Here is a 57,043-nt window from a genome sequence, read left to right as displayed (position 1 = left end):
TTAAATTGATAAGTCCTACTAAATCTCCACCTCCTCTCTTATAATCTCTTGGAGAGAAAGTTATTTAAAAAAGTGTGTTGTAGCTGGTTATATTTTCAATTTTCGGCAATCAGCGTCTAAAAAATGATTGCCGCAAGCTTAACGGTGGTTTAATATCAATGAATGTGTTTGTAGATAGATGTTTTTGTGTTCTGTTAAATTGTTCCTTTTAAAATTGTTACATGATGATGACTGCTGTACCCATATTTTGACTATATAATTTATTGTGTTTGTTTAGTTAACTCATCATTGTAAATATAACGGAATTTTATGAGACTGCCATCAAAGTGAATCGGAGGGTAAGCGCTATAAAACCAGGTTTAATCCACCATTTTCTACATAAAATTTGAAAAAGCTTGTACCAAGTCAGGAATATGACAGTTCTTGTCCATTCGTTTTTGATGCGTTTTGTTATTTGATTTTGCCATCTGATTATGGACTTTCCGAATTGATTTTCCTCTAAGTGCAGTATTTTCGTGATTTTCTTTTTAGTAACTTGTTAGTGTACATCTACATTATTTCTATATTGAGCATACCATGACTTGACAAGGATAATAGGGAACTGCATTGACGACAAGGACATCCTTCAAAATAAATCAGACTATTTACAACAAAGAATTATGGACGTGCTTACACTATATAACTCTGGAACTTTCAAATTTTAAAATTTTAAAAAGATATTCCCAAATTTTCGAAATTTGCCGGTATTTGTGATTTGTAAATATTCTTGAAACCCGTTATTTACATATTTGAGATAGTTCTTTTTTTTTTTAATTTTATTTTTGTATTTCATTCTTTTTTCTATGTTTTTTGTTTTTATTTATATTCTTTTGAATCATGCATGTACAGGTCAAGTTATGTCCATATTCAGTTGAAAAATAAGATAAATAAATGAACCATAGCGACTAATTTTGATTACTGTCGAAATTTCTGGTGATGATATTTCCGACATAGATCACGAATCTCCAAGAGCGTTTCTTTTTTAATATTTATTACGTACTCAAATATTTCACTCGGTGTATGTTGATGGAAAATTTTGGTAGCTAATTAATCTTAAAGTTTGAGTTTTTGTGACGAAGTTTACCCATGATTGTTACCTTCAAAACACTTTTTTTGTTATATTATATATATATTTTTTTTCAATAAATTATACATGGCCTTGTATTTACTAACTGAACTTTATTATAACTGTTTGTTCAATTATTTTTTTGTATCTTAGAATCAATTTACACTTTCTAACTGAATCACAGTTTTCCATCACACTTCGCTTTGCGGTTGTCAAAGTTCTATCGAAATGCCTCATTGGGAAATAGAGTAAGGGAAGATATAAAAAAAATAGCAGTATATTTCTAAAGATTTTAAGAAAAATATTTTTAATAGTAAAACTTTGCCATTCAAAATTATGAAACATATTATATTTTTTTTAATTTGAAGTAAGAGTGACTTTTACTGTTCGCAAAGATTTGTACATGTGCACATGGTGATAATCTTTGTGGGGCAGGAGCACCTGATATCATCCTCAATTTTTGTTGGGTTTGTGTTGTTAAGTCTTTATTTTTCTATGTTGTGTCTTGTATACTATTATTTGTCTGTTTGTCGTTTTCTTTTTAAGCCATGTTTATTTTCCATCTATGAGTATGATTGTCCCTCGCGTATCTTTCGCCCCTCTCTTACACCACTATTAAGTTAAGAATGCATAGAATTTCCAAAGATATTAAGGAGAGCCTTGATCACTAGCTGATCAATAACCCCAATAGTCATATCAAATTTAGAGTCTGTGATTCTGGCTTTCATTTACTTTTTATAAGGATTTACCCTTTCTTGCTCACTTGTATTTCTTTAAAAAGGAATTGAACTCGTATACTAGTATCATTGTTATATGAGTCCCTCTTTCATCAAAAAAATGAAATTAAAAAATATACAAGACTAACAAAGGCTAGAGGCTCCTGACTTGGGACAGGCGCAAAATTGCGGCGGGGTTAAACATGTTTAGGAGAATCTAAACCCTCCCCTTTACCTCTAGCCAATGTAGAAAAGTAAACGCATATAACAATACGTACATGAAAATTCAGTTCAAGAGAAGTCCGAGTCCGATGTCATATGTTTGTTTCGTTTATGTTTTGAAGCAGACACCTGACCGTCGGTTTTCTTTTTTGAAATGTTTTACATTTTGTCATATCAGGGCTTTTTATACAGTTTATTATACGGTTAGGATTTTGTTCATTGTTGAAGGTAGAATGATGACTTATATTGTAAAATGGTCTTTTGGAATTTGGTGGATATGCGTCTCATTTGGCAATTATACCGCATAATCTTATTTCAATATGTTTATTCCTTAAAGATTTTTCGGAATGAAATTTAATTTCAATTGCCAAAATGGTAGATCTTTTAAAAAGCACGCACCAACCCTATTGGAATGGTGAACTTTTTTTTTATGGTCGGGTAATTCGGGTTGTTGTCTCTTTGACACATTCCCAATTTCCATTCTTAATTTTATTAAAACTGAAATGGCTATCATCATATTAAATAATTGTTATCACAGTCATATTATTTATAGATATACACATATAAGGGAAAATACAGCAAATCGATTTACACCTGGTTACTATGACAATAACTACAAGTAACATATATCGATTCCAAAGACACCTGTAATTGTTTTTGATGTAACATGGCTAGAAATCGCTTAGGTAAGATTAAGTAATGTCTTACATATTTGATGTCAAATTGATGTATTCCTATCAATAACTTATTTGTGTTTTGTTTTTCCTTTGTACTTTTATGTAATTATTTCATATTTTCGAATGAAGGTTACCCATAGAAATTCCAACAAAAGTAGTTATACATTTCTTAGCAGAAAATAAAATCTGAGGACTTATTTGTATGCAAGAGCCAGATATTCAATGTTTCATTGTTAGTAATTTCATATTCATGTCAGATATCCAATGAATATATCAAAACTTAGATAAATGCTTGTGTAACATCTGAGTATTTCTACCGATTTCTTGTTTTGTCCAATTATATGTTTTTGTGTTTGTTCCTATAACTGACAAGAAGAACATCTTAAAAATGACAAATAACGACACAGCTACGAAGATGTTCATCTTCGCTATCGAAGATGCGAAGATTTGTTGTCATTATTCATTTCTTTGATAGAAAAAAATGAAAAAAGGTAATAATAAATGTACTGTTTATCTCAAAAATAAAAATACTTATTGCATTTAAAAATCAACGTTTCATGTACTTGCAATGTGTTTGGTTAATATAAAAAAAAAGAAGATGCAGTATGGTTGCAAATGAGACAACTGTTCACAAGAGACCAATATGACAGAGAGATTAACAACTATAGGTCACCGTACGACCTTTAACAATGAGCAAAGCCCATACAGCTATAAATGGCCCCGATAAGACAATGTAAAACAATTCAAACGAGAAAACTAACTAATGAATTTATTTTAGTAATTGATGAAGCGCACAATTGAACCGGATGTCAATTAATTAAGAAACATCACATCAAACGAACGAACGAATATAACAAATGTAATATTCCTGACTTGGTAAAAGGAATATTCTTATGACAGTAGAAAATGGTGGATTAAATTGGATTTTATAGCAAGCTAAACCCCTCACTTGTATGACAGTCGCAATAAGTTCCATTATACTGACAACGATGTGTAGACAAAACAAACATACATTATAAGTAAAAATGTCAAAAAATGTCAATATCTGGTCTCCACAAGAGACCAAAACGACACAGAAATTATCAACTATAGGTCACTGTACGGCCCTCAACAATGAACAAAGCCCATACCGCATAGTCAGCCATAAAAGGCCCCGAAATGACAATGTAAAACAATTCAAACAAGACAACCAACGGCCTAATATAGATATAAACAATGAACGACAAACAAATATGTAACATATAAACAAACGACAACCACTGAATTAAAGGCGCATAACTTTGGACAGGCACATATATACCAAATGTGGCGGGGTTAAACATGTTAGCGAGACAGCACATTAGAAAATTCAAAGATAAAAAAAAAAGAAAAAAATAACAATAGCACAATTCAAACACACTAAACAGTTAGAATGATATTAAAACTAGATGTGTCAAAGAGACAGGAACGGCCCCGTCTCAAATAGTTGGAAAATCTTCAATTTCAATAACACATGTGGGCACAAACATGATGTCTACAAACGTAAACTCACATATAAAAAATCAGGAGGGAAAAATGTTCAACAATATTCAAAGTTGTAAACCCTTAATTTTGGCAAAAAAAAGCGAAGCGGAAGGAAACTTAAACTTGATTTGTAACTCATCATGGTTAACTCATATAGCAAAAATCAGCCCAATATCTGAAGGCGGTTAGAAAAAAACCCTCCGTATAATAGTTTGTCGCGGAATAACGAATTGACGGAATTACGGAATTACGGACAAGGGTAAAACTATATGGCACCGACATCGTTGCGTGGCCATAAAAATCCAATTAAAGAATACTTTAACCCGTTATTTAGATGATAAACAACGTCAGAATCTATACTTCAAGACAATTGAGTATTATTTGTGAAGTTGATTCGGAGTATTCATCAACAAGTTCTAGGTACCTTCCGATGAACCTTTTTTTTTTTAGAAAAAGGACGAGTTCATCAATTCATCAACTTTCTCAGAGGTAACGTTTTACAAAATCTCGTAGCAGTTGATTAGCAAATGATCTCATTTAGTTGCAAGTGAATAATTCATAAGCTTCTTTGCTTATTTTTACTGAACCGAACGGTTTGCTTAAAGCGAATTATTATATCACTATTTCACCTTCATTATCGATTGAACAAAAAGAAATACTATTTCATTATTTTGTTATTTCGTAACTAATGCCCCTTTAAAGGTTACATTGAAAACCCGATAAACGTATATATATATATGTCACAAATGTTGTTATACAGTTTCATATTTCATGGTTTTATCTTTCAGTCGTCCTAGTTATACTGGTATGTCCAGCAGTGGTCAGTTGCTTCATACAATGCACAGATGATGAGGTGACTATATCTTTTCAATATCATATATGAAATAGCAACGCCTTTGTGTTTGTTCTTTTTTTGTTGTGGTTAAGTTTTTCAATCGTATTTTTTACGGGGTGGAGGATATTTCTGATATTAGAAGTCCAATGTTTGATTTCTTGGTTTCCTTTAAACAGCGTCATCATTCCAGGATTTCCTTAGCATATAACGCTAATTGCATAAACACAAATTTTACTTGTCTTGTTATAAGTTTCGAACAGTGGTATACACAGCGGTATACTACTGTTGCCTTTATTTATACTAGAACACACCCGTGATATCGCGGCACCATGACTGAATTAAAGTATATAACTATGCGCAAGCCTTATTTTAGTATTGGTATTGTCATCTGATAAAGCCATGCCGATTATAAGATACACAGTTTTCTCTGCTTTCAAATCTTTCTGTTTGAACCCGTCGAACTGGAACTTATCAATTATTGGTTATATTAATTATTTGGAAAACAAAAGGTCCTGGAATGGAGTATTTTTTAATCAACAGCATTGTCCTATATTAGTTATAAATAAAGTTGATTTCTTTGATTCGCTGTTTTACGTCATGCCCGCTAAAAATTGAAAACTGTACCTGTACGCCTTATTTTAGTCCAGATTTTTAGTATTCGTATTGTTATCTTAGAAAGTCTTACTGATTAAAATACTACAATAGGTAACAATTTGATAATTTAGTAGTGTCAACCCTGTGATCATGACCCGTGTATATAGCATATTAATCCGGAATACACCGTTTGTTGGTGCGCCTGTCAGATGCGGAACGTACAGATAAGGTAATAGGTAACAGGTGAATATACTATTGGTATCGGTATCGGACTCGACCCGGAACTTCTTAATTATTGGCAATATTAATTACGTGGAAAACAAAGGGCCTGGAGTGGTGTAATTTTTAATCTACACCTTTGTACTATATTAGTTATATATAAAGTTGAATTCTTTGATTCGTCGTTTTTACGTGATGACGGCTGACAAATTGGACCTCGTAATTTTAGTATTATAGATGTTATGTTATATGTTCTATTTGGAATGACTATTAAAACTATTTACCAGGAATGTAACTTATAAATAGATATAGCTGTTTCAAAATAATCATCAGTTTTCAACTTTAATATATGTAAAGGTTTCTTAATTTAAGAATTAAACATGTTCTATGAAAGTAAATTGAGACACAGCACACAAAAACTATATTCATAGCTGTCTTTTTATGAAATACTGAAAAAAGTATTACTATACCATCAAACCCATTAAATGTATTTTTTTTCTTTTTCTATCGACCAGATATTTTGTATAAGTACTGGACAGTGCATTAAACAGAATTCAGATTGTTTCAAACAAAACAAGAACATAGTTGGTGGTTGCCAGCAGGACGAAGTATTTTGTCTAGAAACAGGCAAGTGCATCAAAGTTGAAAAGTCGTGTTCGGATGGTAAGACAATTCACCAGTGTGCTGACGACGAACAATTCTGTCTATTTGCTGGTAAATGCGTAAAAAGGGAGGTTAATTGTTTCCCAGCGACCTCAGATATATGTCCGTTCGGTACCACAAAATGTCTACAAACTGGTGAGTGTAAAGTAATAGAGCATACATTTTGTGATCAGGACAAAAGCTCCAAGAGTATTATGTGTTTAGATCATGAAGTATTTTGTTTGCAGAAAGGTCAGTGTGTATCCACTACTGATATTTCTTGCAAAAAAGACGCAGATGAAGATGAAAACCAAATATGTCCAGAAGGTACAACAAAATGTCTTCGAACGGGTGAGTGTATTGACAGGAACAGCAACTGCAACAATGATCAGTCACATTCGACTCTCATGTGCAATGATAAAGAAGTGCTTTGTCTCAACTCTGAACAGTGCAGACCAAAAGAAAACTCATGTGTAACAAACAATGAAGGTACGTCATGTCCAGAGGGCACTGTATATTGTCTCCTATCTGGAATGTGTATTAATTTACACAGAAATTGTAACGACCAAAGTAAACAGTGTTCTGAGAACGAGGTATTTTGTCTTGAAAGGGGTTATTGTATAGAAAAGGAAGCACTTTGCGACCCTAGTCCTAGTGAGAGCAATGACGATTCAATCTATCAATGCAAAACTAATGAAATTTTCTGTATCCATTCAGGCCATTGCATACCAAAAGACATGACCTGTGACTTTCAGCCTGGCGAAGGAACTAACCACCAATGTAATGAGGACGAAATATTTTGTCTACAGAGGGGCATATGTGTAGCAAGGGAAAAGACATGTGACTACAATACTGACACAGTCACAAGCGATCAATGTAACGAAGGAGAATTATTTTGCCTTAATGAAGGAAAATGTGTATCAAAAGAAAATATCTGTGACTCTCCGTCTATCGGTGATCATTCAAGCCATCAGTGCAGAGGAGATGAAATGTTTTGTTTACAAAGAGAACAGTGTGTTCCTAAGCTACCAGAATGTAATCAAGAATTGGATGATGACCAAGTCACCATATGTCCTACTGGAAAAATCAAATGTTTACAAACTGGTAAATGCGTTAGCATTTGTCATGAGGGTTTCATCGATTCGTCGAACACAGGATCATGTCCTAATGGTCATGTCAAATGTTTGTTAACAGGGGAGTGCGTTAGGCTTTCGGAACAGCCAAGTGTATGTGAGAGTATAGAATTTAATACCAGGAATTGTCCACCAGACCAAATAATGTGCCTTCTAACTGGAAAATGTGTTCCGAATTCCAAAATATGTGACAACACTGCAACTAGTACCGGGTCGAATACTTGTCATGACGGCGAAATGATGTGCTTACAAAGTGGTAAATGTGTTTCAGCAACAAGTGGTTGTAAAGCTGTAATAGAAGATGCAACTACGTCAACGTCAGACTACAACAGACTTTCAACAACGGAGAGCTCTGACTTTACAGCTACAGGAAATACACAATCAACAAATTATGGCGTGTCTGTTACACAAGAAAACAACTCCTCAATGAGTGGATGGAACGCAACACATTCTGAAATACCATCTTTGGAGACAACAACTTGGACAATGACAACCACTGATCCAGTTCTTCCAATCACTGATGTGTATCACAAACTGCTACCAGAGCCTTTGTTCCTATACGAGGATTACCTCTTTATAGTTAATGATACATTAGGAGAATATGGCATCGAGTCTGAAATGAAAATCAATTGTACAGACAATGTGAAATTACAAAATTCTACAGGTATGTTATAAATTTTCAGTGGTTATTAAATATTAGTTATAATTGCCCGAAGTAAATAGCGCAGTTAATTAAAAAATTTACTCGAGCGTCACTGATGGGTTTTTTGTAGACGAAACGCGCGTCTGGCGTATATATGAAATTTCAATCCTGGTATCTATGAGTTTATTTATTAATAAAATATAACGAATTCTAGGAAACTCAAAACGAGAAGTCCCAACTCAAATGGCAACGCTTCTAAAACTTATATTTTGTTTTTGTTTTTCTCTATATTTGAATAAATAACAGCAAAAAATAAAATAAAACATAAATAAATAAAAAAAAATAGCTCAGCATTAACCTTTTTCACATCGTTGTATTGTACATTTAATAATTAACTACTACTGATAAACGTTATTTTGAAGGTGATTCCTTGATAACCGCAGGTACGCCAGTTACCACTCAAAGATATGTGATATTGACTTTGATATCAGGAGGAGACGGCTTGTGTAGGATACATTCACAAGGTATTTTAAATATAAGAATAAGAAGATGTGATATGACTTCAAATATTTCCTAACTTTACTGGTTGTGAGTAATGTTCCTTAGGTCTATAAACATGACGCTAATTTTCTTCGCTGTGTTATTAATTGCTAATGAAACCAGGGGATTATATACAATTGCAATACTCAACCTACAACGGCTTTTGTCTTCCAAATTATATAACATTAATTCAATCACTTTACTCTAACATCAATGTTGTTAAACAAGTTAAAAAGGAAGATAGAAAGGTGACATATAAATGTAAGCTTGAATATCGCAGGAACAAGCATATACACATTTACATGTGAGCGAAGACTATACGCATCTTCATTTTGGCACGCATCACTTGTCGTTAAAACTACTATCGTTTCACCAGCTTTAAGCTGACTGAAAATACTTTGAAATATGGTTTTGATTTGGATGTGGTATAATTTCTAGCATAGTTTTATTAATTTTGATGCATTCGTTTGAGCTACTTTTTTTTTTATATTTATAGATAAACCGAGATCAGTTTACTTTATGTATATCAAAATGATCGAGGAACTATATAAAGCAGATGTTGACTTTGCTATGACGGAAGTGGAGATAGAAGAGGACACACATTTCCTTTATTTCACAGATTGGAAAATGTGGTACAATATCACTATCAATGGTAAACTTATATTTACAAAATTCGTAAGAAATATACAACATTTAATCTGCAGTTATTAAGTGATCAGACAATATTCAGCATTATGGAAAAGAATAATAAGTAAAAGAATATTATTTATTCCAATAATAGGAAGTCTAGTAAAGGACCAATGCTTAAATTCAATTACTCTTTTCATATGTACTTTTGGTAAAAATACATTGCTCGCAATATTAGAGAGTTAATAAATAGGAATGGACCAATGCTTGAATTTCTAGTTTCATATATTAATAGAATCAAAAGCTATCCATTCAAACATAAGTTCATAAAGTACAGGACCAGTGATTTAATTGCGGTTTTCGTATTTTCAATTGTTAAACTGCTATCGATTCAACATTAGAAAATAAACATATAGTAAAGGACCAATACTTTAAATGATGTTCCGCTATTAGTTCTAGCATTAAGAAGTAATTATATACGGTTATCGTATGTGTACGTGGTTCATAAGTGTTTCTCGGTTTTCGTTTTAATACAGATAAAATTAGACCATTGCTTTTCCTGTTTGATGGTTTCACACGAATCATTTTCGGAGCCCTCTAAAGCTTGCTGTTCGATGTGAAGCAGGGCTCCGTGTTGAAGGCCGTACTATGATCTTTAATGGTTAACTTTTAAACATTATGACTTAGATGAAGAGTTGTCGGATACCACTTTTTCGTATACATGTGTATATACGACACTAATAAACATATTATTTGCTTTATATAGACGACGCTGTAGACATCTCAACGTTTGCACTGACAAATGAATCACGAAAAGAGTTTGTTGATACATATAAGGAAAAACTTTTTCAACATCACATCTTGCATGGTATCAACAGTCATCTGAAGCTTCAACAAGTGCCTTTGAATGAATACGGCGTCCCTGTTGCAATCTTGGAAGTACATGATGGGTCCAAATGGACCCCATACGTAATGAAGTATACGAGTGTCGATATAATAAAGCACAATTATAGAATAAAATTTACAGAGTCATGTAACTGCCAGTTTAATGTAGAATTGTTACATCCAGGAGCTACATCTGACAACGATCTGATGGTTATCAAGGTATGGTAGTAGTTAAGTTTTGTTCTTTGATTAAATCAACTGGTAGTATTTGGTTTTGGCCAATAAACTCATTCATCAGAGATACCAGGACTAAAATTTTACACTAACGCCAGACGCGCGTTTCGTCTTCAAAAGACTCATCAGTGACGCTCAAATGAAAATACGTTTAGAAGGCAAACTAAAGTACGAAGTAGAAGAGCATTCAGGACCAAAATTCCCTAAAACTTTTGCCAAATACAGCTAAGGTAATCTATTTCTGAGGTAGAAAAGCCCAAGTTTTGTAAACAGTTAATTTATTATTATGAAAATATCAATGGTAGCTCAAGGCAACTAATAAGGGGTTGAGTTTACTCTTCAATGCTCTCCTAAAACAGAAAATACTGGAATATTAAAATAACAAACCCTAGAAAACTCCAATCAACACAATATTAGTAGCACCGTGTACTAGTTACCAAATATAATATATACGTGGTGAGTAAATATCATATGGTTCGAGACACGGCGAAGCTAAGCCATATTGTTGTCCTAAAGCATGAACAAATATATTATTGCGTATGATAACACTGGCTTTTTTCACAAAATAACCTAACTCTACAACTAACCGTTTATCTTAAATAAACAACAACTTATAACCGTGTATTAAAAATTAAACACGCCCAATGACCTAAATTAATAAATATTAAATATACACTGTAACACTGGTCCAAAAATTTCTCTAGAACGTCAGTAGCCTATATTTATGTAAATCATTTAAAACAAGTAACATACTTAAATATGTGATTTATTTTGATGCGTAACAGGTCATGGCTGTAAACGACGCCCCAGTTCTTACAGATAGAGCAATATTGAGATACAATGAATTAGTCGAGACTTATCTTTTATACCCGTATGTACACCTAGATGCAGACTTTAGGATTTCAGATATAGTTCCACATTTTTATTCCGATGAAGATGAGCATGGTATTATAGGAACTGCAGTTATAGGACAGATATCTGACAAAATAGGTTAGATATTTATGAAATATTGTGTTTAAACCAAATGACATAACGTGAAAGTAAAGATTAATTGATTCTTACATGTGAACATCCTCTTTTAAATATTTTTTGTATAACCAAGAGAAGTGCAAGGCTAATCGATCAGGAAGCATGATAACGACGGAAAGGATATTTTAGTAAATAAATCTTAAATTTAAAAAAAATGCATATCGTGAACACAAATGTATATAAAGTTTATAGTATACACAATTATAACTGGAATATTTTATCAGTCTCGCTTGAGACCCAAAAAATATGTAGGACGTCAAATACATTTAACCAAACGAACAAAAATCAGAACATTCAGATTTTCTAAATTTTACGTCGGTTGTATCTACAATAGATTTAAACGCTGGGGAGTTCGGTTCTATTTTTTTTTGTCAAAATGGTGTTTCAATAGAATTTCGATTTTGTTTATTGCAGGAAAATGGATGTTTTTGCACAACAGCTCATGGACTTCATTTCCATATATTGACAAATCAGATTTACCCGGCAGATCAAACATAAATGTTCATCTTCTAGTTCCGGATGATATTATAAGATTTGTCCCTTATAACAGGTAATACAAGTTACAACGTATGGAACATATCCGATATCATTTGTGAAACGGTTATTCCATAACGGTCAACCAACTCGTGATACCGTCCGTAAAATTTACGAAGGGATGATTTCAACTTCTCCATTTGGAACTCTTGGGTTAATAGCTTCTTTGTGAGCAGCAACCCTCTAACAAGAAAATCATGATAGAAAATGCAAGTACCGAAATATCGTATCGATTAAGAGATGTATACCCCGTATCAGGTGCTGCTAAAATGTTGCTACTTTGGAAAGTTCATAATTGGAAAGCTGAAATCATCTCTTTTGTATTTAAGTTTTATTTTCAAAAGAGAGACGAAAGATACCTGAGGGAAAGTCAAACTCATAAATCGAAAATAAACTGAAAACGCCATGGCTAAATATGAAAAGGACAAACAGACAAACAATATTACATATGACACAACATAGAAAACTAAAGAATAAGCAACATGAACCCCACCAAAAACTAGGGGTGATCTCAGGTGCTCCGGAAGGTTAAACAGATCCTTCATTGTCAATTTCTAGATGTAAACCAATATATGATTTAAATGCATCTGTTGTATCCTACTCATCTATGGCACCTGTCGAGTTATAAGAAATGTTTGTTAACTGAATCTATGTTTTATTGCTATTATTTCCATATTTGGTAATACTTTCTTTAATTTCGAATTTTGTTTGTTGTAGCTCATATCTTTGGACCAGACACGAGGCAATAGCATATACCAGATTATACCTTCTTGGGTGGGACATGAGTAATTCAAATAATGAAACAAGCGTAACAGATAGTGTGGACATTCATAAGTGTCATGGTGTTCATAATAAGGTAATCTAAAATTAAAATCCTTCAGACGGGTTTATCAAAAACATTTATATCTTTAATTTACTTTATGTATTGTTTAATCTAAAATGGTATACATGATTGGGAATGCCAAAGAAAAAGACAAAAAATCACAAAAGTCAGAAACAATCGTGAGATCCATTATTTATCATTATTCTCAATATGTTTATGTTAAGATATGTGGACCTGGCGGGAAATCAGCATTTGGAAGAGATGTTATCGCACTCTACATAAACAGAGTTGGATGTGATGGTATGGCGTCATCATTGATGTCTGCAGACAGTTGTGGAATTTGTGGAGGACATGATGACTGCATTGATTGTACAGGAACACCTAATGGAGGTAAAATAAAGTTTTAAGTATATTGTTTAACGACTTCATGTAATTTTTTTTTATAAATAACTGATACCGTACTATATAAACACGACATTCGAGAACAAGCCTTAACGCAAGAGTTCAACACTCATTTTTATGGTGTTGTTCATTCATTTGTGAGAGTTGTAAATTGTTTTGTGGACTTTTGTTCGTCTTTTATATGAAATATAATTTATAGTTTTCTATTGCCTCCATGGTACCCCCCATCTTTGTTGCTGCCAACAGAAGAATGTTTATGATTTGGTTGTATAAGCGTTTTAGTAGGTATATTTTATCATTATAGGTGCATCGTATGATATGTGCAGAGATTGTACAGGTGGAAGTAGCAATATACCATACGGACACCACCTTGACTGCAACCATGAATGCGGCAATAATTATTACGAACAACGATTACAAATGTGTGTCAGGTCAGTAAGATGTTAAAAAATGGATGAGTTTTATTTAATCCAGTAACTCGTTATTTGAAATATATTCAATTCCTAATATGTGAGAAAATTGTTTGGTATGATTATTAATTTTAAGCATATGTTATATGGTGTTTCAACTTACTTCAATGTGACGTATCCCTTTATTATAGTTATTCAACTTTTTTATGTTGTTTGTTAATCGAGTAAACATTAAATTAACTGATTTTTTTATAAATCAGAAACGGAACAGATGTACACGGACTGTTGACTATGATGTCCTGTGATAGTATGCTAAACAGCGGTGCCTACATTAACAAGCAAGTACCTCAATACAATTTAAGAAATATGGCTTTACTGCTTTCAGACGTATTCAATTTCTCTTTGCACAGTCGAGAGTGAAGAAATTGTGTAACTCACACATTTCAATGATTCTATCTCTATTTTGTCTATGGTTGAAATTGTGTTCTTTTGGATAAAGTCCTAGCCGATTATTACTTCGACAGCTTCATACTGAATCGTAAAATGGGAAAAGTACACAATCGATGCCAGGTGAACAAAATGTTAAAAATTATGATGCAATGCAGAATGAGTGAAAGTAATATTACTTTTGAAATTGGAACATTGAGTTCTATCACAACCAAGAGACATGTTTAAATTAACCTTACTAAAAAGTAAAATCACAAAAATACTGAACTCAGAGGAAAATCAATTAGGAAGGTCCATAATCACATGGCAAAATCAAATAACAAAACGCATCAAAAACGAATGGACAAGAACTGTCATATTCCTGACTTGGTACAGGCATTTTCAAATGAAGAAAATGGTGGATTAAACCTGGTTCTGTAGCGCTAACCCTCTCACTTTAATAACAGTCTCATCAAATTCCGTTATATTTACATGATGCGTTAAATAAACAGTCACAATTATAATATATTGACTATATGGAAAGTTTTAACATGATCAGGGGAGAACAAATGTATTAATCTCAATTGGAGAATGAAAAAATCTAACGCAAATAAGTAAAAAGATGAAAAAGTAGCACAAAAATACCGAACTCCTTGGAAAATTCGAAACTGAATCCCTAATCAAACAGCAAAATCAAACGCAAAATCAAACGCTCAAACCCATCAAACGAATGGATAAAAATTGTCATATTTCTGAGTAGGAACCGACATTTTTGTATGTACAAATTGTTAGATTATAACTCGTTTGAAAGACACATTTAGGTAAACATGTTAAAATAGGGGTATAACAGTCAACATCGTGTCATAATCTTAATCACTATAAAACAAACAAATATGTTTCAAAGAAACACTAAAAGACTTATCGACAAAGCACACGAACAACAATGAAAGATAAGAATAAAAAAATATACTATAGCACAATAACACAAAGACGGGACGTATAGGTTCCAAGCCACGTCAAACGGATATCACAAAAAACAGACTTAACAGTGAAAGTAATATTCAAAAAGACAAATAAAAGAATAGTTAAACATGATTAACAACATCAGTACCCAGTATTTGTAAACTTTAAGACCATCGTATCTTATTTGTGAAGTTAATACGGAATAATTATCAGCAAGGTTTTAGAAAAAGGACGAGATGTTCTTTGACATGCCCCTGGTAGAACACTTTTATAATAAAACAGAAAAAAAATAACATTAAGAACAATATTCCTGTATTTTGAAGGATGTTTGTAAATGGAGAAAATGCTTAACTGTTATTAAATTGAACAAATTATGATTAAGTAATCCTAAGTTTAACTTATTATCGTAGATGCGGACATTGTGTATCTGGTAATACTTCATTACCTAGTAATCATGGAGAAGATGTGTGTGGTGTCTGTAACGGTGATGGTACATCCTGTTTGGATTGTGATGGTGTTGTTAATGGCAACAAAAAGGAAGACTTTTGCGGACAATGTTTGCATCCGTCGGACAGTAATTATAATAAAGGTAGGCATGCATGTAGATTGACATGGTCTAGCTAGGAAAAAAATAATTGGTTGACTTTGGATAAGGAGGATCAATAAAGAAACTTGCATCGTATGCACTTCATTTTCTTTTACTGGTTATTGTTAAACACATATATTGTTTTGGTGGACAACATATATGATCTAAATGGTATTGTGCTCAATATTTTGTCTACTAACTACTAAAATAAAACGCTTATAAAGAAAAATCACTGCAATAATGAAATACTCATATGATTGAAGTTGTGGGTAAAACCAAATATTAATAAGAAGGCAATGTTTTACTGTAAAGACTGTTCAAGGATGCGAGCCGTCCAATTGGAAAAAGAGTGAAAATTAGAAAAATATATTATTGTTATCTTCAATTCTTTCTTTTAAATTCAGGCTGCATGAAGTTAGGATCAGTATCCCCAAATTACCTTCGAAACTTTGATAATCATACATTGCATGTTGTTGGTGTAAAGTTGGACATGTTCTCAACTGTAGAGTGTTCCCTACACAAACATAACGTAAGTATATTTGCATTGCTATTCGGTAAAAAGTTTGATGCAATTAGTTATGATATACTTTTATCGAATACCATTACCAATTAATTCTGCTCTGTTAATAGTTCTCAAAGGTACCAGGCTGATAATTTAATACACCAAACGCGCGTTTCGTCTATCCAGGACTGAACTTTGACGCTCATATCAAAAAAGTTAGAAAACCTGTTTTGTCTATTATTTTCAGTTTAAATTTGTCTTTTAAGATCTCTTGGAATTTTTTTACACAAAATAGTCAACGTATTTGTAACTGCAAATAAAGAAAAGCAATTGTAAACGTTTGATTAAGCTTAAACATTAAAGAGGAACGAAAGATACCAAAGGAACAGTCAATTAATATATACGAATGTTAATATCATTTAATTTAACAATTGGTAATAAATGTGTTTATGGTTATAGGACATAACCTTGAGTGTACTTAGCTTTGATAACACAACAAGTACCATTGAACTACAGACACCAGATCTGTTAGGAACCAGAGGAGAATACAATATATCATGCCTGTTTGATAGCAATACCACTTTGGTTCTGGAGAATGAACTCACAATATATCAATATCCACATATTAGATCTATCACTCCTGACTCCATGGTTATTGGCGATATGGTAAAGGTATGTTTTATGAAACGCAAATGAAAGATTGACAACATTGAGCAATCTTTCAATTGTTTCTTAATGTTAATTTCATTGGTTGCGACAACGATTACAGGTTCTACAGTTTTATATATAAAACATTATAGTAATTCATGTAAAAAAGAGACAGAATTAAAAAAAAATGACGAAAAGAGAAATTGTTTTTATACATAACACTTCACAGTAAATTTCATAAATTGATACATATCTGGGTTCAAAAATTCGACAAACCAACATCTTTCAAAATTCAAGATATGCTGCCTAGTGTGCTTGTAAAATGTAAGCAGATCCTGCACTACATGTGGCATCCTTCTTTTTGCTAATCCACAAAGATGGTCGCGATACAGGCATTATTTTGGATTCGACTATTGGTTTTTTTTTCATGCACTAGGAAAAAAAATAGAAACAGCACGTTTAATAATTTCATGAGTCCTAAGCGTTGTTCAGAATTTACCTTCATCATGAACGCATAAAGCCAAACATTTGAAATCCAAAGAAGTATAAGTTCCGAAACAGTTAAAGAACTATATGACAAAATTACCCAATGAATAGCCAAATTCACCTTATCCAAACTTTGCCTGAGGGAGTTGAAACCTTAATTTCTTTATAATTTCAAAATATATAAACGAACAATTTTAGAAAGGTTTGTTATAAATCATGTCGGTACCAAAATACTGAATACTGAGCAGATGATACCACCGAGCAGATGTATCGACCCAGTGATGTAAAAAATTGAAAATAACACGTTTAATAAAGTCATGCGTTCGAAGCGAATAGTAAAAATCACAAAAAATACTGAACTCCGGGAAAAATTCAAAACAAAAAGTCAAATGGCAAAATCAAATAATAAAACACATCAAACGAAATGCCAACAACTGTCATATTCCTGATTTGGTACAGGCGTATACATCTGCTGTTAAACTGCTAGTTCACGAGAGTATCATCAACTCTGAACTGATAGCTTATGACTATTGAACAGCGATGTATTTCCGTTGTCTTTATTTGATGCTGGAAAGATTTATAAACTATTTCTAAAATTATACAATTCGGAATGTGATGTATCAAGAAAAGCGCTTCAAACGAACAAAAGTTCCATAAAACAGTTTCAGTTACCGGCTTTAACTATTTTTACTAGGGATCGCTTTAATCCTCTTTTTAGGAAATCATTGAAGGAAACGACAGCTCGTGAAAATCGTTCGAAATAAGAGACATATACTCATTATGAAGTATAAAAAAGGAGATGTGGTATGATTGCCAATGAGACAACTATCCACAACAGACCAAAATGACACAAACATTAACAATTATAGGTCACCGTACGGCCTTCAACAATGAGCAAAGCCCATACCGCATATAGTCAGCTATAAAAAGCCCCGATAAGACAATGTAAAACAATTCAAGCGAGAAAACTAACGGCCTTATTTATGTAAAAAAAAAGAACGAAAAACAAATATGTAACACATAAACAAATGACAACCACTGAATTATAGGCTCCTGACTTGGGACAGGCACATAAGGCATGCTGTACAATCACACATTTCTGTTGTCTTCTGTGACACAGATAAATTATAACGACCGACTCGTGATGAAGTTATTAAAATTTTCGGGGGATGACCTCAACTTTATTCCTTAGTTAAATCGCTATCTTATACTCAGCGACTATCTCGTACACAAGCTCTTGGATATTGTGAATATATACTATGGTAACATTTGTAAACAATCAAGTGTATATAGATATAAGAAGCTGTGGTATGAGTGCCAATGAGACAACTATCTATCCAAGTCACAATTTATAAAATTTAACCATTATTGGTCAAAGTGCGGTCTTCAACACGGAGACTTGGCTCACACCACACAGGAAGCTGTAAAGGGCCACACACATTATAAGTGTTAACCCACTCAAACGAAAAAAACAACGGTATACTATATATAAAAAAAAACAGAAACGAGATACACTTATCAACCACATCAGAACATCAGATTCCGGACTTTTTCTTAATAAAAATCGAATACATTCTTTCTATAATGTTTGTTAAAAAGTCCTGATTCTGTTTATTTCTTCTAGGTGAATATCACAACAGACGGTGTGGTAGATACAGGGTTTACACAGTGTATATTATTATGTCCGTTCAGAAGTCCGGAAATTGGTTGTTACACAGCATCAGGATTTTCTAAAGTCCATATCCCTATTGTTTTGCTGAACTCAAAAACAGTCCAGTGCGATTTAAGTCAGTTGCGATATTTCACTCGGGCTAAAGCCTACAAAATATTAGTTGCAGTAGAACAAAAAGAGATTTTGGATCTATCAAGGTACAGACTTGAGTTATCATTGATATGTTTATTATTATAAATTAACTGATAACAAAACTTTGAATTTTAGAAAAAAAAGGCTTTTCTACCTCAGGAATAGATTACCTTAGCTGTATTTGGCAAAAAATTAATAATTTTCGGTCCGCAATGCTCTTCAACTTGGTACTTTATTTGGCCTTTATAAAATTTTCGATTCGAGCGTCACTGATGAGTCTTTTGTAAACAAAACGCGCGTCTGGCGTAAATTTTAAATTTTATTCCTGGTATCTATGATGAGTTTATTTGGTTTTATCAGGTTTTAAGGACTTTCACTTCTTGATCTACCTTGGTTTTTTTATGGCTTTTTCAAAACTATTGAAAAAAATTATTGCAAAAATATAATTAAATCATTGCATGTATTTTTAATTTTATATGTAAAACAGCTTTTAAAAACGACTAAAACATTTAAAATCAATCATCGTTATTTAATTTGTATAAGTGAATATTTTCGACTCAAACATCACTGAAGAGACATTGATTGTCGAAATGTGCATCTTTTGAAAATATATTTTAATGGCATGTACACATATTATTTGTAGGTTGCAGTCTTCAGACTTTATCATCAGAGCCGAGGCTCCAGTTATACAAGCTGCCATATTTGATAGAAGTTTTTGTTACTTCAGTATTATATTCAATAGAGATATAACTGGACCAAATGAATGCAGCGATATATTCCATTTGGATACTTATAATTTATTAGGAACAGGTATTCTCATATCTATAAAGTTGAATTGCTAGATATATGTTAATGGTAGGGACTAAAATGTTTCTGCTTTAAATTGAATTAATAGACTTGTCGCACCTTATTTCGAAAATGAAGATTACATATTTCTTTTTTTTTTTTTTCAAATGAGTTAAAAAAAAAAGAAAAAAAAAGAAATGTGTGTTTTATTAGATCTACCACAATAGAAGATTTATTTTTCGAACAAAGCTTCTTTACAACTAATATGTACATAAAGGCAACATTAGTAGTATACAGCTGTTCAAAAGTCATCAATCGATTGATAAAATCAAATCCGGGTTACAAACTAAAACCGAGGGAGGAACACATCAACTATAAGAGGAACACAACGGAACAACGGAAAGACTAATGGGCAACAAGAACAAAAGCCAACATACACAGAAACTTACTATTTGTTAACAAATGCCATCTTCCTGACTTGGTAGAGGATATTTTAAGAAAAATGGTGATCTGAACCTGGTTTTATGGCTAGTCAAACTTATCGCATATATTTCAATGTTAAAATATATCTCTGATATGATAATACAGGAATACAGCACAGAAAATGTAAAGAACACTCAACACTGAGAATCGCATTCATAAATAATATAATAAAATTGAGAAAGGAATGTGTCAAAGCGACAACCACCCGACCATAGAGCAGACAAAAGCCGAAGGCAACCAATGGGTCAATCGCAAATTTAAGATGTAAGCTGTAGAATAATCACGGCCATCTTCCATTAACAACAGCACAGCGCAAACTTGGTTTTGTGACATGTATTCATACAATTGTATGAAACGAGATCCAAAATGATACAATGATTTTCACAAGAGTAATACTAACTAAAAAAACTGTTGAAATGTTTTTGACGTAGAAATCCAGTAGTAAAATTTGATGAATATAAGAAGCGTATTGTGTGATGCTAAAATATCTCCTCAATATGTATAATATGATAACTTTATAGTTTGTATACTGGTATTATTTGTATTTATTCTCACGTAAATTTGACTTTTTCTCTTTCGCTATAGATCCACATTGTATAACTGTTGGTAAGAGAGTACTTGTAGACCTTGGCAGAGATAATACTCTACGACCAGGTCATACCATAACATTAAAAACATCAGCAATATACCGCATTGGAGCAATGCAACAGTATGCAAAGTTCGCTACAGGAAGTACAAATATAAGCACACCAGTAAATGCGGTAAATGATTGAAATAAAATTTTTGAATATAATTCGATGTTATACAATGTATTCGATTATTTTTAAGGCAAAACTTACAAGAATTAAACAACGAATTGTTAATTACGATGATCATATGAATCTTTATAGAATCAAATTAGTTTTTTCTAAAGTGTTCCTTCACATTCAAATACGAGTCTTGTTTGCTTTAAACAGTTTACAGAAGAATTTATTTTTGATATCGAGTAGTTGTTTTATGACACTACGTCTTCTTGAAATATTATTTAAAAAACCAGAGCTTAAAGTGTCGGTCGTTTTTTCCATGTTTTAATCGGCAAATTAGTTATAAAAGTAATAGAAAGGTATAATTATTAAAGTTTTAAAAAAAAATTATTTAGATGCATCCCGAGTTTTCCCTGACTGGACCATCAGTAGTTGGACGTTGCGAATCATTTAATGTGGTACTGAAACAGACAAATAGTGGCTGTATAAAATTAAGATCTCATTGGTCCATTCAGGCCAATCAAGGTAGGAAATAGAAGTGATACTTTACCAAGAAGCTCTAATATAATTATTTAGAAATTCAGTGTTCAGATATCAAGTTTAAAGTACGAAAGCACATCTAATGATTTAGTTGAAATTCAAGCTGGCTGTAAAAACTGCGAGCATTTAATGTGATTAAAAAATGTAACCACCGTCACTGTCATCTTATATGTATTTATTCATTTGACAATAGACAATTGAATGTTTGTCGTCACTTTTATAGAAAGGAAAAAAAACTACAACTGTTTTTATTGTCTACAAAATATGTATGATTTCAATTTATATAGTTAAGGATCAACGCGCTATATGAACATGATGAAATAAATTCCTTGATTGGCAATGCAATTGGTGGTAATGTTTCTGATCAAATTATTTTAAAAAAAATACTGGAAGAAAAATAATTTAAATAGTGAATATTATTAATTTGAAGTTATTATTTCAGTTTTAGCGCCTGGAAATACTTCTTGGGACAACTCTACCTCTTTTACTTCCCTTATGCATAAAGTCAATTCACTGAAAAATAGTCCTAGGATGTTAGCAATACACCATGATGAGGTAATTTCATTTTAGTTTATATGTTTTATCAGTCTTACAACCATTCGACAGATCTATTAATATAGGGTAGCGAAATCTTTCGAGGTTTGTCGATTGAATTCACAACGAAAAAAAACTAATTTATTTTGCATAAATAGAAAAACTCATGATATAAAACCAAACGACTAATCAAAATATGTGAAATAAAATGACAAAATGAATGTCAGAATAATGTGATAGTTACTGATACTTGAGAAAAAAACTCTTTTGCCTTGATACCGAAACGCGGGGTTTTCATACACAAAGTTGGGTGTCATTTTGATGTTGACCATGTCTCTATAGCTCTTCCACTGCTTGCATATGGTATTTACAATATTTCATTTGAGCATTGCATTTTTTGTCGAAATATTGTAACCACATGAACATCAACGCTTTGTTATGCATTAAACAGTGTACATTTGGTGCATTTTCAGATACAACCTGGGGAAAATGTTGAATTCAGTGTAACTGTTGAAGATGATTTAAATGGCTTATCATACGTTGCCAGACACAATGTTTCCCGAGAGATGACCATGAACCCTCTATCTGTATCTTTAATGTTACTTGGCAATACAGCTCATGTTGACCCTGCCAATATAATACGTTTCTATGCCACAGCCAAAGTACCAGAATGTTACAACTTGACGGAGGTAAATACGATTGCTAATTAGCTCAGTAGTCATTACGTTAATACCGTCCTGATTTTCGTAATATAAATCTTCAATTGTTTTGATTTAAGACATCATTGGTTTCAAATATTCCATTTTTTTCACGTTCCTAATGAAGGTAAACTCAAAGAAAGCGTAGAAAATTAATAACGTGTTGTTTTCATTTTCTTAATAACAAATATGGCTATTTTTAACTATTTTATTTAAAATTTGAAACTGATGCAACGAAATAAAGTAAGTCACATGCATAAGTCTGAATTTAAACTGTTGATATCACATGTCATTTTTTTTTCTTTTTTGAAGGAAATCGTTAAATTTAGTTGGCAAAGTGGAACCTCCGATTTTAGTTTGTCAGTATTTAATGACAAGCCAATATCAGCAATCAGACCGAACACATTGCGAGGTGGCAGCATGTATACAGTTACAATAAATGGTAGAGTTTTATCACTTTAAAAAACAGTTGATCTTTTACTAACTTTTATAGCCTGTTATCTTTTTCATGTATTAACTTAATTGAAATAACAAAAATACCGAACTTCAAAGAAAATGCAAAACGCAAAGACAAAAATGGTAAACTCATAAGCCCAAACACATCAATGGAAAATGACTTTCATAATCATGACTCGTTTTCATCCTAATATTTATTAACTAGTTTCGAGAGGGCAACTCTAGCAAAAGACAATACAAATACAACAGATAAACATACATAAAAAAAAATATCATTTAGCATCGTCTGTTACTCCGTGTTAATTTGAATTTCTACTAGTATTTGAAATAATTACTTTCAACCGAGATAAAATAAACGTTAATTTGATTATTACAGATGACAAATGACATGCAAATCCGTAAAAAAGCACAACTCTATCAAGGAAACCAGATAAAAGATAAGATAGTATTATGTTAAAAGTGATATGAGACTTTTCATTGTAGGAAAACTAGTTTAAGTAAAGGATCTTAAATCAACATTACGTAATCCAAAGAGACATAAAGAAAAAAGTAAAATCACAAAAATACTGAACTCAGAGGAAAATCAATTTGGAAAGTCCATAATCACATGGCAAAATCAAAAAACATAACGCATCAAAAACGAATGGACAAGAACTGTCATATTCCTGACTTGGTACAGGCATTTTCAAATGTAGAAAATGGTGGATTAAACCTGGTTCTATAGCGCTAACCCTCTCACTTTAATAACAGTCTCATCAAATTCCGTTACATTTACATGATGCGTTAAATAAACAGTCACAATCAATAAAATAGTCAAAATATGGGAACATCAGTCATCATCGTATAACAATTTAACAGGACACAACAACATCTACTATCTACGAACACATGGATTCTGAACCATCTTCACATTTTCCAAGACCAAAACAACTGCAACCGCAGAGATATCACTAAAATTATAACATTTTTCTTCTTCAGCATTCTTTGAAGACGACCCTACGGCGGAAGCTGTTGATTTTGTAACGTTCCATACAATCAGTAAACCATTGGCTGTTACCATCGATGGCGGTGACTTCATGGTATTTGCTACTCACCAGGAAGTCGTGCTTGATGCTGGCATTTCACAGGATCCTGATAGACAGAACTTACCCAAGTTCTTTACTTGGACATGCGAATATGCAAGTTTAGCTTATTGAAAATAATCGACTAAAACTATTTTAATCTTATAAAAGTCATTGAGTAAACAACATTGTTTTACAAATAAAAAAACAACAAACGAAATATTTATGATAATACCAGCGGCGGATCCAGGGGATGGGAGAAAGGTTCCGGGAGTTGGAACCCCCTTTTTTGAACGATCAATGCATTTGAATGGGAGCATATAGTTGGCACCAACCTCCGCCACTCCCTTACTCTGGCTTGTGACACCCCCCTTTGCTCTGGATTGGGACTCCTGCTTTTAAAATGGCTGAATCCGCCACTGAATGCTACCTTTCGGATTCTTCATTTTAAAATTGATGAATATCATTTATACATTCGTTGATCAGATTTCAATAATTTTATTTGTAAATTGTGTATTTGCTTGGTAACGACAAAGAAGATATATTGAGATAACCGCATATACTAATAAAAAGGGAAGACATCTGAGAGACTGGGTGCATTACATTTAGTAAAGCTTAATTCCGTAAAATCTAATAATACGGATAAAGAGTAATTCATCACAGAGAAATTCAACCAATATAGTATGCATTTATTTTTTTTAACCTAGTGTGAGAACTTTATAGAGACTATTGAGAGTTTTGAATTTAAACGATGCCTTATCACTTGTCTAGCATCAATTTTTTTGCCAAAGTGTGCACCTTCTCAGTGTTGAATAGTTTTTAAACATGTTTTCCAAATGTTTAGACAAACTTGGTGAGATTTTAAAAATTCAAATGTTTTTTTTTCTTTTCCTTGATTGTGTAATTCTTGATTTAATTAGAAGAAAAAGTTACAATTGAATGAAGTTCATACCAGTGAATAAGTTTTGTTATATTTAAAAGAAAAATGTTATTATAAAAAAGAAGATTTGGTATGATTGCCAATGAGACAACTGTCCACAATAGACCAAAATAACACAGACATTAACAACTATAGGTCACCGTATGGCCTTCAACAATGAGCAAAGCCCATACCGCATAGTCAGCTATAAAAGGCCACGATAAGACAATGTAAAACAATTCAAACTTGAAAAGTAACGGCCTAATTTGTATAAAAAAATGAATTATTGTCAATTTGTTAATTTTAGGAAAATGGTTATCCCTGTTTAATACTACATGGAAATGATACTGTTCATATGTCATCAGTGTTTACATTCAATGAGAGGATTGTAATACCAGCCAATACATTAGCTGTTGGCGACAAGTAAGCCAATATAACTTTTTTATATGTATGGATATATAATCAGGATAATTGTAAGTAAAATATTATAACTGTTAAAGGAAATAAATAAAGGCAACAGTAGAACACCGATGTTCTAAACTCAAAAATCGATAGTGATAGTCAAAAACAAATCCGGGTCATAAAATGGTTTTATAAAATGGTTTTATAAAATAAGAGATATCGTGATAAAATTCGCGTGTTGAAACAAGGAGATGATGAATATTATTATGTCTTTGCAATTTATTAAAAGGGAATTTAGATCCGAATAAGAAAACACAATTAAGGTTGATTTTTATTTGTCTGACTGTTATTAAAGCGGGAAAATTAAAATAAAAATATTACTTCGTTATTAGGATGTAGTTTAGTTTAGGTTAGTGAAAAAAGTTGAAAACATCACAGATTTATTATTGACTTGAATTGAGTCATTAATTCAACTCATTTTGGTACGTGTTCATGCAAACTTTTAATTTGACATTAAGGGGAGATGTGTTCGCCATCTTCAAATATTAATATCGGGTAATATGACCGTCTAATCTTCGGAGGTCATTTCGTGGATTATTAGACGACATATGGTCTTGCTGATACTTTTTTTTGGAACATGTGCATTTTTAATTGTGTGGGTTTTTTTTTAAGACATTTGTAATTTTGATATTCGTTTCAGTATGTTATGAAATATATATAAATATTAGAACTAAGTTGATATGGTTTACATGAATTTGACTAATGATGCTTTACGAATTAAATCTAGAAAGGGAAAATACCAACGTTTATTCACTTCAGTGTTCTGTTGTTCTGTTGTTCTGTTGTTTTTCTCGTATATTTGAAGCGTTTCCTTCGGTCTTAGTTTGTAATCCGGTTTTGTCTCAATCGATTTATGACATTTCATTTGAACAGCAGTATGGTTATGTTTATTTTTTTCAGAATGATGTGGATAGTTACGATGACGGTCGGTCAACGTACGGGTAATTTCACGACAACTGTAGAAATTGTAAATGTCTTTCCACCATCATTAGTTTTACAACTCACAAATATTATAGTAAACCCTGGAGATAAACTTAGAATTCCGTGTGCAGTTACGTCTCATGGTCCAGTTATGATGATGTGGTCTTCCTCATCCGATAATGGTAAGACAATTTCCCTTATTTTCCACAAAATCCCAGAGCTGTGAAGTGCCGAATGTGTATTACTTAAGTTTTAACTTGTATCGACTTTTCCTGTACTTGTGTCAGACCATTTTCATTTTTTACCTGTTGCTGACAATAGATTTGCTTGCCTTTATGTTTATAATTTTTCGATGTTATTGTGTGTTTTTCTCTTTATATCTATAATAACAACAGTATTGTTTAATATTTGGCAAGCTACAATTGCAAACTATTACTATTTTTTTTATTCGTATGATTGCATTCTTACATTTTTCTGCAACTTTTTACTGAGAGAAGAATATATATATATAGGAAAGAGAATTTGACAATTTCGTAAGATTTTGAAATTGACTATTGCAACACAGTTGTTCCGTTTCACGATTTTATTTTAAACCAACAAACATGAAAAATGCCAACGGAATAACTAACTTTTGTTCATTTTTAGGTTTTGATTCAATCGATCTTTCAACTATACTTCCTTCTGAGTCAATACTTCAAGAATCAACAGAATCGGTAACAAACAAGGACTTTTCCTTGTTCCTTGACTTGTCTGGCATTGCCACGCTACCAGCAGGAGCTACATTTGTATTTATTGTAACAGCGTTTGCCCTAGATAACGAACAGAGTAGTACCCAGAGGGTTCATGTTACAGTTAATTCGCCACCAACAACTGGCGATATCCAGGTAAATCGAATGTTGTTTTGGTATTTTGATCAAAGGTGTGTACTACTGGATTGAAAAGGCTTCGCTATGATGGGTGCTTAGATAAGTCGCATTACAAATTTGTGAAATCTGTCAGTGCAACATTCGAGTACTAAAATAGCAAACCTACGGAAATTCAAAACGGAAATTTTCTTATCAAATGTCAAAATCGAAATCTCAAACACATCGAACGAATAGGCAACATGCATGTGAAATTTAAAAAAAAGATTAATCCTCTTCACCCCAAAAAAAAATCCCACAAACAAATACAAAATATCTGACATAATTTGTGATGCCACAAACCACATTGTACCTTTTTGGATAGTTTCAGTTGATTACCTTAGCTGTATTTGGAAACACTTTTAGGATTTTTTGTCCTCAATGCTCTTCAACTTCGTACTTTATTTGGCTTTTAACTTTTTTGAATTCGAGTTTTTTTAAACGAAACGCGTGTCTGGAGTATATACAAAATTTAGTCCTGGTATCTATGATGAGTTTATTGTTTTCTTTTATAACGGCAGATAAGCCCGTCTAATGGAACATCAATGACCACAGATTTTACTATAGATGTAGGCGATGGTTGGACTGATATAGATGGAGATAGTACGGTATTCTTTTTCTCTGTGAAGGAATCTAATCTCGGCAGAATACGTCTGAACGCCAGGGGTCTATCTGACGTATACAGCTATATGTTTAAATTGACGGAAGGTACTTTTATTAGTATAGAATTGCAGTAATTAAAGTTGCTTGTGTATTTTGTGTGTCAGTCCTTGCAGAGTAAATAGAAACCTAAATCAAAATAATTAAATACCGGATTATTGTGGCAACCATGTTTTTGTGTTAAAATAATTAGTGTTGTTTTTACTTATATATTAATATTATTATTCGAAGACTCAGTCTGGTTAATGACAATTACAATCAAAACCGATGAGTAAACAAAGACTCAATAATAAATAAAAAACAATACGAACTTCACTAAAAACCGGGAGTGAAATCAGGTGCTCCGTATACGGCACCCGTCGTGTTATTTCTTTGTTCAGTTCGGAAATGATGGAAGGTTAATTTGCGAAATTTTTTGAAAAATACTTAGACTCCCAAAAAAATTGGTAAAACAAACATAATGCAGCCAATTTGATGTAAATTTGATAAAATTCAAGTATTCTAAAATATTATGTTGATAACAGAAACGTCAATACAAAGGCGTTAAAGCATACAATAGAACTGATATTAGAACATTGTACACTTTGCAAATGAAGACACAGGAATTTTGTTTTACAACAATCAGGTAAAACACCGTATAATTATAATGCGTAGATCATATATGACTCTATTAATGAAATCACACAACTCTTATTGAGAATAATAAAAAAAGGACATAATAAACAGTACATATACATATATCTTTTTTTTTATAAGGAACCAATGGACAATCTGATTTTGCACTTTGAAAATCAGAATTTTATCCCTTATAGGATGACATAAATGGGGTTCTTTGTGAACATATGGTTTGTAGTTTAAAATCGACTACAAAAATATGAAAGAGGGACGAAAAATACCAGAGGGACACTCAAACTCATAAATCGAAAATAAACTGACAATGCCATGGCTAAAAATGAAAAAAAACAAACAGGCGAAGAACAGTACACATGACAGATGTGTCGTATACGGTACAGGGAATGCTTACCCTTCCGGAACACCTGATTTCACTCCCAGTTTTTTAGTGGAGTTCGTGTTATTTCTTAATTACTAGCATTATTTATAACTGTTGACGTAAATGACCTCTGTTTTTGTGAGTCTTTGTTTACTCCTTGATTTTGATTGTTATTTGCACTATCATCCTGATACCTTTGATAACTATTCTAGGTATTTATGACGTTATAGTTGAACTATGCGATACATATGGAGCATGTTCGAATGTAAATTTAAAGGCAGCTATTACTGTGTTGGGCAAGACTTTTACTGAAGCAGAAATTGACCAAGCTGCCGCGTCAATAACAGCAACTCTCAAAACAGGTAACACCAATTTAAAACATGATATGATAGATAAGAGAAGACTTGTATTTCCCCCCAGTTTCTACGAAAAAAGATGTTTATTATAAAATTATTTGCCCAGATCCATCAATCAAATTCGTTCATCTAGTATATGTTTGTCTGCATTATTGTACTTTGAAGATATTAACGGGATCTACATATAGTTCTACAATGTTTCAGGTGTCGCTCTAACTCGTATAAACTCAATTAAAAAAAAATCCGTCTGAAGACATATCTCAGAACAAACTTGTTGAGAATACGTATTTTAATTAAAATTAAGAATAGAAAGGAGTAAGTTGCCAAGGTGAAAAAATCAGACCAAAGAGCAGAAAACCGATGGGTGTTCCACACACAATTTCAGTTGAAATAAAGCTACTCATTAAAGCATATTTTTTATTTAATTGTGTTAAAGCTCTTGAAATTAAAAAAATATTCATTCATGATTTCATAAAACAATGAACAAGATAAATGGTTTTGTAAGATTGTAATGTATTTTTTGGCTTGTAATGTGTCTTGATACTATCTGACTAACTTTATTGTGTGTGAAAGGTTAGTTGTAAACATTTGAATTTCTGTAAGTTAAAAATGATATTTTTTTTTACAGATATGAATGCAGCTATAAGAATGGCTATGACAATGTCCAGTCTCCTTGTATCTGATGACCAGAACAGCACTGGTTCTGTTTCCCTTGTTATCAATGAAGTAGCTACCAGTTTATTTATTTCTGTGGTTGCAGCGTAAGTATAAAGGCAACAGAAGTATACTACTGTTCGAAATTCATTTATTGATTGAGAAAAAAACAAATCAAGGTTACAAACTAAAACTTAGGGAAACGCGTTAAATATAAGAGGAGAACTACGACACAACAGAAACACAACATTAAAATGTAACACACACAAAAACGAACTATTATATAACAATAAAATTGAGAATGGAAATGGGGAATGTGGCAAAGAGACAACAACCCGACCATAGGAAAAACAACAGCAGAAGGTCACCAACAGGTCTTCAAGGTAGCGAGAAATTCCCGCACCCTGTAACGTCCTTCAGCTGGCCCCTAAACAAATATATGCTAGTTCAGTGATAATATAACAATGTCCATTTTCCTGGCTTAGACCAGGACATTTTAAGAAATAAAATGCGGCTTGAACCTGGTTTTGTGGCATGCCAAATCTCCCGCTTTTGTGGTAATGTTAAATATAACATGAACATGACAACATTACATGGCAGGACTACAATACAAATAAATGGGAGAACATATAGGACAAAGACACACACGAAGAATATCTAACAAAAGTTACCAGGTTTATAATTTAATACGCCAGATGCGCGTTTCGTCCACACAAGACTAAACAGTGACGCCCAGATTGAAAAAAATTCGAAAGCCAAAACAACAAAGTTGAAGAGCACTGAGGACCAAAAGTTTCAAAAAGTGGTGGCTTATACGGCTAAAGTTTTCTGCCTGGGATAAGAATATACTTATTTAAATATTTAGAATAATTCATACTTTTGCAAACAGTAAATATTATAAAATGACTATACATTACATGAAGCATCTTAAACCAGAACATAGAAATACGCAGCCAACTTAGCAAAAGCCATCATCGCACAAAGTGACGTCACATTTGAATTTCTAAAAGTAACTAGATAATTAATTGTATTATCTAGCTATGTCGGTGTTTCTTTTGAACCAAACTGTAAACCAAATACATTGTATAAATTTCGTTGACCCAAACTAAAATCTATAGCTAATAAATTAACTTGGTGATTAGTTATCTTTACCACAACACACGAATATAACAGAAAACACTACAAACTGTGGGACATTTGACAAAATCCGACGAGAATAACAAATATAACATCAAAACTAAATACATGAATTTGGAATAGAAAAGTACCGTGACACGTCTTATAGCAATGCGAGTTCACACTCAGCAAAACAGATACAATCGGGAATAAAAGAGGGACGAAAGATACCAAAGGCACAGTCAAACTCGTAAATCTAAAACAAACTGACAACGCCATAAGTCACGTTCGCTAATTAAAAGATCAGACGACATGATGACAAACCACAATCTAACACGTGGTTAAAATGTTTAGTTAGTTTGGACAAAGACATATCGTATGGATCAACCAATACGTGATGGTGTCCGTAAAATTTGCGGAGTTTATTTATTATTCCTCATAACTTAGTTTGAGCAGTTTCTGCGTTAGGAGCACACTCCTGTATATGAAGTCCGTATAGTGAGAACATGTACGAGAATAACATATCAATTGAGATATGTAAACACCATACGAAGGGGCAGAGGGCATGTTACTGCTAAGAATAAGGAAATTGAAATCGGCCCGTTTATCATAGACTTTCGTGTGAAGTCATACATCTGTGTCAATATTCAGGAAAAGGTCAAGGTATGAAGCAGACCTTTTAGTATCAGAAGTATAATATGTGACGTGATGCACATGCCATTTGGGGAGGAGTAAAACATCAGTTTTAGAACATTAAAACTGAAAGTACGTGTACCTAATTAGATACACCAAGTATATTTAGGAGGACAATCCGCTAAAAAGAAATAGCAGCCTATCTGAAACTTTCATTTCACTTTTATATACGCAAAGAAAAAGAATTTATATAGTATATAATTAATATATACTAATTGCATACAGAAAAAATGAAAAAGAAATGAAAAAGTACATTAATGCTTTTCCCTTATCCCAAAGGGACAGTTTTTAATAGTTCAAAATTCATCGAATTAGTCTTTTTTTGCTTTTGTTTCCTGTTCTTAAAAATTACTGGCGACCACCTTTTTTTCGTTTTCAGTAATATCTTTCTGAAAATGTTATTACTGTGGCCTACCTTGTACTTTTCAGCATTGATCCAGCTGACGCTACATCTGTTTTAGATTCTGCTAATAACATGCTACAGCGATTGGCTGACACTGGTGGGTTGGCACACACCGTGATCACTGAGAGTCAATCATTAGCTTCTAGTTTAGCTGCATATGTCACAACAGGAACAGACCGTACGTATTCGGATACTCATTGTCAAAATAATGTTTTTAAAAACTGTTATCAAAGGTACCAGGATTATAATTGAGTACGTCAGACGCGCGTTTCGTCTACATAAGACTCATCAGTGACGCTCATAGCCTACATACAAATGAATATTATTCTGAAATTAATAATATAAAGCAAACTATGTAAGGACTCAAAACCTTCCAATAATATATACCTCTTTAAGCAGCCAACTTCGTTGAAAAATATACCTTGATCTCAAATATATTGTCCGTTATTTGTGCAACAGTTGCAATAGTGTTTTTATACTTTAAATGACTAACTTGACATCGATTTGTCAGTTGGTCAAAAGAAAAATCACAAAAATACTGAACTCCGAGAAATATTCAAAAAGGAAAAGAAGAACAATTGATTAAAGGACAACAGCAGAAATACTTGTATAATCTAGTGAAATATATTCAAATTTGGGATTTACTAGTGAGAACACTTTGTAAGATTCTATTTTGATGTTAAAAGTAAAATAATTTCCTCTGAAAAGCTTTTGCATAAACATATGTAAGCCAACAACCATTTAAGGGTAAAAATACAACATTAAGCTGAGGGCACCATTAAGTATGGTTATAAAATCAATATTTTTCAGAAACGAGAAGGCGAAAAAAGAGGACTACTACAGTGATCGTTACTCCGTTGCCAATTAATGATGTAAGTTTATATACAAACACTAATGTTAAGAATTTTTTTTTAAATATCGTATCTTATTTTTTTATTTCAATTATGACGCTTCTCATGTGTTGAAATAGTATTCATGGCAATGTATTCTGCGAGATGAATCATATACATATATGAAAATATAGAGACGGTCGATTTTAAAGCAATGGGCAATATGTATACCATAAAGAAAACTTTTAAAACACTTTGATGAGAGATTCCGGTGGGCAAATACATCATCCGTGTACGAAATCGAAGGTTATTCTTATTTAAGCAAAATGAATTTATTACTTTAACGCATACACATATTATAAAATTCAACCTTCTTGTTTTATAGGCAGCAATTCTATTAACAACGTATAGTGCCACATACTCACAACAGTCTGAAGACAGTATATCCACCAATTCTGCCACAGATTATCATCAAGCTTTAGACAATATTTTCATAGGATTGTGTGCCACGGTGGCATATGCTGAGGATCCCGTAGTTATATCATCAGAATTATCGACAATCAACATCGACAAACGAGTTACAGATAATACTGCATCTTTAGTCTATGATGTTACATGCAAGAACTGCACATCATTTATAACACATCCGGCTGAAGTGAGAATTATTAATCTTCTTTGTTTTGATAGATAAACTTTTGAAATTGTATGCTACCAATTTTGGTGTGCACGATACAGGTATCCTTGATCAATTTCGTTAATCATGGTCAATGTCATAATATTGTTATAAGCTGCAATGTAGAGTTATTTGGAAAACTAGGCAACAAAGACACACTGTATATTCGTTAAAACATGAATACACATACCATTTCATTTCCATAAAGAATCTGATGTTCAGTAGATGTCGTTTGTAAAAGTGGTTCATGAGAGTATCTCGTTTGTCGTTTTGTATATATATTAGACCGTTGGTTTTTCTGTTTGAATGGTTTTAAACTAGTAATTTTTTGGGGCCCTTTATAGCTTGCTGTTCGTTGTGAGCCAAGGCTCCGTGTTGAAGGCCGTACCTTGACCTATAATGTTTTACTTCGAAAATTATGATTGAATGGAGAGTTGTCTCATTGGCACTCATATCACATCTTTATATATCTAATTATAAATTATCAAACAGACGTACAACATGCATACTAGTAACTGATAACTGATAACTTAACAAATCTGACTATAATTTGATATGAAAATTCTATCTTATTTTTTATATAGGTGACATATGGGATATCAATTCAGAATAAATATGAAAGCTGGGATTGTTCACCGTACTTAAGTTGTTATGGAGCATGCTTTATCACTGCACAACTAACAAAGGATTTAGTAACACCAACGTCCCCTTCTGAAATGAGTTTAACCAATCGAGTGCGCCGTAGCGACATTATAATTCTAAAAGTTATAAATCCTGTTGAAAATTCTATATTGACTGTTGGTAATCTTGACACACCGATAACAATAACTATCAGAGTGGACGGGGATGTAAATACCACAGCTTATAGTTTGCAGGTATTCTAGTAGCTATAGCGTTTTGTTAACAGGAAGAAAATGTATGTATTGTATTAAAAACTTCACTATCTTTAATCTGTATATTTTGTTTTACATTTTCATATAATTTTTTGTCAGGAATTTGAATTGTCTTTAAGAATTTAATAATGAACCCGACTATGTATAATTTTCTACCGTATTTGGCACTTGTATTGACATAAATTATTTGCTTAATCGTATTTTATCTTCTTAAACCATTTATGGTTTTAGTTTGCTACCCCGATTTTGGTTTTTGTCTATGGATTTATGAGTTTTGAACAGCGGTATACTACTGTTTATAGTTATGCACTTTCAACAATTGTTTGTAAATTTTCGTATTACCAATATATGTAGGAATAGATCAGGATAGACATCTTACATAATATGTATTTTAGACATTTAAAGTAAAACTCATTTGCCGTTTTAGTGTTTATTTTGGAACCATGCCAGCTGGACGAACAGTACCTGTACAGCAAGTTCTCCACATATGATAGAATTAGTGACAGCCGTCACCTGTTCATGTGATACTATGGGCTATATTGCGTAAGAACTTTTCCACTTAACTAAACAAAGTCAACTAAAAGTATGAACAAGCCTATCAACCACCAGCATCACCTACAATTCTGATTTGCCATTTAATTAGTGACTTACCACTTTGAATTTTCCTCAGAGTTCAGCATTTCTATAGTGCCTCACGACAACGACAAACAATAACATAAAACAACAATTACTCTGTTGTTATGTAGGGATAATATTTGTTTAACTTGCAGTAGGAATAAAGTTAAATTTTGATACAGAAATGAGGATGTCAGTCTATAAGATACATAGCTACATATACCATTACAAATTATTTATTTTTAACTACATAATAATTTTATTCATCAAATATTGCTTGTTACATAAACCATCAAGATTCCAAGCTTCTCTTGATGTATCCTGTTACAATCCACTGACTACCCAGGGTATAATCATCAGCTGGTTACATTAATTTACATACGTTTTGTTTATAAAACTCTATATTAACCATATAAAAATTATTCATTGATTATGTTTCTTTTAATTGAAAGTAACATTGGACTTATTGTCTTATGTCCATTAATGTTGGTATCTACTCTCTTGGTGTATTCATTACAAATTTTACTATATAAGAAGTGTATTTCGACAATTAATGTATTTTCAGTGAAACTTGAGGCCAACATATTTTGAAAATGTAAACTCTTATATAAACGTTGACAATCTAATATGGGTGAATAAGACCAATAGTATTGCAAAACACAAACAAAAAATCAAAGCTATGCATAAGGGATTTACATTCCTGAATGTCTTAAACGTCTCCTTCAAAACGTTTCCCTGACTTTGAAATTGTTATGATAAAAAAATGGAATTCAACAACAAAGTACAGAAATCTCGACAAAGATATCAGGCTTACATTTTGTAAGCCAGACCCATTCAATTTATAAAAAGGATAATAAAAAAAAACATGTAAGTGTTGTGCTGATTACTTGGCTGGTAATACCTTCGGTGAGAAAAACTCGATCAGAAGTAGCATCAACCAGGTGGTTGTAAAGATTAATTAGTAAAAGATACCAGTCTTATGAAGCTGCTGTAATTTATTCCTATGGTTGAAAATGATTAGTATTTCGAATGTTTTAACGTTTCTTAAATGTATAGCCGACAATATCATTGCAAAGTCTAGATCTGTAGATGAGGAAATAGAATTGTATCGTTTTAATGGGTCCTAATGGTAACTTATGATATATGAATGGTTTGCATTTCTACTGGTATATTTAATCATTTTCTAGTAATAGATAATAAAGTTAATAAAATTAACGGTACCAATTTTCTTGCACCAGATGCGCATTTGGACAATACATGTCTCTTCAGTGATGCTCGTGGCCAAAATATTTGAAATCAAAAGCTTATATAAAAGATGAAGAGCTATAATCCAAAAGGTCAAAAAAGTATAGCCAAATCCGTTAAACGATTAAATTGCACTTTGTGCTTACTTTTACAGAGTATTTGAAGGACCACCCATAATTGAAACCATCATCTTAACCTCAACTGAAAGTTCAATGGAAACGGAGACGGTTCCTGTGCACGAAGGTAGGCAAACAAAATGATTGAGAATAAAAAATGTAAATGTAAAATAGCAATTTACAGAAAAAAAACAGAATTAAATGTAGAACTGGTGTTCTCAATATTTATAAAAAAATTATATGATGAATTACCCGTTTCAATTTTATTATATCTTTCAGAAACAACAGAAACAATTATTTCGATTCCCTCGTCAGCAGAAGCAGTTCAAGTGTCTTTCACCATTGATACAGACTATGCCATTATTGTTGATCACGTGCAATTTAGAAATGAAATCAAGCAAAAACTTGCTGACACCATGCACGTTATGGTTAAACGGATAACATATCTAAGCGTAGAATCAGGTACTCGTTACACTAGTTTGGCTACATTTTTTATCTCTGTAAATATTGTGTTCCAAATTTGGAATTTTCACGGACTTGTATTTTTTTTACAAAATACTGTACTCCGAGGGGAAACCCGGTTAACACTACTAATCATCATAAAAGGGGGTGATGATTTTACTTTGGCATATGTGGAACGTTAACCATAATATTTCTGCTTATTACATCACAGATTATGATAATAAATGATAAATAAATATATGTATGACGCGGAGTTAGGGTCATAAATATCGAATTTAATATATGCTCAGATCATTTTAGCATATGCTAAATTATAGTTCAGCATATGCTTAAATGATTTAAGCATATGTTAGATTCGATATTTATGACCCTAATCCCGCGTCATACATATGATTGTTCATACTGACGGAGTGACATCGAAGAATAAAGAATATACTTTTGAAATGTCAGTTTTATTAAAAATGTCATAATTTATAACAAAGATTGCAAAATTCTTACTTTACTAATCCTTGATTTGAAAGGAACAATATACATTTCCTGTTTTGATTTTAATTGGTTGCTAATATACCTTTAAATTTTATATCCTACAATAAACATTTAAAAAAAGAATATAGATTTGTAGAATAATTGCGCATGCGTAAGTGATTTATTCTTTTAAAATAGAAAAATAATTTATCACGATTGAAATCAGAACAGTTTTTAAACAAAGGGCATTGTTTAAGACATTATGGGGTAATCGCCTATTAGAATAAAATTTCATCGAAAAGCCGTTATTGATAATTTACAAGCGATAATATTATCAGTACCAAATATTTATAAAAATTTATGTCTTCGCGGATTCAAAGGGGAAATACTGGTATGATAATCCTACTTTCATGTGTTTATTTTCTTTTGTTCGAACTCAAGAAAATATCTAGCTTCAACCTCAAAACCCAAACTTCATTGTTTTTAAAAGATATTATATTATACCATGATGTCAATTAAAGTATACTAATTAAAGAATGACTTATCAAAGTTTCAAATCTTTGAATTTTTGAAATACTAAGGCTTAATTCTACCTCAGGCATAGATTACTTTAGCTGTATTTGGCAAAGCATTTAGGAATTTTGGTCCTCAATGCTCTTCAACTTCGTACTTTATTTGGCCTTTTTAACTTTTTTGGATTCTAACGTCACTGATGAGTCTTTTGTAGAAGAAACGCGCATCTGGCCGTATATACAAAATTTAGTCCTGGTATCTATGATGAGTTTGTTCATTAAAATGTCTATAATTATAAATAACCTGTTTACAAAACATTGAAGGCTTTTCTGCCTCAGTCATAGATAACATTAGACTGTATTTGACAAAACAGATAGGAATGTAGGTCCTTTATTATTGCAAGTAGTTATCAAAAGTACCAGGATTATAATTTAGTACGCCAGAAGCGCGTTTCGTCTACATAAGACTCATCAGTGAAGCTCATATCGAAAATGTTATAAAGCCAAAGAAGTACAAAGTTAAAGAGCATTGAGAATCCAAAATTCCAAAAAGTTGTGCCAAGTAAAAATAGACAAAATGCGAGATTATTTATTTCGATTTGAAGAAAACGAGAATACAAATCTGTCTGATTTTGGAATACGAGTTCCTTTTATTGCGATATATCTTAAGACTCATATTATCACATCATTCGTAATGATTGAAATCTTGCAAGTTTTTATGAATTAACAGTGATTAGTTGAATTGTAATAAAAAATGATTGTATAAATATCTCATGTACTGTTTTTTATGCAACATATGATATTATATAAATTTTCTCAAACATTGTTTAATATTGTTACAGGCGGGCGAGTAGGGGTTGAGTGTACTTTTATTTACGTATGATTGCTTATTGATAGTGTTCCGTTACTTTGTCTTGTTTTGAGTGTAGTTAGTTGACTCCAGCATAATCACATATAAAATGATGAATCCAGTGTAAAAGAATGACTTTTATTCTTGTCCAGTATGCATATAAGTATATATCTCAATAAATAACGCATGCAAATATCAGCAATAACATAGTATAACCATAAATTGGAATAGTAAGATGCTGGCCTTCCGAACCCCAGATTTGATTTATATATACAGATTTACAAGACTTTATCCTATCAATCATACAATAATGAGAGAATGAAATATACTTATTTCATTAAATTACGATATTAGAAAGTTGTTAACGTGGTGGGACATCGTATCTTTACATCTTTAATAATTGTATAATTTGCCAAAAACTGCTATTAGAAATTGTAAACATTGAACTGGTTCCGAATCTGGTCTAAATATGAAGCCACTTCCTGTTGAAGACCCGCTTAAGCGGGAATATTTATAAAAGCGATATTTGGTTCCTAGACGTCCTTATGTGAGCTTTTAGTTAAATTTTCCAAAAGATGTAAAAAGATAAATATAGGCTTGAAATGCTATCGCATAGCTTAAGGTAAAATAGTTGTATATCGAAATACATCCTGTACCTAAATAGCTTGCTTGACTTTAAGGGTTTGTTTGGTTTATTGTACTGCTCTGCTTGATAGCCAGATACGATATGCCAAAGTGCTAGTGCGACGCCGTATTTATACTTGACGGTGAAATACATCCGCGACTCACAGAACTGAAAATCTACTATAACTTTGAAATACTGAGGGAAAACTCTGGCTCATGTCCCAAAATGTCGTTATAAATACATAAAATCGCGAAAGTTTGGCTTTAATTCCAATAAATAAGTGACATAATAAATATGAACCTACCATACTCTTAGCCTTATCACCAACGTTACTATATGACGTCATTGAAATCACAAAATAGTTCCTTAACGGCGCTTCACAAAAACGTACTTAACGTAATTATATCTTATTATTAAATATCCGACACAATGAAAGGAAGGCCAGCAAGTAATTTAATCATATCTTAATAATACTTTTATGTATTATTATAACTTTATAAAGAAGTACCGTTACCCGGAAGTGACCATTCGTTGGAATGGCAACTTCCAATATACGTAAACAAGCACTCGCCACGATGGAATTTAAGGGAAAACTACCCAAAATATGTGTCAAATAACACTGAGACTGAATGAATAGGTAACGACAAACATGTTTTATAAACCCATTATCCCCTGAAAGTGTGAATAAAATGTAGACCCTTGAAAATCGTGATCCAAGTGCCTGTTCACTGACAGTTGAATTTTACCGCTATGTCAGCTTGATTAGTTGATAGACGTTATGTTAAATGTTATGTTATCTGATAAAATTGGTACTTATTATAAAAATATGCAAATTGATCTCCCCAAATTGAGATTGCCATAGTTGTCTTAGAGTATGAAATTCATCTAAAACCATTATTTTCAGGTTTTCAGATATTGATCCCAATAAAATTTAGAAATATAAAATGTGTTGTTTCTTTAAGATTATTATCAATACCCATTTATAACACCATTCTAATTATTTTTCAGGAAGTATTATTGTAACGTTTAAGGTTGAACATGGAAGCATATCAGAGACAACTCTACAGGTAGCCGTTGAAAAACTACTGGCTGCAATCATGTCTAACAGTTTGGCCATCACCAATCATCACGGTGGACCTCTTAAAATCATCAAAGCTTCCTTTACTTATGAAGTGGTAGATAAAGGTATGACTTGTCAATGAAGCACCTCTAATGATTATAAAAAACTTATACATTCAATTTAATTATATATATAAAATACACGTAACCTTTGCTATATATAGTGTTGAAACTTTAGGTTGACGGGGGCAACGTTCTGTGGTATGTATGCCAATTATACAACTCTCCATCCAAGGCACGATCTGTAAAAGAAAAAACATCAATATGGTAACATAGGTCAATATTTATGACCTTTGTTTAAACTTGCTTTCAAATACAATCTTGAAAATTTTCTCAATCAGAATTAATATGTTTGGCACATATTTATAAATGTTATTTGTGAAATAGAGAAGACGTTCATACGCATATTTTATCTCTAAAGTGTAGGACATTTTTAGTCTGTTTGAGCATAACAAATACTTTATTAATATTTTTGTTTTTAGACCCAGTTCCAGAGGAAGAAAATCCTTCAACTCTGTACATCATACTCGGTTGTGTTGGAGCATTACTGGTCATCGCTGTAGTCGTTATTGCTGTACTGCTTCACAAAATGAAGAAAGACCACACTGCGGTGTCCACTTCTCCACCACCGCCATATGGTCCCCAGATGCATGGTCAGTAGTTGACATGAGAATTTCTAGAGGCTTGTCTATCCTTTAACAATCATGTCCATATCGCTTTTTTATAAATGAATTTTATCGACAGTGCTATTAATTAAATATATCGCAATCAGGATCTTGTTTCGCATTAATAAACATCTGATTATTGATTAATTTGTCTTCATCTTTTATACTTTGTCTTTTTACACAGATAAAAAAATAGCGTTTTTATGCTGTTGCATGGAAATTATTCCAAAATTCAGTTTTTCAATAAAATGATAAAAAAAAAAAAAAAAAAACCATTTAAAGTATGTCGTATAAGATGATTGTGTACGTTATGTGTATATTTGAAATCCTTTGTGTAATACGCCAGCTGAAACAAAATGAAAAAGAAATACCGCAGTATATAGTTTGATACTCACTACAGTTGTTATCAATGTCTACAAAATATAAACTGTATTGTTAAAGTTGGAAAAATAATCATGTTGTTTGCGTTATGATACATATTTTCAAAGGTTACTCAAAGCTGCAAAGCTGTAAAAAGGTTGATGATTGCAAATGTACCTACGACTTATACATTAGAAAATTAGTTTGCTTTAATTACTGCTACTTTTAAAAATCCTGCGGAGATTGATATCGTATTTTGCGTGAAATGTAAAAAAAATAATATATTTTAATTTCATATGAGAAATCTATTAAAAAAGAAACTCTCGTTATTAGCTTCTCATTTAAATGGGGTTTTCTCTCATAACTTTGTTATCTTTCATTTATCATTTCTTATGTAAGCAGTTCAATTTTCTGAAATTTGAATCTACATCTATTCATGCGAGTAGTGTAAATAAATGCTTGAACCAAGGCTAAATAGCAAAGGCTAATCATAGGTAAATCATAAAAGCCTCGAGCACCACGGAACAGACACTAATTGTCAAAATGCGCATCTGATTCAATACAATTAGTCGTCTCGTAGAACGATTTACGTGTGCTATCATGATTTGTTGGACCACTACGGAACATCTGGTACACGAATGACGATGGATACTTTCATTTGCCATAGCCTCAATTCCGTCATCAGTCATTGCACAACCGAATACAAATTATCAGCGGATTTTTTTTAATTGCTGAAAACCATCTAAACCGAAACTGCTCGCCATTCCCGTCTATCTGAGTTCAGCAGCTTATTGTCCGGTTCAATAAGTTCAGTGTTTCGTCATCTCCGTAGTATTTGGTGAACTGTCTTTTTTGCCATAGTGTTGTCATTTTTCTGAATATATATCAACTATAACTCGTCAAGATCTTGGGCTGCGCGTTTGTGCTTAGGAAATGTCAGTTGTGTTCCTTATTTACTAGTGAAACGAAACGTGTTATGTCTGTATATTCGTGAATTAGTCATCAACAATGATAAGTCATCATATTGTAGATAATTAGAAATGACTACAGTGTTACCAATATATCACATAAATGTATATACTAAATCGCACAAGAAGAATCTGAGACATGAACACATCAAACGAAAAATTTAAAATTGTAGGTACACATTTCCTAATGTAGAAACTTATACATACATGGACTGATCATCATTTATTACGGGCAGGGGAAAAAAGGACACTTTTTTTTCAGAAGAGTTCATTAAGGGGAGATAATTTTGTTGTGTATAGAAAATGAAAGGGGATGGTGCATCTTTTTAGAAATAGAGTTTGGGCATTTTGACAAGAGGCACTGGTCGCAGAAAAATAGTTTCAATATTAGCCGTTTGCCGACAGCGCTGAAAAATAAGAGCAATAATAGTTTCGATTGAAATAAAGCTGTTTTAGTAATATTGCGAAAAATATGTGATATTGTCTTTTGGTTTATAAAGGTGTTGATGTTCCAAGGCCAGTTAGTAGTGGAAGCAAGAAATTTCTTGTCCAAGAACGAACCAATGCAAAGACAAAACCTAGTAATGATAATAAGCACGGATATGGTAAAATGTATGACACTGGTCATGGATCGGCAATGAAAGATGTTGATATTGTTGCCATAGAGAAAGGTGCGGGAATACAAGGAGGAGCGTATGGTCAACCTGGTGAAAAGTGGACGGAAATAGAGATTCGCCCGCACAGTAAACCAGGTACGATATTCGTAACAACTAGCATGAGATTCGTTAAATAAGATTGGTTTTGTAAGTTATTTAGTTTTCTTTATATTTATTATATGAATTCATATTTTGAGTTCTGTGCGCCATTAAATGATTGCGACATTGTAAAAAGTAACAAAATATCAATGACAATATGTATTTAACATTATGAATTTTGGAATTAATGCAATAACATGACCAAATTGTAAACAACAAAACAACTATATCCGCATCACTTCTAGGAGAGCAACAGGAACACCACTTAGCCTGTCCCACATATGATAACGTTGAAAAAGGAAACGGGATCACATAAACAACGACTAAACTCCAGAAAACATACCATGGCCTCTTATCGGTCTTCGACGCTCTAGGTTACCAACTGGCACCTACACATTAATGTTCCTAGTCTAGCAAAATGGACGCCACACTTAACACTAAAACCAATAAATTACCAAAATTTAAAAACACATAAGACTAACAAATACCATATACAAAAAATTGACGGGGTTAAACATATTTTAAGAGATCTCTGCTCTCCCCATCACCTCTAGTTAATGTTGAATAAACAAAACAAGATGACAATGGTTTACAAAAATCAACAAAGGCTTATATAAATAACTGACATTAGTTTTCTCGTTTGAATTGGTTTACATTGTCTAATCGAGGCCTTTTATGGCTGACTATGCGGTATGGGCTTTGCTCATTGTTAAAGGCCGTACGGTGACCTATAGTTGTTAATGTCTGTGTCATTTTGGTCTTTTGTGGATAGCTGTCTCATTGGCAATCATACCATATCTTCATTTTTATATGCCAGCTCCAGACTTCATTGAATTAATATATAGTAGTATACTGCTGTTCGCAATTCATAAGTCGATTGAAAAAACAAAACAAATCCGGGTTACAAACTAAAACTGAGGGAAACGCATCAAATGTAAGAGGAGAACTACGACACAACATAAACACAACATTTAAATGTAACATGGCTAGAAACGAACTATAATATCACAATGACCATTTTCCATATTAGGAATATGTCTTCATCGTATGGAAATCAAGCACAATTCCTCATGTTAGGCGTTCGGTATCATTCCATTATACATTACACAAAAATAACATAACATGTACCATGCAACCAGTTTTAAAATAAATTTGTGTATTTCCGATGCAAAGACCTAAGAGAAAATGAATATTTGATAAAAAAAAAAAAAAAGAAGAAAAGAATGCCACCTTTAATGACTTGATGACAATATCTTTAATATTTAGATCCCTTCTGAATAAGTCTAAAATTTTGTTTTCTTTTGAGATGAATGCAAAATCTTTTTGCTTTGTATAGAATGTATACCATGAAAGATGGAATGTGAAATACCTGAACTTATAAGAGTCTGCAAGTTGATTTATATTTACGAATGATGTTCTTGTGCTGATAATAATATTTAATAAATGTTCTGAATAAAAATTGATATCGAAATTCCTGATTTTTCAACTTTTCTGTAATACAGAAATTTGCTTCATTAAAATGATAGTTATATTTTAAAAATTATCATACATAAGGGTTTTTTTACAAAAAAAATCACGTGCAATGCAAGGAAAGGTCAAAATTAAAAGCAATTACACCATATCATAAAAGGCAGAAAAGTAGCACGTGAAAAAAATACCATTTAACAAGGAGAACACGAGCGATAATTTTGGTAAAAAAAAATGGTACCGTAGGAGGATATCTATATATAATAATCATGTTGTACTATTATGTTTTACATATCAGTTTATGGTTCTTTTTATAAATTTCAGGTTCGGCTACCTCAGTACCAGGTCCACCTAACTATTTACCTCCAATTACAGGCTGATAGGCATAATACCTGCTATGTATCGACGCTTTCAATCTCCGTAAGACAACATAAAAGCTACTATATTTTTTGTCTGTAAATGACTCCATATAATATTTAAAAAAATAAATATAATGTTGTATCAGAAAAGGACATTTTCTTTCCTGTTGACCACACAGTGTATTCGCGTGGCTTTTACCTCGTATACGTGTTCAGCTTAAACGGTAATCATTATCCAAATGTGTCAAATCTGCCTAGTTTGTTCTCTAATTTGTACGAGACAAACTTCATACAGGTTGACTTATCGAGAGTGAAGTTGAAGTTATGTGTTGTATTTATGTAATTCCATGAGATGGTTCCACTAAATTGATTTTTATTGAGAGCGCCTCCCGCCGGAAAATTAAGTAGTAGTCTTTGTTTAATCAGCATTAAAATACGTTTCTCATTTTCGCGTCTTCTGCGAGTTGAAAAATAACGCAAATCAATTGTCGCAACAATTTAAAACTGGATCTTTTCTAATCTTACTACATCAAGTCAGTTGAAAATTTGCGAAGAAAAAACGCTGCAAGTGGGATAGAAATAAAGTATCCGGAAAAGTAAGTTGGTATACAGCAATTGTCATTTGGAATTCCTGCAAAAAGAGGTAAACCATACACGAAAATAGTTTTCCAAAACATACACTACATTTTAGGCGAAAGCGTCATAGTCAATGCACCACATTCCTCCTATGAAATATTTCGTCTGCCAGATTGTCAGAAAAAAGTATACAAGATAGTATTTTTAAGAACAAGTTCGTTTCACCCTGTGGTGATCCTCGGAGAATGGTTAAACGCATCAGTAAGTTTTAATCAGCATCCCCTTGTTAACATTAGATGTGTTTTCTTTACAGTTAACAAATACTGTTGGTTTATCTGTTTTGACTTTCTTAACATTTTCAATAGGTGTTTATCAAATTATTGATTAAACTTTTTTTAAATTAGTTAGTACATAGGCAGTAAATGAACTATAAATACATTTGATACCATTAGGTATCTTTCCAACGTAATATGTTTTTTTATGTGACGTTATTTGAAGACATTTGTCCGTCACAAAAACGTGTTAGTACGTTGAGCAATGCTTTTCTAATGATTGGAATTGCTCTCTGACTGCTTAAATAAATGTTTTAAAGGGGTCTTTGCTGACAAATTCATCTTCATCGATTTGACTCAAATTCTCATATTTGATTTATGATATACAAAAAACGTATATCTAATTATAAAAAGTCAAAAATTAACCATTTACAAGGTATGGGCTCGATAATATGTATCATTGTTTCGTGTGCATTTTAGCCTAGACGCCATATAATTAAATATCGAGTTGAACTCCGAAGTTCAAATAAGCGACAAAAACATAAAAAAAGAATAGAAAATGAACTCTCACAATTGGATTTTTCTAGATAGGTTCCTGTCATTAGAAAGACGATTAGTTTACAAAACGATTCCTCTTTAAACGGTTCGCATTACGCAATTGAGTTAAATTGCATTATTTAAGGAACATTAATGTTATTAACATGTGTTGCTACTGATGACAATTGTTACATATGTATTCTGAAGTAATATTTAGCAACCTCTGTAGTAAATTTAATTGTTTGCAATTAAGATAGTTACTCTTTTATCTTCTGTTGCGTAAATAAATGTTAGAAAACACATACGGCGTCTTATCATTGCGATAATAAAGGCCAATTTTAAACGTAAAGACGCTGCATTTATTAACTGACAAAGTGTAATGTCAAACTATAATGCTTCTTTGAAAATACATATATGTAAATCATAAACAAGAATGGTATACTTAATCCATATTAAAGATCAACATATTCCATTCTCCTTTAAATTTTGTGATCATAACAACAAAAAAAGAAAAGATAAACAACCAAGTTAATCAATCAAATTCTCACAGAACATATACTAAATGAGCTTTTATCTCCATACTTGACCATACATCGTTTTCATAAATTTTAATACAAGCATGCAACGTCTCAGCATTGGTTTCAACATTCAAGCCTTCTTAGCAATCCTGAAGAAAAACCTATCTCATTAATTCAGTCCCTCTTGATAATCGATATCTTCGATTTAAAATAATTTGATGGTTTGGTGGGCTAATTGACTTCAACACAGTATACACTGATTCGATAGGATAAAGTCGATGAAAACATAGTAATATGCTAATTCGCTAACAAGTCCCAAGTAGCACAAGAGATGTCTGATCTATAATTATCAATTTGAAAAATATTCATTCTTTAACTGACGAAATGCTGGAAAGTGAGGGTAGATATTTTTGTTTTTGTCTCTAAGAACTTTGTGTGCCTGTGATGTGAGCACATTGTAAGGTTTATTTTACTGTAGCTATACCTCTACGTAACTCACACTGCCACTGCAAATAGTGTGAATGCTAACCACACTTTTCCTACAATCGTTTTTAAACATGAGTTTGGTTAACTTGTGAACTTGAATATTGATAAATCTCTAAATAAAGGCATACCAGTAGTATACCGCTGTTCGAAAGTCATCAATCGATTGAGGGAAAACAAATCCGGGTTACTAACTAAAATTGAATGAAACACATTAACTATAAGAGGCATACAACGAAAACAACAAAGACACTGAAGTGAATAAAAAACAAAACACAATGCAACACACACAAAAACACCAACTATAAGACAATAACCGCCATTTTCCTGACTTGGTACCGTACGTTTTAAGAAGAATAGTGGGTTGAACCTTGTTTTGTGGCTAGCCAAATCTCGCACTTTTATGGCAATATTAAATATAACACTCAAATGACACCATTACTTGAAAGGAATGCAGTACAAATAAATGCAAGAAGATTCAGGACATAGAAATACACAAATAAAACAAAGACGTAAAACAACATAAGACAGCACACAAAAACAGCACAACAGAACCACGAACTGTCTTTCACAAGACTGGGTCAACGCAAACAAAAGTACGTCAAAGGTTAATTTCTAAACAATGTTTTACTGTTCAAGATCATACTATGTCATTTGAGGAATTTTATATTTAACATAGCCATCAAAGCGGGAGGTTTGGCATGCCACAAAACCAGGTTCAAACCACCATTTTTTTCTTTAAAAATGTCCTATACCAAGTCAGGAATATGGCCACTGTTATCTTATAGTTCGTTTCTTTTTGGGTTACATTTTAAAGTTGTGTTTCCGTTGTGTCGTTTGTTTCTCTTATATTTGAGTGTGAATTCACATTACTATAAGACGTGTCACGGTACTTTTCTATCCCAAATTCGTGTATTTGGTTTGATGTTAAATTTGTTATTCTCATCGGATTTGGTGTTATGATTAGTCCGTTTCTGTGTGTGTGTTACATTTTAATGTTGTGTCGTTGTTCTTCTCTTATATTAAATGTGTTATCCGCAGTTTTAGTTTGTTACCCCGATTTTGTTTTTTGTCTATCAATTTACGAGTTTTGAACAGTGGTATACTACTGTTGCCTTCATTTATAACAATTACAAGAATATCAATATATGATTTGTGTTAGTAATGAGATAAGTAATTGTATTTTCTAGCTATGTCGGTATTTTGTCTATATCTAACTGAATAACATATAAATATGGTAAGTATAGTTGCTTTAAACTAAACTGAATCTCAGATCTGAACTGGGTTGGGGATTAACTATCTTTACTTTAATATACGAATAAGAAAAAAAGCGTTACACCTACAAACGAATAGACATTTAACAATATCCGATTAGAATTACAAATGCAACATCATAACTAAATGCATGAATGTTTGTTTAACAAATACCTTAACATAATCTTAAATTATGATTGCGAATTCATACGCAACAAAACAGTCATATTTGGGAAAAGTTCATGGTCGGTACTAAAAAGACCAGACGAAGTAAATGGGAAATCACAATCTCAGACGTGGTAAAAACTTCATCAGTTAGTTTAGACACAGACAAATCGTATGGATCAACCAATTTGTGATGGTGTCCATCAAATTTAACGGAGTATCGGGTTTTTTTATCTTTCCTCCTCATAACTTCGTTGGAGCAGTTTCTGCGTAAGAAGCACACTCCTGTATATGAAGAACATGCATCTAAACCACACTGTCCGCCAGTTCCTAGAATTGAAAATGCGTCATTGTTGAATAATCTATAACCAATGCAAGTCCATAGATAGCGCAAAAGTGAGACCTTCTAGCTCAAAGACCTTGTATTCATATGATTATTTTCAGATTACATATTTTCATCTGAAAGTGATCACATGAATAAATTAAATCAGATGTATTATACTAGAACTTGATATAACCTACCGTTATTACGAATATCATCATATTGTGTAGGCACATTTCTTATTCATATCTGCAGACACTTTCAAAAATAGAGGATTATATATATATTTTGACAGTTACTAAATATATATTTGTTTATTTTCTATTGAAGGAGGTGTTGGCTTGATTTGAGATTATAGTTGTTTCAATTTCAAAATTTTAAAATCGTATCTTAAACTTAACACCTTATCACATTTCTATAATTATTCTCGACTTTTGAAAGAACTTTTTTTTTACAAGTAAAGGGTGCTGGTTAAATACCATAAAATATACCGGGTGTGTAATTATCAAGACACGATTCATATCACTAATGCAAATTCCTTTCTTCTGTCCATAAATCACATATAAATAGTTCAATTTAGTAACAAGTGCGCTGCTAATTGGTCTCGGGTCAGAATTGGTATCAATTAGAGAACACCAGACTCCCTTGCCTGTCTACCGTTCTCTTACATCTAATAAACAGCACATAACTATACCATTAAACTGTCATGTTTACACAAATCTAATTAACAAAAATCGCATTACATATAAATTTAAGATAATGTAGATGTAATAATTTTCACTGATACCTTCTTAAATTTATTCAATTTCCTTTCATCAGTTGATGTGTATGATAACCTGTTGATACCGTCTTGGTTTATACCGAGTATCAAAAGTTAATTACTTTTTTTTCCTGATAAATAGATGCACTTGATACTGAAGTGAAAAAGAGTAATATCTAATTGATATGGCAAATCGTATTTATACTTATTCAACGTATATCTCTTATACTTCATAAGAAATCAAACAAAAATAGAAATCAGGCAAATAAGATATCTTGAACCTGATTAAGGTTTTTTCCCTGGAAATTACTAAGACATTACTTAAAAGTGTTTAAGAGCGACTAAATAGGGGATTCAGCAGTTTGACAATGATGAGTTGCATTATGTGTGAACACTTTTCGTTACTGGCAGACACATAGGTTATGTTTGCCCTCTTAAATTTTTGATAATTATGCAATATTTTCGTCACGCTAAACAGGACTACTTCGTATTTAATCAGCAGATTGACAGTGATCAACTGTAACATGCGACAGATTTTTTGATTAGTGCGACACCTAGCTATTTCTTGGTTTTTCATACTTAAATAACGAGCTGAAGATGCTTATGCAACTTCATGATGAAGCAGATTTATAAAAATGTTCAAGTAGAAGCAACTAGTTTAATTTGGAAATTCCAAAAAATAATAATAACAAGATCTAATTGAGATCAAAATGTGTTTTAAGATACCAAAGGGATGTTAAAGTCGAAAACAAACTGGCATAAAAAAAAATAACCTACAAACAACAGTGAACGAAACACAAAATACAATACTAAAGATCGACCAGAGGTGGTCTCGTGTTCTCTAGAAGGATAAGCAGCCTCGGTTCTAGATGTGACAAATTGGGATTTGAAAAGCAAAATGTATATTTCTGAGCTCATGACATTCGTCTGTCAGATAATATACTAATAAGAATATCTTTGACATAGTTATCGTAGGCCTATATATTGAATATTTGATACAGATTTTTTTCTAGAGATAAATATTGTTTTCAATAAGTAAACATATACATGTTCAAGACTTTTATAAAATCAATGTTGTTTTATCTTATTTATTGGTTCTTCGATTGAATCAAAAACTTGTTTTATCAAACAAAATCTTAAAATACACAAATTTTCAAAATGGTTTAAATTGTCCGGATGTATCTATATTCTCAAGAAATGCAATTCTTTACATACGTTTCACTTTGAGCTCAGTTTTAAACCGACTATATGAAAACTATCTTAGAATAATAAAAATTAGCAAACTAATTCATAAATGTAATTAGTCATTTTGTGCAAAGATAGACAATAGATGCATATAACATAAACTCTTAAATGACCGAATGCGATGCTCCAAACGGATAGTTTTAACCTGACAAGTGTCGAGTGCTCAGGTGTTCAGAGATATTAATTATTTGTTCTGGTGTGATATTGTATACGTTGACCAGTGCTACGCTAGCACCATACGACAGGTAATTAATTTTCTCAGACGTAAACAGGTGTTCGAGGGTTCTTAACATGGCTGATTAGTATCTCGATTGGTCAGTGAGAGGTCGCTAACAAGACTTAGATTATGTATTTCTGAAATAGAAATAAATAATCTTTCCAAAAAGTGGACAAGTCTAATAATTAAGAGACAACGTATTAAAAATTGTAAATTCCTTTCTTTTGCAAAATAAGTCGCAATACTAAACGGGTCGGTATATTATGAATCGAAAAAGGCATAGAGAAACAACGATTCAACGGCATAATGATCGATATCAAAACATAATAATATTTCTAAGTTATGTTCATAGTTGATAGTGTAGCTTAATTAAGGTTTATGTTGTCGAAGCATCTAGATGTAGCCTCAATTGAAATTGGAAGAAGAGCAAAGTTATATCAACTTATGCGATAGCATTCCTATATGCACTTGACCATCACAAAAGCAAAAAAAAAAACACGATTCAATATGTTTCTCATTTTAGATTCCCTCATTTCAAAAGTGAAATTTTAAGCCTGGTAACTTTGATAACTATTTACACCACTGGGTCGATGCTACTACTTGTGGACGTTTCGTCCTCGAGGTTATCACCAGCCCAGTAGTCAGCACTTCGGTGTTGACATGAATATCAATTATATGGTCATTGTTATAAATTTACTGTTTGAAAAATTATCTGAAATACTAATAAAATTGAGAATGGAAATGGGGAATGTGTCAAAGAGACAACAACCCGACCAAATAAAAAACAACAGCAGAAGGTCACCAACAGGTCTTCAATGTAGCAAGAAATTCCCGCACCCGGAGGCGTCCTTCAGCTGGCCCCTAAACAAATATATACTAGTTCAGTGATAATGAACGCCATACTTATTTCCAAATTGTACACAAGAAACTAATAAAAAAAATAATACAAGACCAACAAAGGCCAGAGGCTCCTGACTTGGGACAGACGCAAAAATACGGCGGGGTTAAACATGTTTGTGAGATCTCAACCCTCCCCCTAGTAGTCAGCACTTCGGTGTTGACATGAATATCAATTATATGGTCATTTTTATAAATTTTCTGTTTACAAAACTTTGAATTATTCGAAAAAACTAAGGATTTTCTTACCCCAGGAGTAGATTACCTTAGCCGTATTTGGCACAACTTTTTGGATTTTTGGGTCCTCAATGCTCTTCAACTTTGTATTTGTTTGGCTTTTTAACTATTTTGATCTGAGCGTCACTGATGAGTCTTATGTAGACGAAACGCGCGTCTGGCGTATAAAATTATAATCCTGGTACTTTTGATAACTATTTACACCACTGGGTCGATGCCACTGCTTGTGGACGTTTCGTCCCCGAGGGTATCACCAGCCCAGTAGTCAGCACTTCGGTGTTGATATGAATATCAATTATATGGTCATTTTTATAAATTTTCTGTTTACAAAACTTTGAATTATTCGAAAAACTAAGGATTTTCTTACCCCAGGAGTAGATTACCTTAGCCGTATTTGGCACAACTTTTTGGATTTTTGGGTCCTCAATGCTCTTCAACTTTGTATTTGTTTGGCTTTTTAACTATTTTGATCTGAGCGTCACTGATGAGTCTTATGTAGACGAAACGCGCGTCTGGCGTATAAAATTATAATCCTGGTACTTTTGATAACTATATACCTCTAACCAATGTAGAAAAATAAACGCATAACAATACGCACATTAAAATTCAGTTCAAGAGAAGTCCGAGTCTGATGTCAGAAGATGTAACCAAAGAAAATAAACAAAATGACAATAATACATAAATAACAACAGACTACTAGCAGTTAACTGACATGCCAGCTCCAGACTTCAATTAAACTGACTGAAAGATTATGATTTCATCATATGAACATCAGGCACAATCCTTCCCGTTAGGGGTTTAGTATCATACCATCATAACATATATGAGAAGAACATAACCCGTGTCATGCCAACAACTGTTTTTAGAATAAATGTCTTTAGTTCCGACGCAAAGACCTTATCAGTGACTCAATATTAACGCCAAAATATGCAATCTTTAATGACTTGACAACAGTATCGTAATTATATCCCTTCTTAATCAGTCTATTTAAAGGTTTTGTAAGTTTCTGAGGTGTACTGACACCTTTGTGCTTTATAAAGAATATTTCCATAAAAAATTGGATGTGAAATACCTGAACGTATAAAAAGTCTGCATGTTGAGCTATATTAAGAATGTTCTAATCCCATGCATACGTTTCCTTCGCCGTATTTGGCACAAATTTTTGAAACTTTTGGTTTTCAATGCTCTTCAACTTTATACTTGTTTGGTTTTTTAACAACTTTGATCGGAGCGTCACTGTTGAGTCTTGTGCAGACGAAACGCGCGTCTGGTGTATCAAAGTATACGCCTGGTACCTTTGATAACTATCATTTATACCTTTATCTTGGATGGATTAGAAGCATATACTTCACAACAGTCAAAACTACGGTGGAAATCGCTTTTTGCTAAAAATGTTCTTAGACGGTTTCTAGTGTTCTAATTAGGTCCTTCAATTTAATGCTCTTCAAACATTTCATATTGTTGATTTTCCTATCTTAATCTGATGAAAGTTCTGCTAGAAACATGTGTCTGATGCACTTATTTTACTTCACTATACGTTTTGTTTTTACTACTTGTATGTCGTTATGGATGGGATAGATGTTCGGAACAAGTAGTCGACTCATTTACATTGTAACATTTTATATAAGATCAACGGTCGCAGTGTTAAGAACGAGTGACGAGAGCAATAGTCTCTTAGTTCATATGAAATTGATCTGAACTATTTATAAAAGATGGTGACATAGACGCATTCTAAATTGTATAATCCTTCAAATTGTATCACTGTAGTATGTGGTACTGCTTTACAAGTGGATCATTCAATCGTAAAAACAAATGGGGTGACAACTATCAAAACATTTTATAACAGGTAGAATGACTAATGACCAATTATCAGTAACAATTATACTGATACTAATACAAAAAATGTATGAGACTAAAGCATGATGTATGCCATTAATTTTGAAAGAAAAAATAAATTATCTATAATTACACTCCTAAATTTAGAATATTCTATTCTACCTTTGGTCATTCGACCCAACAATGTTTTCTCGATTTTCATTTTGTTTTCTTGGATCTAGCCAATGATATAGAATTATGATATCCATAATGAGACTGGTCAAAATAAGTTATCAATCAACTTTTTCACGTAACAATTGCGAACGATCAATTTGCTATATTTGGTTTTGCTTTGTATCTACTAAAAAAATCGCGGTAATTCCAAAAACACAAACTAAAAATATGTAATGTTTATTGATCTGGAACAAGTAATTCACTTATGATCGATTCAGATTAAAAGGATTGATTGTTGGTTGTTTAACGTCCGGTGGCAAATATTTCATGCATATTCAAGACGGAGATTAAAAGGAAGAGGGTTGTGACTAATCGCCCATGGGTCAATGATTGTCTAATGTTAAAAACGTGTATATCGATTGATTGCCTGATTTTTAGTGTCTAAGCGTCCAAATATTTCATGCATGTACAGGAAGATAAACAGGTTTATTGATGAAGAGTTTGTGTTGCCACTATTTTTTCAGATAGATGAGAAATTATCTCCATTTTAAAGATTAATCTTTCTTCTTTCGTTTTGTATCTCATTTATAAAACTAAAACTGGATGAAAGAAATTACATCAGTTTATAGTATGATTGGGTGAAAAAATATTTGTATTGTTCTACCTTAATGCCATCAACCTACATCTCAATTCATTTTCACTCAGTAGTAGAATTCTTGATTAAGAGGAACACACTTATTAAAAAAATGTAAACTGTCAGAAATAAATCTAAATTTGAAATATGTATTGAATTGACTACTTAGATGTGTATTAGCAATCATGCTACCCATTATATTGACGTTAAAATTTTAAGAATGCAATGAATTAATTTGAGATTTCTTGGCTGTCGACTTGACGTTTTGTGTTACTACACTTGCACGTCCGTTCATCTTTGAGGGGTCATGCAGTGGCGGATCCAGAACTTTTCATAAGGGGGGGGGGGGGGGGTCCAGTCATGCTTCTGTGATTCCCTAATCAACTTAATTTTTTCCACGAAAAGGGGTGCGTGCCTTCCAGCCCCTCCCCCTCGACCCGCCTATGGCATACACATTCCAAGATGCATATACTAGCAGGTCAATAGGAAAAGAAGATAACTGTCTTTAAAGGGTATGGCTGGCGCACCATAAAACCTGGTTCTACTGGTCGCTTTTATTTGGAATTACGTGTGCCAAATTAGGACAGTGACGGATACCCTTGGGAATAATCTACATTAAGATCGCTCGGAAAGCCTCCATTTAATCAAAGCTTTTGATACATTAGGATTTTTGGAATATACTATAAAGTCAAATACATGTATTGCATGAATCTTGCTGGTCAGTTAGAATAAAATATCTGTATATTTAAAAAGTGAAATGTCTTTATAGGTAGCCAACCAAGTCCCGTTGAAGATAAGATGGCATGCGTGTACAAAATCGGTATGAAAATAACAACAACTTCAACAATTTTTGTTCTACGAAAACATAATCAGCGTCTTAGATAACACATATCGTTGATACCTGCTTGTAATACCATGTTTATAACTTTTAACTACAAACCTATTTTCATGCAAAGAAATATGTACTGTAATATATATATATATATATATGGCTCTGACTTGAGTAATTCAAACTGTATTAACCTCGTCAGATCAAAAAATGATATCCTAATTAAAAATTACAATCTTATTAATCTTTACAATGACTCGATTTATAATAAATAACAATTAAAAGTAACTACATTTTTTATCTATACTCGTTTGATATTAATAACCTTTTTTACATTCTACATTTGTATATAATTTTGTATTCCCTTTAAAATCTATTTTACATCAAAGTAAGCGTACGTTGTTAAATAATGACTTCTGTCACAAGTTGTTGCAAAGAAGATTTAAGAAGTGTTTGTACCATGTAAATAATGCTGCACTGCCGGCACCTAGGTACTATCAGTGAACGGGACAAGACAATGACAAAACATATCTGGTTAATAAAATAAGAAATCAGTCTTAAAT

General features: G+C 32.5%; 1 protein-coding gene across 1 annotated transcript; it reads left to right on the top strand.

Annotated features, from left to right (window-relative positions):
• The first annotated feature begins 2,688 nt into the window (after window positions 1-2,688).
• LOC134722256 (uncharacterized) lies at window positions 2,689-45,631 on the top strand. Its single transcript, XM_063585864.1, has 40 exons — window positions 2,689-2,729; window positions 5,012-5,076; window positions 6,387-8,310; window positions 8,712-8,813; window positions 9,326-9,481; window positions 10,223-10,560; window positions 11,361-11,565; window positions 12,019-12,154; window positions 12,856-12,994; window positions 13,186-13,351; window positions 13,668-13,794; window positions 14,034-14,111; window positions 15,573-15,751; window positions 16,153-16,277; window positions 16,710-16,922; window positions 19,009-19,253; window positions 19,832-19,998; window positions 21,043-21,218; window positions 21,596-21,725; window positions 22,183-22,295; window positions 22,748-22,963; window positions 23,285-23,414; window positions 24,407-24,606; window positions 25,716-25,831; window positions 26,771-26,973; window positions 27,437-27,675; window positions 28,215-28,401; window positions 29,557-29,706; window positions 30,329-30,461; window positions 32,593-32,744; window positions 33,377-33,438; window positions 33,782-34,051; window positions 34,654-34,944; window positions 35,390-35,505; window positions 36,977-37,065; window positions 37,218-37,400; window positions 40,861-41,037; window positions 41,454-41,624; window positions 43,465-43,716; window positions 45,511-45,631. Exons 1-40 carry the CDS (start codon window positions 2,711-2,713, stop codon window positions 45,564-45,566), a joined length of 8,196 nt encoding a protein of 2,731 aa, XP_063441934.1. The 5' UTR covers window positions 2,689-2,710; the 3' UTR covers window positions 45,567-45,631.
• The last annotated feature ends 11,412 nt before the right edge of the window (window positions 45,632-57,043 follow it).

This window comes from Mytilus trossulus, chromosome 6 (assembly GCF_036588685.1).
Source record: "Mytilus trossulus isolate FHL-02 chromosome 6, PNRI_Mtr1.1.1.hap1, whole genome shotgun sequence".
Lineage (NCBI taxonomy): Eukaryota > Metazoa > Mollusca > Bivalvia > Mytilida > Mytilidae > Mytilus > Mytilus trossulus.
This window is presented reverse-complemented; position numbering and strand designations above follow the sequence as displayed.

Bases quoted from the DNA above. Each gene is read 5' to 3' on its own strand.
- LOC134722256 (XM_063585864.1), top strand. The intron at 5,077-6,386 runs GTGACTATATCT...TCTATCGACCAG, and splicing joins TACAATGCACAGATGATGAG to ATATTTTGTATAAGTACTGG. The intron at 28,402-29,556 runs GTACTTTTATTA...TAACTATTCTAG, and splicing joins TATGTTTAAATTGACGGAAG to GTATTTATGACGTTATAGTT.